At 35.8% G+C, this 69992-nt stretch overlaps 1 protein-coding gene across 3 annotated transcripts; it reads right to left on the bottom strand.

Moving 5' to 3' along the window:
- Positions 1-18657: 18657 nt before the first annotated feature.
- On the bottom strand, positions 18658-67862 carry LOC121427354 (phosphatidylinositol 4,5-bisphosphate 3-kinase catalytic subunit alpha isoform-like). Of its 3 annotated transcripts, none has more exons than XM_041623702.1 (18): positions 67754-67862; positions 64853-65910; positions 55890-56099; positions 30581-30831; positions 30040-30267; positions 29366-29557; positions 27957-28241; positions 27192-27295; positions 25840-25921; positions 25044-25205; positions 24555-24658; positions 24115-24283; positions 23437-23665; positions 22944-23022; positions 22444-22614; positions 21531-21648; positions 20187-20335; positions 18658-19157 (listed from the first exon to the last, which is right to left on the bottom strand). In XM_041623702.1, the coding sequence occupies exons 2-18, from the start codon at positions 65196-65198 to the stop codon at positions 18893-18895; spliced, it is 3144 nt and encodes a 1047-aa protein (XP_041479636.1). In that variant the 5' UTR covers positions 65199-65910; positions 67754-67862; the 3' UTR covers positions 18658-18892. The 3 variants fall into 3 exon arrangements, with proteins under 3 accessions (XP_041479636.1, XP_041479637.1, XP_041479638.1); XM_041623703.1 differs by having other exon boundaries at positions 64853-65257; positions 67754-67854; XM_041623704.1 differs by lacking the exon at positions 25044-25205.
- Positions 67863-69992: the final 2130 nt, after the last annotated feature.

The following is a 69992-nucleotide window of genomic DNA, read 5'->3' as shown; positions in this document are numbered from 1 at the left end:
AAGAATCTTCAGGATTGAAGGAGGAAGTCAGTGTAGCTTTAAAAAAAAACAACACATTATCAGCCTAAAATCGTAAAACAGAGTAAATTGTATTTATACATTTTGGGATATCAAGGTAATTTCAAGAATGTAGCCATTCATTTAACGGTATGTGGAACAGCGTGAATTTGATAAAGGGGCAAATGTAAAAATTATGTCAGTAACTTATCAATTTTTACTTTCACTCCTTTTTTTTAATTCACCATGTTCCACATACCGTTGTATTTTGTAACAAAATTCTTGAAATTACCTTGATATCCAAAAGGAAAAAAAATCAGTGTTCTATGATTTTAGGCTGATACATGTTTCGTTTAATAAAATGCTATATGTTCTTTTCCTTATTTTCGTCTTTCAGATGATATCGTGTCGTTCTTTATGGAATATTGATTAAAGATACTTTATAGCTTTTTTTTATAAATCCAACATCTATTGACATAGAAATTGTAAGCACGATTTTTGTTTTCTATAGTTTAATTGACTAAGGGCCTTCACGAGAATCTTGAACCATCATTGTATGATGGCAATTCGTCTTTAGAATCGTCGGACCTTTCACATGGAAAATTCAAAAACTCAAAATTGAATTCGTGATTGTGATTAGCGTTCGTGATTCTTGTTCGGTTTTTACACGTGCTAAAAATTCGTCATTAGCCTATTTTTCACTATAGAATCATCGTTCAAATTACGATTTTTTTTACCGTGTGAAACTGAAAGGGCGATAACATTTTTTTACAAAAAAATAACATGATCTCCTAAGTTCGATGTTATTATCACCGTTTGTTTTCTTTTTTTTTAATCAGACCTATACCGTGTGCATTCCCGCAACTCGTATAACTTCGCATAACTTCTTGATAGTGATTTGTTGAAATTCGAAAAGTCTGCATTCCGCCAGCAATTATTAATGAATTCAAGAGTTTATTTTCATCACATTTTCCTTGGACAGGTGGATAAATGCATTCAAAATGCTTAGAAAATATAAATAAATAATTGTTGAATGTTGCGGCTTGGTAAATCGATAGGGTGGTGACCCCCCTCCCGTTATACGGAATCGCCGCCTATAAAGGACCATGTATCTCATTATATAGATACACACGTGACATCAGAGAAAACCAAACGGTTAATAAAATTATAATTCTCTGAATTTATTTGTATAATTCCTTTAGTTTACCAGTAAGAATTCAATTATCATTGCAATTTGGACTTTTGAGGTTTCATACGTAGGGGAAGGCGGGGTAAGTTGTGACAGTTTTGCTTTTTGCATGTTAGAATTGATATGATTAATAATCTTGTCGAAATAAGTACCTTGCCTTGAAATTTAATTCTTCTGAAATATTTTCCACCTATATATAACTTTCTATCCCCACACTGAAAGTCATCGTGACCTTTGAAAAAAACGATGTCAAATGGCTCAACTTGCCCCATATATGGGGTAAGTTTCAGCCACCTTCTGGGTTAAGTTGAGCCACAAAAACTATGTACAAAATGTATGAGGGGAGAACCAGCATGTCAATTTTTTGTTTAAAGTCTTTTCACTTGCTAATTCTATATAAATACTAACATCCTTTAAAAGGAAAAGTGCAGTCATGTAAATTTGCTCCTTTCAGCCAGCATTTCAATCGATTTTTATGGTTTGTTTTTTTAAGATACATTACCATAGGAACAGTGGCGTACCGTGGGTCACGGCATTTGGGGGGGCACCAGCAAAAATTTCGGGTCACTTAGGGAGCGCGCGAAGCGCGCTCAGTTGTCAGGTATTCTGACCTAATAGAGATATCTTAAGGACATGCAGTGCCATTAAACGGATATGTATCTCACTTATTAAATAATGCGAGCGCGAAGCGCGAGCTGAAAATTTTTGATATTGAGGGCTAAAAATTGACATTATAAGCAAATTGTTTTGTAATCATGATACTTAACTGTCTCGCTAAACAAACAATGCGAGCGCGAAGCGCGAGCTAAAATTTGTGTATATACTGACCCTAAACAAGGAAATATTAAGGATTATATTTTAGAATCCATTAAGAGTATAAATATCTCACCATAGTCATCTAATGCTAGTGCCATCATTTGCTGATTTTGTTAGAATTACGTCTAAATAGTCATGAAGCACCTTTTGTAGTCATGTAATCATGATTATCATACGCATCTTACTAATCAAATACTGCAAGCGCAAAAGCGCGAGCTGAAAATTTAGGAAATATAGACCTAAAGAGGGGCATTCTAAGGGTTGTTTGTAGGAATTCTCTAAGACCCTACGTATTTGACTAACCAAATGATGCGAGCGCGAAGCGCGAGCTGAAATTTTTGTATATATTGACCCCAAACATGGATATTTTAAGGACTATAGTTAGGAATTCATTAAGTCAGAGTATATATCTCACCATAGTCATCTAATGCGAGTGCCAAGCGCTTGCTGAGTTTGTTAGAATTACATTTAAACACATGGAGCACTTTTTGAAGTCATTGTAATCATGATTATCATACGCATCTCACTAATGAAATACTGCGAGCGCGAAGCGCGAGCTGAAAATCTAGGAAATTCAGACATGAAGAGGAGCATTCTAAGGGTTATTTGTAGGAATTCACTAAGACCCCACGTATTTCACTAACCAAATGATGCGAGCGCGAAGCGCGAGCTAAATTTTTTTGATATTCAGATCAGAAAAATTGACATTTTAAGGACTCATTTTAGGAGTTCATGAAGAGCAGAAATCTCACCAATCCACTAATGCGAACGTAAGCACGGACAGAATATGTTTTATTTGAAGACCTTAAAATAGGGCGACAACTTTCAGTAGTCATGAAAAAGAATATATCACTACTTAAAACAATAATAACTCTAAGTGCGAGGAAATATATCATTTTGTTGTATATTGATTTGAAAACGGGAGGCTTTAGTACAGCAGGTTTATATCTCGTTAAACAATCTATGCGAGCACCAGGAACAATGAAGACACAATTAAGCAAATAATGTTTCTTAAAGTTATGAAAAAATGCTTCTTGTGTTATATAACATAATATAACACTATAATAAACAACAATTTCTTCTTTTCCCCACTACGTTTCTTTTCCTTTTTCCCTCTTTTTCTCCTTTTCCCCGTTTTTTTTTTTTTGGCCAGCCGATTGGGGGGGGGGGCACGTGCCCCCCCGTAGTTACGCCACTGCATAGGAATTACCATGGCTCAACTTGCCCCATGCTGTTTGGCTCAACTTACCCCAGTCCGAACTTAGTGTGATAATTTTGTATCCACACATTTATTATGCATCCATCATATAAAAGACTATGACAAGAATGAAGATCCATACCTGGACTAATAATGTTGTTATCATGTCTTTATTATATTCAAAGACGTGTGTGTTTATAAAGCACTTATCTATTTCACACTCTTTTTTACTTTTTTGGCTGAAATTCATGTTTTTCCCTCTAAAAACTACTTTTTGTTTCAAAGTTGAAAACAATGTGGTGGGGTTAGGGGTTATGCTATGGGTCATCAAGACATGACACCACCACAATGTCTGACTCATTCATTATTGGCCTGGGGCTGGTGGCTCAACTTGCCCCTATGCTCAACTTACCCCGCCTTCCCCTACAGTTATACCATAGTCATATTTGTTCTACGGCGGCCGTACGGCGAGTCGAAAACAGCCGTTTTAACATTTTTGTACCAACTAAATATAGGTGGTTTGAATAAAAATGAATAAAACGGCTGTTTTCGACTCGCCGTACGGCCGCCGTAGAGCGAATGTGACCAAGGTATAGTGTCTTTATTTTTGCAGGATGTTTACACACGAAAGCAGTTGTAACAGGCCTATACAGTCATGTATACCAAAAGTTCGCATATATGGAGTTGCAAAAGAAAATGTTTAATTGATTTGTCGATAAATTTTGAATCGCAAGTCATTTTTACTCTTTTAACGTTAATCCAATTTCTTAGCAATTATCGCTAATAAATAGTTCTGATCATAGTCTTTTGTAGTTCAATCATTGAAAAGTGTGTAAATATCGCATTTCTTGATTGAACGAAACAATGTAGTGTTGCGGTCAAGAGAGAACGCTATTCAAAACTTTAACGATTCGCAGAAAATTATACCAAATTATACCAGCATCAGTTTCATCTGGCGAATTCCATAGACAATACAATTTGACAGACTTTCACGAAAGAGATAGACTGTTGTTATTATGGTAAAGTTATTATCATTTTTTTTTATTAAAGCTTGGAATATGCATGGAACCTCTGGTGTTTGTGGCAGCGACAGATCCAGTATAAGTAGCGAGGGCGGTAAGAGGGGGGCAAAAAGAGACTAAAAGAAACCAACCATTTCTTTAATAAACAAAAAAAGGGCAAGGCTGAAGTAGCCACATTTTAGACTCCCTCCTCGAATTTTTTATGGTAAGCAAAATGAATAGATAAATAAATGAAAAAAAATATTCCTCAAATCACATCAACCAATTTAGACGCCATGTTGGCCTATTTATTTACACACCTTTTTTTTATTATATATATATATTTTTACCACTTAAATTTTTTTCCGGGGGAGGCGGCGCCTGGGGTATGTAATTTGAATTTGAATTTATTGACAAACTTCATTCACTTTATATGAACATTTTGTTTACAATGATAAAATAAACCCAAGTATATCATATACATTAAATGCATTTTCCATGGATTTCCGATTAATTGAAATAATAGATGCATTATATACATAATATACAAAGAGGAATAACTCATTGAAATTTAATATATATAAAACATTCATATGTTTATATACTTAGCGAACACAGATCAGACATTATCTTAAATGTATATTTTTGTTATACATTGGATTTCAAATAGCCTGAATAAAAGAAAGAACGAGGAACAAATGTGGTTGATTTTAGAACTCCCCTCTCATATTATAATGGGATTTATATATATATATATATATATATATATATATATATATATATAAATCTGTCTTCATCGCTATAACATCTTGAAATTGCTCATATATTTCAGCTATTTCGTAAAAAAATATCCCCCTTAAGTTGTGTGTACATTACATTCCATTATATATTAATCCCCAACCCTTCCTGAATTGCATGCAGTTATTGCACGTATAAGTGTATTTTATCTGGACATTCAGTTTTAATGGGTAAATTATGACAATTATTTATTCTAAATCGACAGATTTTTTTCGTATCTTCTGACTTTTAACAATTAATTGATATTTATCTGTTTGTATATTCTTCTTATATACAATATGTTCTCAACTTATTCTGTTCAACACCGTTTGCTCGATCGTTACGTACGTCCAATAATAACTGGCGATGGAAGATTATCTTCTATTTTTTTCTTCTACCACTACTCTATCACTATCGACTATATATCACCTAATTCTAAACAATACCTATTTACATCCAAATATATGTTTAAGAAGCTGTTACAGATTTCTTAGTCAACATTCGCAATTATTCTCAGTTATCTTTTTGTTTTCTTGAAAGTCGTGCATGGTGTAATAAAGAATCATCATGTATACACTTCTCATTCGTGCATAATATTTTCCAAAGTTTCCGCAAATTGATATTATCAATACATTCTAACTCGTGCAAGTATCATTAAGTTTGTGTTTTTTTTATTTGTATTTTTATTAATATCTTAGGAAGAAGGGGGCACAATATATTTCGCAAATCAAATAATATAATATTCACAATGAACATGGAGTTGAGTATACAAGAAAGACCATCATAGTTCATTCGGATTGAACAAAAGGATATTTTTGCATGTAAAATTGTGTATGGGTAATATCCCCTGTTAAACTTCATTGGCCAACAGGTGGACTTTGGTCGTTCTTATATTCATTATACTCAATTGAGGTTTACGAAGGAAAAACTCTTATCCAGTTCCGATATTGAAATGAACTTTTAAAAATATATTTCATTCTCTATTATCTTCGAATGAATTGTTATCTCTTGTGCTTCCACTATGATTTTGATGACATCGTATTATTTTTGGCGCGCGTGCATCCCAGCACGAACACCATACCAAAGAAAATCAAATCAAACTCAAAATATCAAAGAAATGAATAAGAGGAAATCTGGCCTGTGGGTCTAGAAAACTCTACACACGGGGACAAAAATTGACAATTTCCACTCAACACTGGATTTTCATCCTTTTTAGGGTATTCCCACCGCTTGTGATAATTTGGTGAGCTGCGGGATGTAGGTTGGACGCGTGATGGAGATCAAATTGATATCGTCAGAACTGGTCTAATAATTTGAGACTTTCTTTTATACTTCGTCAATTTCTTTACTTTTCTGCCCCCCCCCTCTATATTGACTTTTACTTCACTTGTTGAAATGTTATTATTACAGAATAAGTTTATCCCTCTTAATTAGAAAGTATTTCCTTTAGCTTGTACTAAGTATGATCTAAAATAACATATTTCTGATTATCTGATTTATCAAGCAGCGGTGAAAGGGATCGTCTGAGTGGCTTGTCGAGCTTGCTATCCGTAAAATTTACTCATTAGTTCGATAGTATTCTGGATGTTGGACGTGTTCACAAGTTTTGATACTGGAATTTAGGCGTCATGCATGGTATTTGAGTGTGGGTGAGGAAGGAACAAGGGTCATTTGATGGGCCAAGGGGTGGGGAGGGGAGAGTTCATGGCCCTGGAGAGCGGGGATGCTGAGGCTGAAGCACCCCAAAGATAGTGGGTGCTGCGTATGTTAAACACCATAGGCAGCACCCTCCTGGAAATCAAGTAAGAGCATGTATGCTAAAAAGTAGGGATTTGACTAAAATCATCTTCATTTTTGGACGATATCTTTTTTTTTCAACCAGCATACCTTCTTCAAAAAAAAGCGTTCCCAGAGTCCGGGGGGGGGGGGGCTATAACACTAGTTTGCCGCTCGCTGATTGAGGGGGGGGGGGCTATAAAACTAGTTGGCCGCTCGTTGAAGGGGGTGGGGCTATAACACTAGTCGGCCGCTCGTTGATTGAGAGGGGGGGGGGCTATAACACTAGTTGGCCGCTCGTTGATTGAGGGGGGGGGGTTATAACACTAGTTGGCCGATCGTGGATTAAGGGGGGTGGACTATAACATTAGTTGGCCGCTCGTTGATTGAGGGGGGGGGGACTATAACACTAGTTGGCCGCTCGTTGATTGAGAGGGGGGAGGCTAATAACGAGCTTGGTCGTATGTATTCGGCTAATATTATTCCTCGAACAAAACAAAAGGCCTATAAGCGTATCTATTTCCATTTCTAAGTTTACTCAAACATGTATCGCAGCCAAGGCCTATCCAGAGTATCATAAACGTTGAAATTTTCTCAAGTGATTACCCCGGATGGTTACAGTCAACAGTTCTGAAAACTCCTTTGTCCCAACTAATGTTTTTGAAGGGACAGAAGGTTCAAAAGAAAAGGGGGAAAAAAACTCTTTAAAAATCATGTGCGAGACATGCATGGTCTCAGGAGCGCTTTCATTATTCGATCATGATCATAGTTCCTCATATCGATATCAGGACGTCCCAAAACTTTGAATGTTGAATGTCGAAACATGATGAGGGATAACACCCTTATTCGTCTTATTTGCATAACAAAAGATGTTCACAGTCATGACTCATTGAAGACGAGTCACATGAACACCCATATCAGTTTTCCTCCTCAGTGAAAGAAGGTCTTTCCCAAATAATTCTTATGTTTGTTCTTTTTTCCCGCCATTTTCCACCTTGACGCGCAGGCAGCATTCGACGCGCCTGCCGTGAGGGTCAATTCGAACCTAATACCTATCCCAATACTTATTCTTCGTTAGCCGTTCAATCATTCAACTTCTTGCTTTCTTTGTTACTGGAGGAAATCTAAAGAAAATTAAAATATTCGCTGACGATTGATCGTTCTAAATTTTCCTGTATACCCACCCCCTTTTCTTTTAATAAAAATGTTTTGATGAAATTTGGTCAACTCCTTTCCAGTAAGCCGATTGACATATCGGAGGAGGAGGAGGAGGGGGGGGGGGTGATATAGGGGCCTTGTCACTGGACATGTAATGGGATCTCTGATTATGATTTCTTGTTGAAGTTTTATATGAATTGTTACATGAAAAATACTAAGTTAATTAATTCATTAATGGATGGGAAAGGATAACGAAATATGTCTCAACAAAACAGACAAGGAAACAAAGAACAAACTTTAAGGTACAGAAAAGAGAAGACATGATGAAAGAAAGTCAGAAGAGGGGACAGACAGTCATAGAGAAAATAATAATAATAATGATATAGAACGAAAGAAAATAAACAAAATCGCAACAGAAAGAAAAAAAATGTGTTTTTGACACGAAGTATAGGACCTACTAGAAGAAAGATAAGGCTCTCTCAATCTTCTCCAGATACAAACATATATGATACCAAGTATCAAAGCGCAGTTGAGTATATGCACATATAACTGCGCTATATAAATGGAATTATTATTATTATAATTATATATGAAAATATGAAATAATTATGAATTCAATAAGAAAAAAGAAAATGAGATGTGACATCATCAGCCTACCTAACGATTCAAGACGACGTGCATATACTGTAACTGTTTTTGTTTGTAACATTTTTTTACGATTCAAAAACTTCGTGATTTTATCAGATTTCGATGAAAATTTCAGCATTTTGCTCGATGAATTTTACTCTTTTTATTTAGATATATACTTTTGAGCCCGGAGTACATCTTTAAAACATCTTCTCAATGTAAATCGAGGAGAGGAACAAAGCCAAGATCTTTTGTTTTCATCTATGTCCATTTGGGTTGGTAATAATGTGAGAGCGTGTTTGTAGGGGATTTTGTGCCCCATTTTTTCTTATTAATAATCCACACACTGACTTGTTACCACATTCATGTCAGTTATGTGTTCGAGTCCGGTCAGTCTGAGTTCGAGACCGGTCTCGAGTCACATATCACTGATTAACCGACATCAAAACGAACAAAATAATATTTGAATATGAATGTGACTGACACAGAAAGGATGGCGCTCTTTACTAATGGAACGTTACAACTCATGGCAGTTCTTTTTGTTGTATTCGTAGATTTACGGTGTACTAAACCTACACCATGCTGGCGTCCTGGCAGAAATACATTAAGTATTACTTCCACCATTTACACCAGTTTTTATTTTAGGTGTTAATTCAACACAATATTTAGTGCGTTCTTCCTCTCAGAACACCCTCTGATGGTCCTGTTCTTAACATTTAACATGTTTAATGCACAATATAATTAACACGATCAGATATTTTACATTGTAGGAGTAATTATCTATCCAATGGATGTTTAGTGAAACCCATACTTGCATGATAATGTTTGATATGCAGATTATAATGTACTATATGACACAGTGAGACTTTTCTATACACCCAGACCCCCCCCCCCCACACACACACATCATGCTCACTATTGCGCTAAACTGAGTATGCGGTTGAAGGTGCGAATACTGGTGTTAAAATGAAGGAATGCTTGTTTTCCTTACCCATTTTGGAATGATTAATGATGGAATGAGTGCGTATATCATTATGACTCATCCAGTCATTAGATATCAGTGTAGAGATGGGTGAATGCTCTCAATGACTACAAAGGAATATGGTTTCAAATAATGCTATTCTACTAATGTGATTTTTGTATTTGTTTATTACCGAATGAGATGAATAAGAGATAAAAAAATTGAAACAAATTGCAATTCACTCTGATACGAGTGGTTCTTAGCGTCACTTTCAGAAAAGGTGCTCTCTTGACACAGTTTCAAGATCTGGGGACCAGGATTCGAAGCAACCCAGGCAAAGCGATGTGACCCCTTGGTAATTATAGCACTATATCCTGTATCATGTCCCTCGAAGAAGACCTAAAATCGTCGGTCCTCTGGTTTTACAAATATGCCTATATGCTAGCGATCAAGCAAACGAAAATACCCCAATTAAACGCATAAGAGTGAATATCATTTAGCATCAAAATTAAATGAACAAACCAAGTAGCACCAAGTAGGTGCATGCGCTAATCTTAATAGAGATCAGTGCTTGTCAATCGTTTTGACATCGAGGCCCGCTTGCACATGATGATGTTTTATAGGGTCATTTGATATTGATTGACAGAACACTCGAGCGAGCGAGCGTAGCGACAGAACAGATTTTATTAATATTCGAGGCATTGAAATTGAACTGTCAACATCTGGTACACGCGCCGGTAGGATTTTATTGTGAAATGAAAATCACTGTATTGGGTCGAAGTTTCTTAAGATGCTTGCTCCCTTCATGTTCATACGGCAAACGGAAACGCCTAACAACATCTTAAGCATTCAAAATGTCATATAAAATAAAACTCAACTAAAAAAAGTTAATAGGTAAAAAAAGGTGTATAAGGACTGCATCGGTGATTATCCAAATATTGTTGAATCTAAATCGATCCTTTTAAATGAATTTAAAAGAAATATAAAAAGGAATATGAATTCAAGTACGTTAACTAAAAATCATAACACACATTAAAACATTTATTCGTTTTACATTTTTGTGTTTTTTTCATTGTTATTATACCAATATAATGCAAATATTGTAATTCTTGATGATTTTTTAATAAAAACTTGTCTGCCACTCTTCGACGGCCCACATGGGAAAGCTTTTGGGTCCACCACTCGGCTGTGAGAAGCTCTGACAAACCAAATATCGAAACACACTATTTTAATAACTACTTCCTCTGCATCTTCTTCGGTGTATTTTAAAGAGTTCTACGTTTTTCTACATCTACATTTAATTTATTTCCTAGAATCAATAGCTATCGAATCTTGAGGCTCACCTCTCTCTTAATTAGGCACATAATTTATGAAATCGTTGGTCATGTGATGCGATCATTAGTTCCAAACAGCGGCGAGAATATCCTCCGACATTAACGAAGTCAGGAGTTACGTCCATCACAAAACTAAGCAATCGATTTATAGCGGGCAAATGAGGTGTCGAAATAACCTCCTAGTCGATATAAGATGGAATTGAGCGTGAAATTAATTCCATCGTCTCTGATCCTTGTTCTTGCTGACCATGCATACTCATTTCATCTTCATTGATATGAAACGAAGAGAGAGAGAAAAAGGCGCATTTGCTCTAGTATGCTTCCATAATATATATATATTGGATTTTAGAGAATAGAATTTAAGAGGTTATCATAATTTTCTGCTTAAGGTTTTACTAAAGTCATATTAATTATATTAAAGTTTGACCATTATTTTCACCACTATACATATTAAAGCTCAAGAGGCCGTTTCATAAAGCTATAAGTATGATACACTAGCATGACGGATGACCCTTCCTTGTACTGAATGATATATCCCTATACGCAGTTGTCTAGAACAATCATGGTCGAGTTGTGCATAAAGTTGTGCGTAAACTTACGCACAACTTGATGAAAGACTACACCACTAGAGAAGCTAGCAATGAAGATAATGATATCAATAGTAAAAAATACAATTCTTGAAATCATGATCTTAATAACCACCACCATCATTATCATTATCATCAACATCAGCATCACCATCATCATCATCATCATCACCATCATCACCAGCATCATCATCACTATCATCATCATCATCATCATCATCATCATCACCATCATCATCACCATCAACATGCATCACCATCATCATCAGCATCACCATCATAATCATCATCATCATCATCACCATCATCACCAGCATCATCATCACTATCATCATCATCATCATCATCATCATCATCATCATCATCATCATCACCATCAACATGCATCACCATCAACATGCATCACCATCATCATCAGCATCATCATCACCATCATCATCATCATCAGCAGCATCATCAGCATCATCATCATCACCATCATCATCATCATCATCATCATCATCATCATCAGCATCACCATCATCATCAGCATCATCATCACTATCATCATCATCACCATCATCATTATCATCATCATCACCATCACCATCATCATCACCATCATCACCAGCATCATCATCACTATCATCATCATCATCATCATCATCACCATCATCATCATCATTACCATCATCAACATGCATCAGCATCATCATCAGCATCATCATCACCATCATCATCACCATCATCATCATCATCATCATCATCATCATCATCATCATCATCATCACCATCATCACCATCATCATCATCATCACCATCATCACCATCATCATCACCATCATCACTATCATCATCATCACCATCACCATCATCACCATCATCATCATCATCATCATCATCATCATCATGACCATCATGACCATCATGACCATCATCATCAGCATCACCATCATCAGCATCATCATCAGCATCATCATCAGCATCATCATCATCATCATCACTATCATCATCATCATCATCATCATCATCATCATCATCATCATCATCACCATCATCAGCATCATCATCACCATCATCATCATCATCATCATCAGCATCACCATCATCAGCATCATCATCAGCATCATCATCATCACTATCATCACCATCATCATCATCATCATCATCATCACTATCATCATCATCATCATCATCATCATCATCATCATCATCATCAGCATCATCATCACTATCATCATCACCATCATCATCATCATCATCATCATCATCAGCATCACCATCATCAGCATCATCATCATCATCATCATCATCACCATCATCAACATGCATCATCATCATCATCATCAGCATCATCATCATCACCATCATCAGCATCATCATCACCATCATCAGCATCATCATCACCATCATCATCATCATCATCAGCATCATCATCACTATCATCATCACCATCATCATCACCATCATCATCACCATCATCATCATCATCATCATCCCCATCATCATCACCATCAGCATCATCAGCATCACCATCATCAGCATCATCATCACCATCATCAGCATCATCATCATCACCATCATCATCATCAGCATCATCAGCATCATCATCAGCATCACCATCATCAGCATCATCATCATCACCATCATCATCATCAGCATCATCAGCATCACCATCATCACCATCATCATCATCATCATCATCAGCATCATCATCATCACTATCATCATCATCATCATCACCATCATCATCATCATCATCAGCATCATCAGCATCACCATCATCATCATCATCATCACCATCATCACCATCATCATCACCATCATCACCATCATCATCAGCATCACCATCATCAGCATCATCATCACTATCATCATCATCAGCATCATCATCACTATCATCATCATCATTATCATCATCACCATCACCATCATCATCATCACCATCATCAACATGCATCATCATCATCATCATCATCATCACCATCATCAACATGCATCATCATCATCGAGGGGTAACCTCTATACCATCATCCCTACTTAGAAATCATCCTGTCTTCTTTTTTTCACCCAAACCCTCGTCTTTGCCCTGTCAAATGCAGAAAAGACGAGAGAAATTGAAAAATAAAATCAGTCTACATGGTTGTCCACCATACAATATTTTTATTGCAATCTTTTAACATGTATTCAATACACCTTCCACAATAGAGCAGTAATTCAACATTCAGTGGTCTATACATTTATGTACAAATACATAAAATAGGAATCTATACAAAAATATGTACAATCCTCAAAGACATTTTAAGCCAATACAATATCATTTGTAAGATAATGGATAATATGTAAAAACAAATTTGATCATAACAGTATACATATACAAAACAATATGAATAGTTTCAAAACTTATTACAATGCATAGCATGTTCGGTCCATTCTTTTTGACAATAATTAATGATAAACAATGAACATCAATAACTTCCTGAACAAAGTTTTACATTTAAAAAGTATGGTACATGTTTATTTCAGTTACTTCTTTATGAATACATTTCTAAAACACATTTTTTCAAGCCTATCTGTGTATTTTTTTCCCTAAATTATATCTGCAACAAAATAACTATTTCACCTTAATACAGACACTGATTTAATTACAGAAAACTGTTAATTACAGTGTGTATCAAAAAAAGTTTACACTTTCAAAAGCCCTGGGAATTGAAAATTATACAACATGTGGGTAATTTTTTTCACATATAATCTTGGGTTTTGGTCTCATCTATCCAATGAAAGAAAAAGTTTTGACAGAATGTTACACTTGAGTGAGCACTGTTCATTTTCGTAAAGCTCGCAGAAATCTTTGCGCAGAAATGCTTGTTTTCACACTGTGTCGAGGAGAAAGGGCAAAATAAAACTTACCCTGCAAAACATTATACTCATACATTTCCCTTTCACTTTTAGTAAATTGAAATAAAATGGATACATTCAAGACAATTTTGTCACCCAAATTGAAATTTCGACACTTAGTAAGCACAACCTCTACCCTTTTTTGTGCTAGCTGGATTTGAGGACATAACTGAATGTGAACAAAAGTTTATATCAGACATCTCCAGTATATTCTCACTAAGTTTTTATCATCTTAAGTGGATTTACATTTCATTTTACATCTAATACATGTTTCTCCACGCTTTTCCCAAGCTTGACAATGATTAACAAAATGAAAATTAAGCCTAAGCCATTTCATGTAAATCACAGCTCAGTGTAAAGCAAGTATCGTCACGATGGCCTTGGTGTGTGGGGGAGTGCGGTGGGGCGCAATGCACTCTTTGTGTTTTGGGCAAGGAAACAAGTTAAAAAGAGTAAAATATATCTTCAAACCAATTTTACTAGCTAAATTCCATGTGTTCTTCATGATTCAGGTCTACTTTTAATCGCATAACTATTTCAAAGTTCTACGCAAATCACTTTTCACTAACTTTTCTAAAGTAAGTGGTGCTCACTCGAGCGGAAATATTTTTTGACAGTTATACTGTCATTTGCTTAAATGGATCTGTACCAATGTTAAAATATGGAAAACTCTTCACGACATTACAAATGGATAATTTTACAGGACTTTTTCTAAATGTAAACTTTTTTTTATACACACTGTAAATAATAAATAATAATTCTGAAAAATAAAAGCTCGATAGCACATAGAATACTTTCCATGTTTCATGCATAAATTAATAAAAGTAACAGAGTGAATAAATATCATATTGAGAATCAGTAATTTCTTTACTGAAAAATAGCGAACACTAAACTTTGTCAATATAATTTTATATGTAATGATTTGCAAAGAGTGAAATCCTCACATTTGCCCTTTCTTTTTCTTTTATAACTCAATGGGACAGATGCATGATAAGAGCAATTGCTTTTGCTTGATTCCTTATGCATAAAATGAGCGAGCAAATGCTTTTACTAGTAAGTTCAAGCAATCGCTAACTGACTGCTAGCATTTTCTTGACGGTTTAGCTATCGCTAAAGAGCATATTGCATAAAGGGAACATTTTGCTAGTGCGTTTTAGCACTTGCTTGGGTATTTTCAAGCTCCGTCAGAGCAACTTGAACGTTTGCTTGATCAAGGCGTCGATGCTTCGGTGTTAAATCGACTTCATCATGGATTGATTAAACAATGGGTCAGATGCATAAAAAATAGCAATTGCTCATGTTAGCCTTTTGCTTGATTTCGTATGCAAACTATGGAAACAAACTTGTTTCTAATGATAAATTTATATATTTGGCATTTGATTTGCACTTACTAGGAAGAAAACATGTACATGTAGGCTACGGTACACCTTGGGGTTCTCTCTCAGGTGATTAAACGTGACTAAAAACATGAACGCCCTGATCAAGCAAACGCTCAAGCTGCTCTGATAGAGCTTGAAAAAAAAAAACCAAGCAAGTGCTTAAACACAAGCGAAATGTTCGCTTTTTATACACGCTTTTTAGCATTAACTTTATCGTCAAAAAATGCCAGTCATTTAGCGATTGCTTGAACTTACTAGCAAAGGCATTTGCCTGCTTATTCTTATGCATACTGAATCAAGCAAAAGCCTAGCAAAAGCAATTGTTACTTTTTATGCATCTGACCCATTGCTTTAAAATGTAGTGTTGTGTGCTGTATTCAACCCAGGTGAGGTAAATGGGTACAAGCAGGAAGTAATTCCTCAAAAAGCTGTGGGCACCAGAATTGGTAGCGTAGCTTAGCCGGGATAATATAGGAGCGCCTTGTGCACCTAACGAGGTAGATATGTGCGCTATACAAATACCCATGTTATTATCAAATAAGAATTGCTTGATTACATGAAAGAATTTTACATTAGCTGAGTTGGATTTAAAATGTGTACAACAGTTGCCTTTGAATGGTTTTGTATCGGGTTATGAACAAGTACCATCTGAGTAAAAGGCTTAATGGTTTGGGCTTCATAACACAAGTTAACTGTGGGGGTTCAAACTGATTAAAACCAGTCAAAATGGTAAAAGATGAGTTGAATACATACCATAGTTGAGTTTGATAGGTTTCTGAGGTAGGCCAACCAATAAATGAGTTGAGTTTGTGATATCTACATTATGACTTCATGCACAAAATAGGATAGACTGTTATTAGGTCATAACATTGGTATGTCTTTCTTTTAGGGAGATGAGAGTCATATCACAATGGGAAACAATGTCACATAATAACTACCTCATAATATGACTTATCAAATATTCTTTCTTTAAAATCACTTGTGATCCCATTCTCATTCTTCTTTATAAATAAATTAAAATGTTGGAAATGATTGGGGGGCAGTTCCATGACTGTCATACCTTCTTAAAACCAGGGAAGTGAGAGGACGTAAACTAATGCTTAAAAGAATTCCTAAATATTATCAAATGAATATGGCCATACAACCTCTTTTTGCCTGAAATGACATGAAGCAGTACACAGTTCATATTTTTCTATTACACTTAAATGCTCAGGGTAAACAAAAGGTGATTTTCTGCAAACAATATTTTCTAAAAGAGGCATCTAATAAATGGTAGAGATGATTAGGTCTAATATTTTATAGTCGAATACATTAAAGTTGTTAAAAAAATGGATTTCCTGATAACATGAGATGCAAAAATCAATAATTGTGAATAATTTACATAGATTTGCTTGACACACACAGAAAAAGAGATTCTGTAACAAATATACAAAATAAAATCTGTTAAGTCATTCAATAAGGGGTAGCTCATTGTTTATGAAAAATGAAGTGTACCACACTTGACACCATTGTAAAGAAATATTTAAATCATGTATAAATTAATCTTGATAATCAATGCAAAACAGTATACATAATACTTGAGATGGTTTTGATATAAAAACAAGTTTACAAAATAATACAAACTTTTCTAAGTACTGTATAACACACATGATAAAAATGTTTTCACACATCAATAAATAATTAAGAAAATATAAAATGAGTCAATTCACAGTACGGTAATGACAATCAAAAAAGGAAAAGATTGAATACATGAACTTTAAGAATGGATAATAACCATAAGATGAATACATGAGTAGTACTGTAATAATAAAGATCAAGTTTGTCCTAACAACAATTTTATTTGAACAAGTAGAGTTAAATCAAACGAGTATAGCACTGAAATTTTCAACAAAATCTAACACAACATAAGGTCAATGCCATACAATATTCTTGTATAATCTCTTACAGCATCTTGAAGTAAATATCTTGAAGTTTTGTTTATTTTTACAAATCATATACATGAACATCCTGGTCAGTATAGAATGAGGAAGCTGATGATGTCACATACTCGTCTTTCTTTCGTATTTATATACATTTGATAATATAGTGGATTCCCACCAAATCATAGAGGAATTAGTTTAAATATTTGAAATTTGAGACAATAAAATACAAAATAAATAGTATGTGACATCATCAGCTTCCTCATTCCATAACTTTTTATTTCACATCTTATTTTTGATAAAATCATCAGTGCTATGCTTGATTGGTTATACTCTACTTGTTCAAATTGGACTTGACCTTCACCACTTCAAAATGAATCCAAATGTAAACTGTACAAGCCAGTTTTGTGAACATATATTTTCGTAATTGTTGCCTTTTTCTATTATATTCATGATTTTCCTGATTTGGGATTTTTTTTCATTAAAACAAAATAGGAGGGGGGGGGGCAAGAAGTATTTTCTTGTGGACTCTTTCCAAGACAGACCAACTTATCTCTCCCTCTCTACACACAAAAAAATTCAGCATGCATAGAGAAGAGTTTCAATAAGGGAGAGTATGGCCAGGTATTTGTCTTCACAACAAAATTCACATTTACAGATTATGACAAAACAAGAAGAAGACAGTACTTTAATGTGTGAGTATGAATTAGACAATGTAACAGAAAGAAAAGATCTGCTGCATGTTGTATGTTTGGGTGTAGAACAGAACTTGAGTAGACCATCATTCAGAGCCTCACCTACAGAAGGCAGCATCTCAGACATGGTCCTGACTGCAGCACTTTCATAATCTATTTTTGAGATGTCCTGCTATGACCAGAGGTAATTAAACTGACCTAATCATTGAACCTAGAAATGTTCTATCTCAACACTATGTTTGACCTACACAGCAGAGCAAGTCCATTAATGTAATACACAATCATCCAGGGGCCCCATTTCATAAAGCTGTTCATAAGTTATGAATGACTTTACGCATGACTGGTGACCATTTCTTGTGGTATGTGATATCCCTATGTAACTGATTTAGTGCCTAAGAACATGTTCCAGTCGTGCGTAACTTTACGAACAGTTGCAGCTATTCATATAGACTTAAACCTACTTCAGCGACAACCTGCCTGCTTTACATATACCTTGTTTGAAAGAGTACAAATTAACCAGTCTATCGATATAGCCAGTCCATCCCCTCCTGTTCTATATCCTGACTGAAACCAGAATTTGATCTAAGAAAGCAACCTTCATTCATATACCATGTTTAAGTGCATGACACAGCCAGTCCATCTTTGTGGTCCATCCTCCACCATGCGCATCGTTCAGCTGCTTCAAGAAGTACTCCAAGGCCTCATTCTCTGTCTTACCAACAGCCAGTGTCTTGTGAAGATAACCAACATCATCAATAGATTGGAGTTCAGGGATCTCAGTACCAAGCATTAGGGTGAAGAGACTAATGAAGAGATTGGCATGATCACGAAGGATCAGGTAGGCTTGACAGCATAGCTCCTGGAATCTGATAGGAGGATATGGTATGAGACAATGAATCTAATTGGAGGGTTCAAATGATATGGTATGAGACAGTTGATTGGAGGATTCAAATAATATGGTATGAGACATTTGATTGGATGATTCAAATAATATGGTATGAGACATTGGATCTGATTGGAGGATTCATATGATATGAGACACAGAAGCTGATTGGAGGGTTCAAATGATATTTGGAGCTGATTGGACTGTGGAAATTTTATATCATATAATGTGAGGACAATATTGGATCAAAGGAAGAACATCTCCTTAATAAGGGGGGCTTTTCATGAAGATATTCACAGACATAAGCTCCTGAAAACATGGCATGTAATTGGCTAAGAAAAACTATTCTATGTCATTCACTGACTATAAAACTCTTCATGCAATGTCACCCAGAAGATTCAAATGACAAAAATATTAGATGTCAGAGCTCATAAGTTATTCTGAAAATGAAATTCTATTTATTGTGGCTTGACTCTAGCATTGAGAGCAAAATTAAATGATAGAATGTGAGAATTTAAATAGATTTCCGTTCTAGCGGTAAATTATGAAGGTTGTTTATGATGCACATAGGAACAGGTCTTTTCTGAAAAGCAATGCAATTGTAAAAATGATAAATTAATTGAATTCTTCATCAGAACTGCACACATATAAGCATGTTTGAGGCTGTATCCACTCTGCCAGCCTGAGAGTTTCAGATGAAATTGGTTATACTTAGAATGTGAGGGAATTTGAAGAACAATCCTTTGAATTGGATCAGAGCTTCATGATATCATGGAAAGAATTAGATAGCTCGCAATGATTATTCCTATTTTATCCATAACTTTTGTGTGTCTTTGAAAATGATTGGTGACAAAGAAACTACCTGAAATCATCATGTTGTGAACTTTTGAGCAATTGCACAGCTAGATGCACAGTATAATAGTTTTTAGTTTACCAAAATCTGAATAATTAGTTAATCTACTGACCAAAAGCTGAATAAGAAATAATAGAATTTAAAGAGCCTGATACTTACTTTTTAAACTCTTGACTCTTTGAGATGTCATTGCCCTTAGTAATAACCTTGAGGAAGTCTTCTGTTAGGACAAAAGGCACCCGCTCTCTTTTGATGCCATATTTTTTCTTGACATGACCTAAGAAATGACCAAAGTCTATATGGAAGATCTGCAAAGTAAAGGAACAAAATACAGAGAAAGTTGAATGGAAGCTCGAAGTGTAAAATTTTTTAAATTTCTTTTTCAAATATGAAAATATATAAAACTCCCAATGTTCTCTAATCTGATTGGTCCAAATCGGATCACATGATATTCAGCGCATTGCACTATTGCATCCAAAATGCACTATCCTGCACTCTGACGTCAAACCAAATGTATTGTACAACGCTTACTTAGCTTGTTGGATGCGAGCAAATGAGAGGCTGAATGTCAAACATTCGTACCATTGCACACAAGACGTACCATCTGAAATGTACCATTGCACGGATTTAGGAGGTGACATCACTCAGTAAAATGAAGGTGCAATACGCGTATAAGCCTGCTGGCTAAATGCGCAATGCTGCCCAAGGTCATGTGCGCTTGTGGGATTTTGCTTTTCGCTTTCCATTTTTTGCTCCCTTTTCATAGATTACTGCAGGGAAAAACTCTTGTTGTTTTATATTTTCGCTAAATTCTGAGGCGTTGTACAACACAAATATTCTTAATCGTGCAATGGTGAGAGATTTTGCATTCGGTGAAAGAAAGAGACGCTCTATTCAACTCGGCTAAACGCATTTTGTATGAGGTGAAAGAAAAATGCTCTATTCAACGAGGCGTTTAGCCAAGTTGAATAGAGCGTCTCTTTCTTTCACCTCATGCGAAATCTCGCACTCATGCCTATTCGCTATTTGTACACTATCCTGCAATCTGAATTCAGAGTGCAGGATAGTGCGAGGTCTGGAATTATCTATAATTTAGATCAAAATATATAATTTGTGGAAACTCAGTAACATGGGGTAGGGAGAGTTGCATAAAACAAACAATGCATTCTTGTGCATAGAGGACCTAAACAATGAATTCTGTACTCGACTCGCCAAATGGAAATACCGCATTCGGTCCTGCAGACCTCAGTGCGGTATATCAACTGGCTCTTCTCTCACATCGTTCATTATTTAGCCCTGCATGCACAACCTTATGTGCATTATTTGTATAATATACCAGTCTGATACACACACTTTATTTTCATTAAAATTAGGAAATATTATTTATTCTAGTTCTAGAAGTTGGTGGATATGTCAAAATAGAAAAAAAAACATAAGAAAAACCATCACCACCACCCTCATCACTTCCATCACCATCCCTAATATCTTAGTAAATATTCCTACCTGTCCTTGTTGTGATACCATGATATTACTACTATGTCTATCTCCTATACCCAAGATAAATGTAGCTACACAGTATCCTGCACATGACTTGGTGAATGTATCAATAGCAGCATCATATCTGATAAGAAAACATTCAATAAGAGAGAAATTATTGATGGCCCTTTTTGTATTCGTAATTGATAGATCATATCCAATATGAATACATGTACAGATATCACAGGTTAAAATAGATTACACTACCTTCGAATAAAAAAATGAACTGTTGGTTCAATATTTAATTAAGAGGACTGGGGAGTGTTTCATCAACATTTTTGTCCTGACAATTTTCCTTGATTCTGATTGGCTGAGAAGCATTGTTACTATAGTAACAGGACTTGTTGGATAAAAATTCTGACAAGTCTTATCATGAAACGCTCCCCTGATTTCTTTGTAAGTTTGACAGACGAATATGAATTTAAATCTAGTCATTGTATATCAGAAAGCTACTAACAAATATTATATTACTTTCAATATATAAAACCACTTCTGAAGCATGACATGGTCTAAAACTGACTGGAACGCTCCCCAGGGAGTGGAGGATGTGCATACATTCGGTGTGGGAATGACTGATTGATAATATATCTGTAAAGTGCTTAGACACGTCGTTTTGATGTATTAAGCACTTTATTAAAGCGGATTATTATTAATATTATTCAAACACACAGATATTTTATTGTGATTAGGCACCTGATCAGGAAAATAACTTTTCATGTAAAAGAAGAAACAAACAATATAACACATAATTATTTTCTATCATTCACATCATAACTGTTTGATGGCATGCACATTACTATAATTAAATAGTGACAGTCACTTCTGTGGATTTACGAAACGTTAATTAGGTTTTAAACTGTGAACATGTTAGATTTCTTACTGAGATCCTTTGCACTTTTCCTTGATCCATTGATGAATAACACCACTCTTTAGCTGTAATGTACTCATGATACCAGCCTTATGTTGGATGTCATAGATGTTAGATGAATTCCTTACAACCTCAATCAAACCGGTCATGTTACCGGTTGCTAGGCAACGATAAGGTGTCATCCTGTATAGATGAGATTAAAAAACATATAAGTATTAATATGAAAGAAAAAATATCTCTTTACCCTGTTATTTGCAAGATGGAACATGGTTTTTGAACTACATGATGCATACTTCATAAGCTCATATTGTTAATTCCATTGGGATTATATTCTTACACATCGCATGTCAAATCTAAAATGATGACAAAATGTTCAGATCCCAATCTAATAAAAAATATTTAAAAAAGATCAAATTATACACACATCTTCATTGATCTATACACATAACCACAAATCTTAACTAATCACTGTATCTGTGAGCAAACCTACTGAATATATTGATATGACTTACTTGAGGTCTAATCCATGTTGCTGCCATATTGAATCCATTATCTGTATCATCTGAAGGGTTAACATATCTTGTCTAAGATCTGGGGAATGTTACATAATACACGATTGTAAGTTTATTGTGCAAGGTTTGCCATTGAGAATATCAATGCTCAATCAAAAAAATGATTGTATTGTTTCAGGGCACAGTGGTGTTACATTAAGAGATATTGACGATTGATTGTTAGTTTTATACACAGTTTGCTATCTACAATACAGCTAAGCGTAATGGAACAACTGATTATATTTACATGCTATGTTACTTAGGAACACAAGGAAAACATGTGACTGATCACTTGGTTAAGAAAATCTGCATGAGTCAACTAAAGCTTATAAAATACAAGGTTAGAACAGGCCTCAAACCGTATATTATATACTTTCCCTAATCAATTGAAGTTTGGTACATTATTAATCCAGCAGCTCAGTATAACAATGTCAAATGTTTGAAGTAGACTCACCATCCCCTCTCTTGAAGATAATCTTAAGATCTTCACACATTGAAAGAGACATCTGATCAGGGTTCTCCCATTCTAGCCATAGAGGGCGCTTTGCTGATGACATGATCTTACACTTGTCCACTCTAAGCTTGCCCAGAGAGAAGGATGGATTTAAAGGCAAGGGGAATTCTTGGAGAGCTTCAAAGAAGTCTGGCTGAGCCATATGCTCTGTGAGATATTTCAACCGATCCTGTACAGAACACACAAATAATTATCTATACAATAAATATTGAGAATGCTTGTGTCATAACCTAGGGGTCAAGAATGTTTGCCTATGAACACTTCCATTTTGTTTTCCTTTATCTGCTTCTCTTCATTCTTTTGTTTTTCTTCTTCTTCTTCCCTCTTTTTTACCACTTCATATCCACTAATTTCAAACTACAATTTTGCAATATTCATCTGTTATATCATTAGAAACTATTAATTATCTATATAGCTCCAATTTGCAATATGTAATTACTTGCATATTTAAATGCTAATAAAAATGTAACAATGGCTATCTTGATATGTAAACTCATTGCAACTCTGCAAAGCCACCATGATATTTAGATCAATATACCATGATCACACCATGGATCCTTGCTTGTCAACAATAAGTGTGCTATTTGAATCAAACAGTGATAACCATGCATGTCTCACCCTGTTTGTGTCATCCTTTCTCTCATTCAGTGATTCAGTTAGTTTAGATAGTTTGTCTAAAGCCTCCACCTGTCGGACCAATAGCTTGAGGTATGGACCAAGAGACCTGCAGTAGGCTTCTAACATCAGACCAAACCGTCTACTAACGCTAGGCTTGTGCATCTCAGATCTACCAAAATAAATTAAACATACAGTACATGTCAGTTATGATAACAATCTCAAAATGAGAATGAACAGAGTCCAGAAAAATTACCACTCATGTGTTTACATAAAATGTGTGCCAAATAATTCTGTTCGAAAATGTGTAGTTAAGAAACAATAAAAATGGCATCCCAGCCAAGTGTAGATCTTTTCCAAGCAACAATAATAATAATGGTTCATGTAGATGAATTTCTTTCCAAATCTATTTCAGGAGAAAAAAAATGCAAAGAACAACTAACCTTAGATGCCAGAAGAAGAAATGTCCAATCCTTTGGTTGTAGAGAGATCGTTTGAGAAGAAACCTGGCAAGAGGGTTGTCTAGGTAAGATTCATACTTCAAAACCTGTATACAAATAAAACAAAGGCAAATAAAAACAGATTTAGACCATCTAAAGCAGACAAGGTGATGTTGCAAAAAACCCAGAATTTGAACATTATCCCGGAAAATCAATTGACACTTCAATTTTAGCCATTCAGAACTGCATTCCTACCAATCACTGACTATTAGGAGTTGCATTCCAACATATACATTTTGTGCAATGAGCCACTGGACTAAAATCAATTTGTTTTCTATAATACTAACCCAACTTCAGTGCTAAATCAAAGCTTGTTATTGGATATTTTTACTCAATATTCAGAACAGCCTCATACTGACCCTAGGTCAGTTTGAAGGCCTTGAATGGAAGAATAAAGTGGGTCCAACTCAAAGAACTTAGCAATCTCCACACCTGTACAAGTTGAAGTAAGTACTGTGAAACCTGTTCATCAGACATACGGTCTAGACAATTGACTGCTTCAGTCCTGACACCAAGATCAGCATAGCTACAATCTAGGAGACCTAGAGCAGTCTCTGCATCCATGTCAGGCCAGTCCTTCAGAAGAACATATAGCTGAAAGAAGAAGATGTACTATTACTTTGCTTATTCCCAGACAATTTGTACAGGAACCAACTGGTTCTAGTATGTTGTAGGTGAACACTTTGATGATTGAATTCTGTAATTTCTATTACCTTTGTACAGGGATAACCAAATCCAAAAGGCAGTGTGCTAATAAACAAATGCCCATATTCTGAAAGGTTATTACTGTTTGAAATATAACAAGATATATATTACCCTATATGTTAACCATTGTAAAAGTCGTTCTCAGAAAAAAATAAACATCACAATTCATTGTTTCAACCATCTTTTAGCCTGTAGCCTCACAATCTTGAATGATTTCTGTTACATTCTGCCTGAGTAAATACTGGATATATGGATGGACATTGGACATTGTATCATATATGTGCTCAATTGCCAGTAATGCTTTAGCTAGAAAATGTTCTTTAGCATCCAATAAAATCTGTAACAAAATCATCTGTAATTTGCATTTATATTTAGATCTGGGATTTGCTAGTCACTGAAATAAGATGCAGAGTGCAGCTCCCCCCCCCCTTCGAGTTAATTCTTTTGTGAGATTATAGATGGCCGAGTCATGAATTCTTTGTATTGTGACATTATCTTGTGAATGACCCTGAAGCTATCTTACCTGAGCTACATCTTCTCTGCTATACCATTTAACAGAACTAAGAAGCTTGGGTAGTGAGTAAGGGTGATCTCTGCATACTAGTCTGTAATCATAAATATAAAGCATTGTTAATACCTTCTTACAGATCAGCAACTGTTGAATTTGTTTACTTGGATATAAATGTCAGAACATTGCAATTTGTTTGTGAGAGGAGGCCTTGTTGAAATGCTTAATGTGTTTCTTACAACAAATGATATCTTGGTAATTATAAATTATGCATTTATAACATAAAATGAAAATGTAAAGTGTAGAAAAGGAAGACTTGCTATAAGTCCCTAAAACTTATAATTTATGGGAAGTTTCAACATGCGTTATAATAACAAATCATCATAACCCTGGCTTAAGCAGAGCAGCCGTTATGTGCTTTGTGTTTCAAGGTATCAATGCTTGTATAGTCCCCATTAACCTCACCTGGGTTGGAAGCAGCACAACACAAATTAATTTCTTGTGGAAGGAAATGAACACTTTGGTACAATTTGAACCCATGATCCTTTGATTAAAAAAATAGAGTGAGAACCACTAAACCATGCTGCTTCAATACCAAATGTAATTTAGTGATCAGAAGAAAGATGGCCTGTACGTCTGTTCTGAGGGAGCAAATAATGAGGATCCATACCTTTCTAGAGGGTACTGAAATATCACCTTGTTTTCATACTTAAGGTGCAAGATAACAGCTACATGTATAATGTAAGGGCTCTGACTGTTGCCTTGTAATAAGAAGGGTGTTTCTTCAAACTTGACAGCAGCCTAGCATCAACCCACACTCTGCCACTCTCTACCCAGGTGCTAAATTAGTACCCGGTAGGATGTGAAAGTCATTGTAGCTTGTTCAGCATTTTTAGCACCCTACATAGTCACTTACTGGAATACTCCCCAGGGAGTGGAGGAAGTGCATATATTGAGTGAGGGAATTGCTGATTGAATCCAATGACTGGGGTAATACTAAATCTGTAAGCACTTACATGTACCATGGATGTCTTAAGCGCATTATAAAAAACCAGATTGTTATCATTATCATCAAGTCCACTATGCTTGTGCGCTATAGGATTACCAGCTAGGCTGAAGCCAGGGTTAATAATGACAAATTCACTTTAATCACTCTCAAAAGTGGATACATGTGTTCTTTAAGTGGCATCATTATTATTATTATTGTCATTAACATTTATTCTACAAACTAAACAAATGACCCTCCAAAGGCTCCATCCTGTTTTTTTTCTGCTCACTGATATTCTAGTATTTTAAAAATGTTTTCATTTGACTATATCAATTCATCAATTTTCTTTCATAGAAATTTGAAATGGGGTAAAATATACCTGAGTTTCCAAACAAGTTCTTTCTCTTGTACTGACATCTCATGAAGTCTGTCTCTATTCAAGATCTCTTCTAGCTGCTCTAATTCCTCTTCTGTAGGAGGTATCTAGAAGGATGAAAACATTTTCATACACAAACTAGAACAGGTTATTGAAAATGATTCCTATCACGATGACAGAAATAAACATATGTATATATATAAAAAAATGAAAATGGCATTTTACCCTGATTTATTGCTCTAACATATTGTCTTCATGAAAAACAGTACCTGGCACATTTGAGAAACATAACTTGTATGTCTTCATTCCATGACCAATGTGCGCCACTGTTTCACAAGCAGAGAGTAAAGACTGAGGAAGAAGCTCACTTTGCAAGATTTTCCCTGCTTTATTAACACATGTCATTACAATGGCAATGCAAATACCTCACAAATATATTAAAAAATGTCTTTCATATCTTCTTTCCAATACTAATATATGTATCAAGTCTCATGGGCACTGGGAGAAAACTAAGGAAATAGTTTGCGCTGCAAGTTTTTTTCTCTGATTTAAAGGAGATGTTCCCTAAATTCTTGTAGGAAGTGAGAGAAATACAAAACTAACACTGAGCTGAGCCCTTTATCTCAAAGAGATAAAATCAATATCATCAATTAATGGTAACTTGCTGTACATCGGTTTCCATAGACTTATAATTGTGCTAAATTGTACAATTAATAGTAGCATTTATGTAACAATGGCCGAGTCATGGTTGACAAGATTCTGACCTACCTCATCCTCATTGATCTCTTCTCTTCTCTGAGCCTTGGTGACAAAGAAGGCAAACTGCTGGATCTGGGAGTAACAGGGGAAGATAAGACTATGAGGGTAGCGATGAAACTCCAGCTCCAAGCACGGTGCATCCTTGTTAGGATTAGGTCCAGTCTGTCCAAAAGGATTGAGAAGGTCATCATTGCCCTTTGGTGGAGGCCAGAGGTAGAGACGCATGTTACCCATCTGAAGCCGGTTGGTGAAGTCAAAGAGGTTGACGTTGCCCCATGCTATCGCAAACCCACCCTGTAAAAAGTTTATGATTCGTGTTTTCAAAAACGTTTAGGAATGTGGACCTGTTGGCGAAGGTGAATGGGGTATGTTAGTATGGGTAAGTACTAGTATGGGTAAGTTTTAATAAGGGCTTTTGAGGTGGATGGTTAAAGGAGGAAGGACGGCAAGAGAAGACATGGATGAAGCAAGTGGAGGAGAATAGGAGGTTTGGTTTGATGATGGAGGATGTAGTGAATCGTGCAAAGAGGAACGGTTAAAGGGTGACTGCTTTGAGTCTGAAGTAATACCGCCCACCTCTGTTAAATGGGGGAAATCTGGAATTAAAATGTTTGACTATTGATTGACTGTCCTAGTCAAAACGAACAATAAGTCACAAGATTCTCTGTAATAAACCAAAATAGCTTGGGCTGCATAAATCAAACCTCAGGAAATTTGTTTTGTTTGAAAGAATAACTCTGCCTGTACATGCACTTCCTGTCATAAAAAGTGGTACATTTCAGAGCTAACAGAGACTATTTCATCTATGTAACCCTCTTCACAAACACATATTTGCAAGTTAACTCATCTGATTGACATATGAATAATACAGGACAGACATACAAATGAAACCCACAGCACCTCATGGGTTGTAGTTAAAATCAACTCCATCGAAGTCAGAAATCACTCAGTTCAAGCTCCTTCTATGGATTTAGCTAATGCAAACATAACCACTCACCAGAAATAACCCTGACAAAGTTTTAACACTTGTCCTATTCAATTTGGGCTATAATCAGGAGAGATTGATCAACAATATGTCTGAAAATTTCTCAGATCTAACAACTCTTTCTTTATTTTGATAAGCCGAACAGCACACCTGACTGATCAATGGTAAGTCTTGGATAGAGCAGACTTTTACCATGGTCACATTTGTTCTACGGCGGCCTTACGGCGAGTTGAAAACAGCCGTTTTATCAATTTTGATTCAAACCACCTATATGTAGTTGGACAAAAAATGTTGAAACGGCTGTTTTCGACTCGCTGTACGGCCGCCGTAGAACAAATGTGACCATGGCATTAGTCAGATATAACAAGTTCTTTCATAAAATGTTTTCCTGACACACATTCATGTGGCATTTCATTCTCTATTGGTGTCTTACCTCCTTTTTGCCTTTCCGCTTCTCTGACGAGCAGATTGAAACACACCACCTTGCACTGCGAGGAATATCATTAACCTTGATGTCATAGGTCAACCATTCATTCCAGCGAGGATTTGACCAAGGGACCTGTTCTGTTGATACTATAGGACATAAGGATTCTTCACCATGATAAATACCTGTTCTCACGTATATCTAAATTTGCAAAACAGAGATAAAACGTACAAGAAAATGGCATTAAGTTCCAGAGAGTTATAAGATTCTCAATGCTGTAATAAACAACAGAGTGATAGGTACAGATGAGATGGTCTCATTCTCAGATCATCTATCACCATCATAGCTAAACCCACTTGGTCTTCTAGCAGATGGTCTAATTCTCAGAATGTCAAACACATCATAACTCAACAAACCTAGTCTACTATCAATTCGGTTTAATTACAATTTGATCCTACCATCACTTGGTCTGTCATTTAGTCTAATGCCCAGGTCTAATTTCTACTTCTTGATTTTTTTCCATTATATCGATATGTTGTTCATAATCAGTTCATTTAATCACATTGGTGTTAGACCAAGTAGATATCAGACAAAATGGGTACAGCCTAACAAAATTGAGCTAAATCACGTCAGATGAGATGAAACAGAGAGTGGGTATAGACCAAGTGTCAATTCATACTTACTTTGTCTAGTTCTTTTACATTGACATAGGTAGCAAAGTTGATCTTGACCTGTAAGTTTTCATCCACTTCCCAAACACATGTGGTAGTCTGATTGGAAGGCATGGTAGATGCTCGTCTCATGTATGATGGTACAAGAAGATGGACATCCGGAAGACTGTTTAGGACCGTGTCTTTGGACATCAGCATCAGTTCAGGAATCTTGCTCTTCAGCAGACACTCCCGGATATACTGCAGAAATGAGAATATGATTGAAACACTGATGTTTAAAGGATCTAATTTTATACGGCACTCCTTTTGCTTCTACGAATCCTCAAAACTGAAGTACAGTCTTGTATCCCTAATCTGCGTTTCTTCCAACAATTGTAATGAAAATCGCCTATATCTAACTGTCCCTAAACCTTTACTTATAATCTCACCAATATTTATGACTGACCACATATTTCAATACTGGATACATATTATCAAGCTGATTATCCTTGTATCTGCATTGTTTGCATTATTCTTTTAACCTTTACTAAGAACCGCGCCTCTCACAACTTACCTTATACTGTGACACTGGATAATTATCATCAAGTAGATACTCCTCACACCCGCAAACCTTGAGAACATAGGTAGTCTTGTATTCCTCTATGCACTTCTTCCGTTGATGATTGGTTATGTCCATGTCCTCTGTTCTCTTAGAGATCACTCTGGCAATGATCAGTTCTGGAGTAGAGTCTTTGGCAGCCATGATAGAGTACTTTTCCCGATGTCCTGTCAGTGACACTACCCAAACCCATATCGTTAGACCACCTGAGTAAAGAGAATTGAAAAGAAAGAAATTGACATCCAGAATAAGAAGAGTCTTTGGCAGCCATGATAGAGTACTTCTTCCGATGTCCCGTCAATGGCACAACACACTCACCACACTCACATCATTAGCTAACTTGAAGAGAGTAACTAGAAATTTGTGTCCAAAGGACACAGATACCCCTGCTTAACATGATCAGAAATTTATTCTTTGACTTGTTTAACCAAATTTTTTTTTTTTTTGGGGGGGGAGTAGATGATAATAATGATATTGGATGGCTCATTTCATGAAATAAAAATAAAAATATTCTACTTGTTAGGGCCAGTATTCTACTCATCTTCGATTCATGAAATATTTGCCCAAATTCTTGGAATATTTCTGGTATTCCATTCTGAGCCATCAAAATATAAAATAATTATTTATTGATGTTGGGGTGGGATTTCATGGAACTTCCTTGAAGGTACACAGTTAGAGAAATGTAAAAATATGACTTTGCAAAAAAAGGAGAAAATCCCTTGCGGTGGTGTACCTCCACCACCAAGCCAAGCCAAGAAAGCCAATTTTCTTTATGTTTCCATCAATTCCTGTCCTCTCTACACCTAGGCCTGTATCATGCTCTCACCATCTTATACTTTTAGCATCCTGACTTTTTTTTTTTCAAGACATGACACTACAATAGCCTTGGGCTTGAGTTACGACTTGATCCAAATACAAATCACCAGACAAAACAAGAAAACAAAGCTCTTGAAACAGAGCCACAAATCTTGAGATGTTCTCACAAATGTTTGTCATCTCTGAACTCATGGCATCACTGACTGTTGATTGATTGGAACAGCCAAGTACTAATGGTTAATCTGACCCTTTGACCAGTAGGTCAGGTGGAGGTCACCTAGGGGTCGGAGGTCAGACAAATGTAGGCCTAACTCTGAACATGGGAGTGCATCAGAAGGGTTGGTTTGAGATGGAGTATCGCTTCTGGTAGATATGACATTGTGTGAGGGAAGTTGAAAATTATTATACTTGCATGAGTGAAGTGTGATATAACACTTCCCTGCTTGCATGCTACAAATACATGGGGAAATACATCATGCATCTGATATTATACAAATGAATGCAAAGCTTTTTATGCTATGACCATCTTCATCTTAAGGTAAATTTTGATTCAATTGTCTCATTTGCTTCTCCTTTTTAATTGAACAATCTTTAAATGATGGTAGTCTTGTCCTTTATATTACCAAGAAGCAAACAAATCAAAGAAAGTTACGAGAATTTTATGAAATTCATCCATCTCTATTTCAATTTGATTTCTTAGTCTATGTTGTACAATATATTCATATGAAATATTTCCTCAACTGGTGATACAACATTTGATCTGGTCTCAGAAGGCATAGGGTTAGAGTTAGGATTAATAGTGATAATATAGAGCATAAAAGTGGTGATTATATAGTTGCTTATTCAGTGGCGTACTACATATTACCCCAGCTTTAACTCCTACTTGTTAGGGCACTATTATGCTTTTCACACTGCACTTTTTGTCCTAAATTAGTGGGGCTAAGGGGGGGTCTTAGCCCCACCAATTTCCTGGGGTTAAGCTTAGCCCACTTCATTTTCACACCACGTTTTAGCAAAGTGGGCTAGCACGGTAAATAGTACTGTACTATCTGGCCCTGCAAAAAAGCAGGGTAAGCCGGCTTATTGTGGTGCTAGCACCACAACTGTGGTACTAAGAGATGCAGTGTGAAAACGAAACAGGGCTAAGGAAAGTGGGACTAAGCATTAGCCAATCACAGAAGTCGAATTGCACGTTAATCACGCTCTGTATGGTAAAATTATCAATTTTCGTGAGCTGAGGGATAGTCCGGGGTTAAGGCATTAACCACGGTTGAGCAGATAGTATGGGGTTAAGAAAGACAGTGTGAATTGAAAAAAAGATAGTATGGGGTTAAGGATAGTCCAGGGTAAGGGATAGTATGGGGTTAAGGAAATGCAGTGTGAAAAGCATATAAGTGCATTCAAGGAATTACTCCTGCCTGGGGGCCATTTCTTTTGGTAAATGATGTTTGGTGATTATTAAACAGTAAGAAAGGTTCACCAGTCATTCTTAAAGTCGCTCTTCACTTACAAACAGCTTTATGAACACCCACCTGGTACCCAATCACCTGGGTTGAGTGCATCATATTGAGAGTATAGTTGTTGCTGAAGGAAAATAAGCCATGGCTGGGATATGAACCCACATCACTCCGATTGAAAGCCAAGAGTCATAACCACTAGACCAAATGCCCCACAGGATTGTAATATCAAGTTATGGCATGATCAAAGTCACGCATGGGTCCCGTAACACAAAGCCTTTAGCGATTAATCGCTAAATGAAATGACCAATCAAGATCCTCGTTGCATGCGCATTTTGCTAAGTAGACTGACCATGAACCAATCAGAATTGTTCTTTTAAATTATCGATCAATCGCTAACCTTTGTGTTACGGGACCCTGGGCTCCGTAACACAAAGATTAGCGATCAATCGCTAAATGATCTGACCAATCAATATCAATGTTACACGCGCATTTGGTTTAAAATACTGACCAGGAACCAATCAGTGAGGTTCTTTCATATTTGCAATCCATCGCAAACCTTTGTGTTACGGAGCCCAGGACTCTGGATACTTCAGTACTGGAACAAGATTACTACTGCCTAAAGGCCTGGTCCCACTGGCCGACAGACACAAAACGTATTCATAACGGATACAGCAGACAAGCAATGCATTCGTAAGTGCAGTAGGACCAAGCCTTAATAATCCAAAAATAAACTATAAACATGAGCAAATGAAGGTAAAATGGCTTTTGTTACATTTTTTGCTTTTACTTTATGTTACACCTTCAGGCCTACACACATGTAAGCAAGTATATTTCAATTAGGGAAGAGGGTAACACACCTTCACCTCTGTCCATAGATTCTAGAACAGGAAACAGAATGGCAAGTAGGCTACTTTGAATCAACTTCGAGATATACTCAAGTGCCAATGTTCAGAGAAACAAAACTATGCACTTTTATAGAGGGCCAATGGTACCTACATGTAGGTGTCTACTTTCATAAACACCCTGTTTAAATCTTGTTCAGTCAAAAATGTGGATGAAACACTTGATTTAGCAGGTATGAAATGTGCATGAAGTACATGTAGTCCCACATATACATGTACATATTACCGGGGGGGGGGGGGGGGGGGCACTTCCATTGACGAATGGATACCATGCACGACCATGGGGTCTCGAAAAGCACCCTAAACACGTATTTTCTATATTCTGAAAATGCACCCCTTAACAAGTATTGGCGTGTGAAACCCTACCCTGAACAAGTATTAGAAACAAAACGATACTCTTGGCAAGAATTCCCTGAATTGAACCCCTAAACAAGTAATTGTTATGTCACGGACGTAAGTTGGTCGTCGGTTTTACCTTTACCTACATCATTGAGTTTAGTAGCACTAATACATAGTACGGCCCCACCTCCCACGTAAATCGTACTCTAAACACGTAGTGCTGACTGTTGGGGAAAAAAGTACATCCTTTATAAAACACTTTAGTCTTAATTATTATACCTTCGCAAATCTGACCCTAAACACGTAGCTTCCCTAGCGAAATAGATACCCTTTTTCAATCATTTTAGTGTTTTTGAACCCTTATTACGTTACGTACGCAAAGTGCCCTATCTTGAAAAAGACATCCTTTTTTAAGTGTGTTTTTTTGGTCATGCATGGTATCCACTCGTCAATGTAAGTGGCCCCCCAGTCACGCAGATATAACATTCAATTTATAAGCCTATACTTTGGAGCCATTTGATAAAAATAAAATTATGGTAACATTGCCATTATGACATCATGGAAAGAGAGCTCATCAGTCAATTACAATCAAGGTTTCCATGGTATTAGCAAAGTTACAAAATTATATTCTTCAAGGTACAGGGCCCCAGTAATATTTTTCTGATGAGGCTGGTGTGAAAGTAGATTCTCTATACAAATATCAATGCTATTTTGCTAATCATCTTGTTACATGGTAGTTCCTTGGTTACATAAAGTAGCACTGCAAAACAACTTTGGGTAGCATCACTGGATGGGCTACTAGTCTTCCATTTCAGTCATATTTTAAAACAATGAATTCAATTCATATTTCTCCATATCAAGTCTTGTTCAGCAAATAATTTGGATAAAATCCTTGATTTAGTGAGTATGATACGAGCTTGAGCATGTAGTACATTCCAGTCATATCAATGAATTCTAATAACATACAGAACATGTCCATCTCAATCTAGGCCTATATCTTGATTAGCGTAGACACATGAAACAATTTTTTTATAGTAAAATCACAAAATGTTTTATTTTGATAGGTCAAAATTATATCACCTATTTCAGAGTAATCTTTACTTCCAGATTTTCAACTTTGACATGGCACATACAAGTAGATAGGAGGCCTAATTAAAGTAGAGTGCTCCCAGGTTTTTTTTAGCACTAAAAATCTTGGAAGACAAGGTATATTGTATGAAGGCCCCTATTTATTCCAAGTTTGACTGACCCCTTGAGAGAGGGATGCTCAACGTAGAGAGAAACTCAAAAGTAACATTATCCTCCCACCAACTTAAGTGGATAGGTAGGGAGGATTAAGAAATGCATCCATTGTCTATTATTTATTACTCAATGTGACTTTTGTGAGCCTCCCTATATTCTGGGCTTTGAGGAAAGTAACTTCCCTCTCACACGCTAACAAGGGCTAAACTGGACTAGACTCCTAATACCAATTAACATCAAGAATTACACCTGACTTTGGTTGTGTTGCATCGCCATATTGCAAATTCCTAATCCCTAGTTCAGATAAACGGCAACAAATAATTCACACAAAAAGGAAATCAAGGTCTGATTTTCAGACTAGCCTAGCAGCATGAGGCATTGCTATTTGTTATGAAGTAACAGGCATGCAGACTATTTTGATAGGAACTTGTTTTGCCAAAGCACTATAATGACCTAAAGATGACCTTGTTTATTACTTGGGGTCATTTTAGGTCACGATCAGTCTGGTACTTTCTATCAGAATTAGAGTAGAAGAGAAAAGATGGATGGGGGGGAAGGCACTCAGTATATACATGTAATGCATAGTGGGTATGTGCCACGGAGGGGACCCCTTTTTTACACTCAAATTTCCATTCCAAGGCATAGCATTTTTGTCTTGAGAAAAAGAACAAAGAAAGCCGCTCCAAGGCATAGCATTTTCTTCTTTTCGGGAAAAAAAGAAGAAAGAAATCCGCTCCAAAGCTTCGCATATTTTTTGCTACGCCGTTCCGGTTTCAGTGATCTGCTACAATAAGCTGCAATTTGGTGAAAAAACGGCTATGCCCGTTCCATAGGGATGCATACGCACTCAAACGCCGGCAATCCGTTCCAAGGACCCCCGTTTCACAAACCTTTGTAGTTCCAAAGCCTGTTCCGAGGACCCTCCTATTTACAATAAGCCCGCTCCAAGGCCCCCGTTTTTGGTCTTGCTCGCGGCACACCCCCACCACTTTTTTGGTCGAGTGCCCCCCGCCCCCGGGGATGGATTTAACTTTAAATTACAGCTATAAAATACTCAAAAGCATTTTTTCCAAATTAAATATCAAGTTCAGACAACAAAGAATGTTTAAGAAAGGCATTGTCAGATGTTCTATCCGACAAATATTTCATCTGACAGTTATATTATACTGTAGAAACTCTTCTTCTTAGACAATCAAAATCAAGTTATCAGATCTGACTTGTTGAAGGTTCATCATATTTCTTTTAAAAAAGGGGGTATGATATGATGTATCTTTTCAGATATATGAAAAAGTGATTTTCAAAATGTGCATGATTCTTCAACAATTTTCCAAATAGTTTATAAATTTTGTATCGAATAGGTATGAGCTGTATTAGCATCCACTGCTCAATGCAGGAAATACATAAGGATGACAAATAATTTTGACACCTGAAATCACCCCTAAAATTCCCCTCAAATGCATGCTTTGGGGCAACCATTCTTTTTAGAGTCGCCTCAAGATCTGTCAAAAACAATATTGAAGATCATTTAGAAAATCAATATTCTAACTAAGGCAGAATATTTGCTTTTACTGCATATTAAAATTGCTTCTTACACCTAAAAAGTAGCCCTTAAAGTGAAAGAAATAGCCCTAAAAATAAAACCATATTTCCTACCCTACCACCGCACAAATAATATCACTTTCAATATTTTGAGAAAAAAGCAACATTTGGAATTTATATCCCAACAGCATATGGAGGAACTGCTCATCAGTTAAGTCACAAAATTAAAATTTAAAATGAAGTTCTTGTTCAGATTTTCATCAAACATTCCTCAATATTTTTTTTTAAGTTTCCTGCTTTTGTCAAAACTAAAAGATTATCAGGGTAATTTCCTTTTTATATTGATTGTTTGTTAATTTTCATAACTGACTGCAATGATTATGGTGTATGATCAATCATAAAAATAAATTATCTCTACAATCAATCGCTTAGCTTTATGTTACTGGGCTCATCGCTTTTCTTCATATCTGTGAAGTTATCTCAAACAAAAATGCAATTTTGTTACAAGACCATACAATAAATCCTGCTAAAACAGCTAATTACATGCAGCGTTGCGGTCTGACTGTTATAATGGGATGATGTACTATATTGAGGTCACCTAGAGCTTGAAGCTTAGCTCAGTTTGAAAGGAATAGAATCCCTACTGGGTTATAAATCGTTATATAGTACAACCATGGACCCTACTATTACTGTGTTTGCACAGTAACGCGGCTTGGGGGGTTCGACATGCGAGCCATGCTCAACACAGCAATTTTATGCTGTGTTCGATGCGTGAGCCGCATCGAACACGGATTTTTGATCTGCCAAAATCGTAGGTTTCAACCCGTGAGCCGAGTCGTATTCGCCTATTTTTTTTTTGTAAACAGAAAGCCCTTTTTGTTTCAGTATAAACGCGATCACAGTTGCCCTCTTTGCAGCATTCGACCTTGCTTGAGGATCCAACACTCGAGCAGAGTCGTGTGTAAACATGGTATAAGAAGGGTTTTTGGTACAACAAACTAATTATGTTAGGTTGGAGAACAAAAGAGACTTATAGGTTTGATTAGGAGTTGGGGATCTGTGGCACAAATGGAAACAATTTGATAATAATTGTAGAATTTAAGTTCATGATGGCCAGATTCAATATGTTACAATCCATAAATTGTATCTCTTAATCCATGGTACCGAACACATTCAGAGGTGGCACAACAGGGGGGGATGATTTTTTTAGAGGTGAAAAAAAGAGAACAAGAAAAAATAGAAAGGGAAAGAAGAGTAAAATCACAAGTTGTGTAAATTTAATACCCCTAAAATTCAACAGAGAAAATAGGATGTCACTGTCTTGCCCTCCGCCCCCCAAAGTATTCTGGCACCACTTCTCATCACATTAGATTCTTTTTTAACATCTAAAATAACAGGTCAAAGACATGGAGTTCTGACTTGTATGTAAGTGTAATAAATAGCCAATTTTAAAGATGATCACATGTAGGCCTATTTAAGGAAAATGAAAAACAGATGCCATAACGTGTAGTTTGGAAAAACGAATTTAACTAGACACTCGGTGGAACAAACAAGAATTGTATGAGACAAGAAAGAAAAATAACCGGAGGTAAAAGGCATCACTCCTGCATCTCACTGGCCGAGAAGATAACAGAAGAGTGTTTCACGAAACATCTTATCAATGATTTTTCAATGACGAATTTGCTCTGAGCCAATCATGTGCAAGGATTTCGGTAGCTTATAATAGTAGTCAGTGGAAGTCTTTTGACTACTGAAATGCTCTCCAGTATTAAGATTTCTGAGATGGATTTCATCTACCCTGGGCAATGGAGAAGGTATTAGACCCTGTTCACATAAAAACATGGACCAGGTTTAGCACAGTGTGGCTCAATGGTAACACTCTCATCTCATAAATGGGGATGTCATGGGATTGATTCCTGGAAGAGTTATTTCAAAGAATACAAGGAGCCTTCTTCCTTCTTACTAGAACCTCAATGCATTAGAATTAAGAATATAATAATCATGCATGTTATTCATGGTGGGCTGGAAAACGAGCTATTACTACTAAAGTAGCTACACTGGAAAAGTATTTAAGGGTCATTATTATCATTAGACCCCATTTACATGAAAAGGCCCATGTTAAAACAGTAGGAGCAGGTTTTTTAATTATAAAGGTATTTTATATATGCTGCAAGCTAGTAGCTAGCTAGCAATTAGAAAATGCAAGCTAGCAAACAGTAAAAACATTAAAAGATTGCTGAATTATCTTTCTGCATATCTATCTTTCTGTGAGCGAGTCACTGGATAGCTAGTACCTAGCTTTTGAGACTCTGTTTACATGAAAATGGGAAGCAGATACAGACTGAAATGTAGTCACATTAACCAATCCAACTGATTATTCCTGATGACAAATGTTCTGCTTTTTGGAGCATGTTACTATTTAAAAAGAAACAATTTTATACGAAAAAACAAATGGGATAATTAAAATAATATAAGAAAGACAAGACGGGGGACATGATATCACTCACTGCATATCCATGATGATAAATGTCCTCTTTCACTAAAATTATATAAAAAGATATAAAATTCTGTTATTTCTTTATCTTCCTTCAATAAAGATTTTAAGTGTTTTGCTCACTACTAAATTTAAGTTTTCTCTGAAAATTAAAACAATCATGACCTACTTGGGATTGAGTAGGTTTATTTCATTAAGCAACCAATGCCTCATTCTGACCATATTTTTTGTGATCAACTCCAATAATCAGAATTATTTACTGTATGAACAGGGTTGGAAGGGAGATAGAAAGAAGAGCCTTGTTTACGTTTTGAGATCGTTGCCTCCAGCTAAAAACACATCAGCAGCTTGTCAACACTCCAGCCTCGTACTTAAATTATGGAATAAATTTCTCCAATACAAGATTCAGAATATTATGTACTTCAGCATCCATACGATCACATACATTGATTAAGAGATGGAACAGAAAAGTGAGAAAGGATTAAATTGTACTGGTAGAAAATATTTTGATGGGAAAAATGACTATTATTATTATTATTTGTTTGGCGTCATTATATATATAATCCTGTTGTATCAAAACATCCCATTTTCAAGTCAATATACACCAAATATATTTCCTCGCACTTCGAGTATCTATTATTATTATTGTTTGGCGTCACCTGTGCCTGGGAGGGGAAAAGCAAACTGAATCACTATGACCCGCAGGTCTCTCCTCCCGATATAACCGATTGTTATATTGCATTGTTTATTAAAAATATATATTTTTCTATCAATATTAGGGGAAGAGATATTGCTTTTCTATGTTTTTCATATTGTTATTGCTTTCTGTATAAAAAGTTGCCTGTATATGCACGTGGGAGTATTAATGTTTCTATTATCTACTACCACATGATCATTATATAATTGTGTAAACACAGTGACTGGGATCACAGCAGCATGTAAATGAAGTTTTTCTGTAAAGAAGCAAACAGTGCAACTACAGCGTGGTCACGTTTTTTTTCAAATTGCAGTATGTCAGTGATATATCTCCTTTGCTTAAAATATTATATTCGCATACTGCTATTTACCCCCTCACCCACTTCTGCAAGGGGATTAATCATAAACATGTACATAAGGATTCATTCCATATCTGAGTAAGCTGTATTTTTCTATGAAAAAGAATAGTGTAACCAACGTTCTCGCCATGTTCATTCTGACGCTTGGCAGCTTGAAGCGACGCAAGCCGCACAGCGGCCTCAGAGCTCAGTAGCTATCGAAAATATCAATATGGACGAGCTAAGATTGCTGCTAAATGCACGACATTTATATTTAATGCTTCTCCGGCCACACAGCTGTATCGGTTGCGCGGATTGCGATTGAAGCAGAAAGGCAAGTACTGATATATTTTGGGGGTCAAATTTGAACAAAACAATAAAAGTTGGCAGGTTTTATCTGGTCTTCAGGCTCATGACAATGTTCTTGAAAGTTTTTTTGTTATGGGTAATGTTTTGATCAGTTCCTGTTTCAGTTTTAAAAATAAGGCCTAAAGCCTCATATTTTTTTTTTAAATATTAATAGAATACATAGTCATATTTCTCTTTTACAGTTAGGTGCACGGGATTTTACAAACTGACTCACAAACCCTGTTTTTTGTAAAAATTAGCTTTTGAAAAAACACACAAGTGCTTCATTTCAAATATTGAAACAAGGCAAAAGCGATTTTTACCGTGTTTACACATTGACTCGGCTCGGGTGTTGAATCCGCGAGCCGGGTTGAACACTGCGAAGAAGGGATCAGAGATCGCGTTTATACGTACATATAAAAAGGCGAGTTCAACACGGCTCGCGGATCTCGAACGGAAGAAGAATTATGACGTCGCAAATTAAACGCGGGAAATTCACCGCCGGAATCGAATCTTGTCCGTGCGAACAACAACAATGCCAAAAGTGAAAGCGCGCGCAGTGACCTGGTCAAGAGAGTTCGACACGGCTTTCTGTTTACACACGAAAAAATTGCCGAGTCTGACTCGGCTCGCGGGTTGAAACCTACGATTTTGGAGGATCAAAAAAGCCGTGTTCGACACGGCTCGCGGATCACACTGATCGCGTTTACACAGCATAAAATTGCCGTGTTGAGCACGGCTCGCGTGTCGAACCCCCGAGCCGTGTCACTGTGTAAACACGGTATAAGTGTCTCGCTCACTTATGAAAATAACCAGAAATATTGTAATTTGCGAGGGCACGCAACAGAATTGTATCGAAACTTCATTGTGAAATGACTGGGATGGAATAACACTTGTCATATTAAGAGCCTTGCATGTAAACTTTAATGTTGACCTGAAAATGACTTTTGACCTTACCATGTGACCTCCGACTGCAGCATAACACGCAGGTCCCTCAAGTCCATCTACCATCCAAGTTTTGTTGAAAAGTGACTTACGGTTGCAGAGTTAGGTGTCATAAGAGAGTCTTGCATGTAAACTTTAACGTTGACCTAAAAATGACCTTTGACCTTACCATGTGACCTCTGACTGCAGCATAACATGCAGGTCCCCCAATCCATCTACCATCCAAGTTTGGTTGAAAAGCGACTTATGGTTGTCAAGTTATGTGTCATTAGCTTTGTGACAGATGGACAACATTTGGATCCCTGAGTCTTGCCTTCACCTCTGGTGGGCGAGACAAAAATAAATAATTGCGGACAAAATTTTGTATATTATAAAATAGAATGTATTTTTTAGATTAGTACAAATAATTGATCTGGTTTCTTTCAAAGGGCGAACTTATGAGCATCTGAAAAACATACAAAATTTGAACGCAATTATCTTGAAATCATGTTTTGAAGACCAGCCAAGGTTTGAGCAAGTTTGTTAAATCACTGGCGACATACGAATACATGTATAGAACCTATAAACAGAAAAAAATTGGCAAAGATCATAGAATTGTTTATTGTAAGACTTCATAAATGTCTAAGTATTCAAATATAAGGAGAGTATTTCAAATAGTGATTTTCATTGAAAATCTGTTATAAGCTACCGAAATCCTTGCATCTGATTGGCTTAGAGCAAATTAGTCACTCTCCAGGATATGTATTAACTAGCACATCAATGATGTGGAGCTCATCTGGCATATATCTCGTAACACAATTTAACACAATTTAAATTTCAGCCCAGTTGACACTGTAGTGAATTATATTGGTGACATAAATTAAGGAAATAGAATTAAAATTGATGATGAAATGACATATAAGCAGTTTTTGTGATCTATGAATAAATTTCATATGAATTAAGTATTAATTATTATCTAGGTTTCTTAACTTAACTCTGTGTAGAACCTTGGTGAACCTAATGTAGCTCTCAGATAGAACAAAAATAACCAAAATCAATCAACAAATAAGTAATTTTTGTGAGTTTTGAAAATATATGAATAAATAACAGATTCAATGAGTTTCAAAATTCTATGTTTAAATTTTATATCACCACCTCGAGCTATTATACAAAGCAAACAAAATTGAAATTGATCAACAAATGAAGAAAAAACATTTTTTGTGATTTATGAATAAATTTGCATAAATTAGAATAATTTTCCAGACAAAATTTTGTGTACAAGTTTGGTGAACCTCTTGCAGCTCTACCAGATGGAAGAAAAAAAATCAAAATCTGTCAACAAATAAAGAAGAGGAATTTTCTGTGATTAATGAATACATTTCGCATAAATTAGCATAAATAATTTTCTACTGAAAATTTTCAAAATTCTGTGTAGAAGTTTGGTGGGCCTCATGAAGTTCTACCGGATGGAAGAAAATATATCAAAATCTGTCAACAAATAAAGAAGAGGCATTTTCTGTGATTTCTGAATAAATTTCACATAAATTAGCATCAGTAATTTTCTACTGAAAATTTCAAAAATCTGTGTAGAAGTTTGGTGAACCTCATTAAGTTCTACAAGATAGAAGAAAAAAAGTAAAAATCGGTCAACAATTAATGAAGAAAAAGCATTTTATGTGAATTTTTAAAAATATAAATAAATTTATTTCGCAAAAATTAGCATAAAAATTGTTTTGGTCAAAATTTCAAAATTCTGTGTAGCAGATTGGTGAACCTCATGAAGCTCTACCAGATGGAAGAAAAAAAAATCAAAATCGGTCAACAAATTAAGCATTTTATGTGAATTTTTAAAAATATGCATATATTAATTTTGCATAAATTAGCATAAAACTTGTTCTAGTCAAAATTTCAAAATTCTGTGTAGAAGATTGGTGAACCTCATGAAGCTCTACCAGATGGAAGAAAAAAAATCAAAATCGGTCAACAAATAAAGAAGAAGCATTTTATTTGAATTTTTAAAAATATGCATAAATTAGCATAAAAATTGTTCCGGTCAAAATTTCAAAATTTTGTGTAGAAGTTTGGTGAACCTCATGAAGCTCTACCAGATGGAAGCAAAAAAATCAAAATCGGTCCACAAATAAAGAAGTAGCATTTTTTGTGAATTTTGAAAAATGCGCATAAATTAGCATATTTAATGAATTTCAAAATTCTGTGTAGAAGTTTTGAATGCCCCACCTAGTGCTATCATATAAAGCAAACAGAATTGAAATCGGACTTGAAATGGCGAAGTAGTAGCAATTTGAAATTGTGGACGGACGACAGACGACGGACGCCACGCCATGGCATAAGCTCATCTTGCCCTTCGGGCCGGATGAGCTAAAAATTTCCAACTCACTTATCAAAATGTGAAGTTGAAGTAGGATAAAGGGGCTGTTTCATAAAGATTTGCTAAATAATTTCCAAAGCACAATTTCTACATCAAGTCTACTTTCAGCCAATCAAAATGAATGATTTTAGTAGCTTTAAAGTGTTATTGTAAACTGTCATTATGATAAGTTTTATGAAATATGTCCCTGATGATTGTGAAAGGCATCCCTGTACAATGTATAAACACTGTTTAAAATTTTAAGCACTTTGTTTGAGCCCGTCACTTTTTTGTTTAAACTTTTTAAACAAGTTGTTTAAAAAAAATTAACAATTACAAAAATTTAAACTTGTTTTTAGAGTGACAGGCTAAAATAATGTGCTATTTTGTTTATTGTGTATATCCTCTCTCATTCACTCACTATCTCCCCCCTCTCTCTCATCTCTATCTTCAGACTAATAATGGTAATAAAATAAGTTTTACCAACAGCACTGACAAGCATAATTTGAAATTACGATCGCAGATCAATAAAGAAATATTCACATTTAATTTTGAATATGAATGAATGTGATTTGGCTTCAATAATATAAATTCAAACGAAGTGGATTTGTGTACTCCAATTTTTTTTAAAGTCAAGAAATGCCACCATCAAGAATTTACAAGTTCCAAACAATGTCAGAGAAGAATTACACTTTTGTCATTTTATAAGCAGCAAAATAGCTTCTGTTCTCTTCAACAGCATTGCTGATGGTTAATTAAAATTATTCTCAAGTGTAAATAATTCACACTTCTATTCTATAGGGTATAATTAAGAATGTGAATGAAAATGAAAAAGGTAAGGGACATCAATGAATGCTGTGGTTTCATGGAATCTAGTGCAGTCATGGGAGTTTTCTGAAAAATTACCTGAGGCTGTAAATACAAATGACACTCGTGATAGATACTAATGCTTCTTGGTGAATCAATGGATGATGTACTGATGGTGTACAAAGATGCAAACATCATTAGACTATTTGGAGAAATCTTCAGGAATCAAAACTTTTAAATTTCATAAAGATTCAGACCTTCACAGTTTAAAAGGAAAATAAAGCAGTGTAATTAACTTGTATCTACAAGTAAACCTAAATTCCAAGGCAATACCACAAAAGACACATTGCTATAAAACACAACAAATGAGACAAATTTATAACTATAAGGGCACAAGAAATCTCCAAAGACAATGCAAAGGGTACAAAGGTCAGCCATAGCATTTAATAGCCTTAGATGAATTTAATCAGACCTATATTAATTTCTCATCTCTCTAGTTGTGAATATTATTCAATAAAGTAAAACCTTCAAACAAACCAGATATCTTTAACATTATTGAGAACATTCAACGTTCACAACACACTGGACATCAGCTCAAGTACACCCAGCCTTTTTGTAGAGTAAACTGCTACATGTACAGTATGTTCCCAAGAACCATCCGTATTTGGAATACTCTCCCAAACACTGCTGTAAGTTCGACCTCTATAGCTGGCTTCCGGAGAGCAACGTTGCCTATCATTCAGCAAATGTTGCCTCCCCCTTCCCTTAAGATGCTGTAAGAGGGACACACACGCACCACCCGCATACTGCACCTAGCACATTGTACATGTAGTGCACCAAGAATACCACCACGGACGGACGACGGACGGACGACATTTGGATCCCTAAGTCTCACCTTCACCTCTGGTGGGCGAGACAAAAAGTTGGTTTGAATATATATAGAAAAAATCAAATAAGCATGAAAATGAAAATTTCATCGAAATCGGATGTAAAATAAGAAAGTTGTAACATTTCATGAAATAATTATACTCACATCCTGGTCTGTCTGCAAATGAGGATACTGATGACATCATCCACTTGCTATTTCTTTTGTTGTTCATGACATGAAAAATTAAATATTCTATTTTTCCTCACTGTCATGTGGAACAAAGTTTGATTTCTCCCTGAACATCTGTAATGTTTTAACATTTTATGGTTGAAACAAAAGGGTCTTTATTGTCAATCTGCAAAACTTGAAATATTGTACAATTCAAGCAATAAAAAAAATAGTGAGTGAGGGACATCATCAACTCTGTTATTTGCATGTCAACGAGTTTTGCATATAACTGTTTTGTGAAAATAAGAGAAACTTTAATATGTCCTAACTTTCTTATTTTACATCAGATCTTGAGTAAATTTTCAGTGTTATTCCTCTTTGATTTTCCCCTTTTAATTCAAATCAACTTTTATCCAGGGTGGACTTGACCTTTAAGCAGCATATACCAGCTAGCAAAATGCCCTCTGACTGTAGAAGCAAACATACATGTAGAAGCAAACATACATGTATAGAGGTCCTCTCGCATCCTGCCAGTATCTACCAATATCTACTGAAATGTGCTGACAAGGAAACTCATGCAAGATTCATGATAAACTCACCATTAGAAAATTTTCATTGATGTATTCTACCGTACATGTATGCAATGACAAGGTGACAAAACAATGTTTTATTCAAGTAGATGAACCTTGTCAATAGGGTGTAACATACTGCAGCCTGCCATTTCTAATGCTGTGAAGTAGTGAGATCAGAAACATTCATTATAGAGATGGAATTAGCATGAATAGCTTGCTTCCTTACTCTCTACTCTATAAATTTAAGTGAGTATACAGCTCCTTTTGCCACCCTAATTATAAGTTTTACAAAGATAATAAATTCACTCTTTTATATGGAATTTTTACCATTTCACTCTGACATTTGAGAAAAGATTTTCTTGGTCCAAATCTTTAGAATCAAAACTGGGTTCCAAAGAAAACTGATGAATTTTCACAAGGCCACTGCACAAATTCGACTTGGTCAAAATGAACGATATTTTACACAGGCTAGCTTCAATAATCTTTATAAGCATAATAATGTCAATAATTAAGATATTGATTCAGTCAGAGAGGCTATAGCACCTCACATTAGCCCCCACTTTTCAGGACATCCCCTGGAGGATCTGTGTGTAGCTGTGTGATTGTTCCAGTCATTTAAAATTTTGATGTTAACTTCCTGTAGGCTGTAGCTTCTTTGCGATCAAGCCAATCACTTTAACATGCCTGTGAAGGATGTGTGATAAACTGAGACAGAAGTCTCAGGTAAACATCCACCTGCACATGCTAATATTTGTTTGATTAAAAGCAAGCAAAAATACATGAAGGTACCTACTCTCTGTTTATCTCTTCCATTGCATTATGGAAAACCCCCTAATACATCACAAACAAACTGCTTAAATTTCCCTCTTACCACCCCACGTTCTATCTGTTTTCCCATTACCTCACTCTCGATCTATCTCTTCTCCATACCGGAGACCCCTGGATGTTTCCAATATGGCCGGTGGGAAATAACACACTGCTTCAAGATGGTAAACAACCCTTAATAATTCAATGATTGCTCAAAGTACAATTACCATCGCACTACGATCACACAACCCTAGAATTGGACACTTCTCTAGCATCGTAGAAAGGGAAGGATTCTAACCACATCACAAAAAAAAAAACAGAAAATGATACTGAACATTGAGGGAATTATTCACATGCTTCATGACATGCATACTCTACTTCCTCTTCTAAACATCTCTTCATTGATTTTCTCTATTATTTTTGCCCATCTCAAGTCATGCATTATTTTTCTCCTGGATTTCCTGGCCCTTTGCAATCAATAAAATGTAAATTTTAGTCTTCTAAAATGAAAACATCAGTATCTAAAACTCATAACTTACATGCGTTCTCTCTTTCTCTTTTAGGGAGTACTGTCTACATTTACTACATTGTAAAAGAGAAATTCAAAGAAATATGTCAAGGTATGACTTATTGCATACAAAATATAACTCAATAAATTTATCAAAAAGGACTAAGCTTTAATTAAGACTAGGAATTGATAAAGCTTTACGTACTCCTACCTTGACCATGCTTTCAGGAATCAATAAATCCTTGTCTATTAAACTGATTTCCAGTATCCATAGTTTGAGAAAGTATAATGAGAATGGTGTCTAAAGTCATGAAAAACATGTGATCTGATTGATCAATATGAACATGTAGGAAACTCCAAACATGATAAGATGAAGCTGGTGATGCATACAGGTTTTATTTTGGTTTTATTTTGAACTGATGCACAGAAGAATAAGAAATAAAAAAGCCCCCCCCCCCCAAAAAAAAGGCCAACTCGGGGCTCTTTGGCAACTCAAATATTAAAGGGGGGGGGGGGGTAATTTGAAAGGTGAATCCCACTGAGTCCCTGTACAGTTTATTTTAACTGCTGTTTCATACATGTATATGTAATACTGCCCTCCTTTTTTCAGTACTTTACAATCTAACAATAACCTCCAAACCGACAATGAAACATAATAGACCATTGGTCATTCTACAGTCTGTTTAACCAGTGTGAGGCATTGCAGTACAATCTCAAATGATGAGTGAAAAATCATTGAAATATTTGTTCAATCTCATTCAAATAGATGTTCTTCAATTGCTTTCTCAGATGTACGAAGTAACCATGGATACCATGGAACAATTTCATCAAGAACCTTCTACTTTCTGCTTCAGCTTTAATTGAAATTCAGTCTGGGTACCTCATGTTTGAAATCGTGAATTCTCATCTAGAAATGTATTTGTTCTCTTGGACTGTGTGTTTATAATTTTGATTTGAAGCAACAATGCAAAAAACACCAATCATTAAATGTGATGTACATGTAAGTGTGCATCTTTTAATTGAGTCTAAATATTTGACTGATGTTTTTCATTGATTCCTTTTTTCATGTGTACTATACTAAATATGATAATTTGTAACTTGAATGCTCCCTTGAAAGACTCTGCTTTTTATATCTTTTAAAGAAAGACATTCATACCTAAAATCATAAATGAAATGAAGATATCTGTAGGCCTTATCAAGGTTCAGGTAGGTAGGTTCATAAAGTTATACATGACTGGAGAATGTTACCAGGTGCTACTTGTATAGCACAAATAAGTTATCAGTCAGATAGTAAAGTCATTTGTAGCTTTTACTATACGAACAGCTTTATAAAACACCCACTAGGTCTTGTGAAGTCTATCTGAAGAAAAGGCATAATGACCCAGATTATTGGTACATTTTAGGTATAAAATTATACAGGAAAATGTTTAAGGTAATCTTTCTTTGGTATAATCCAAAACATGCAAACAATTCAGGCCTGACACTGCACTAGAAGCAATAACATAGATGTACAGGTTAATTGGCAAAATGCAACTCTCATGGGAGTTATTATCCAGCCATTCTATTTCCATGAGCGTTGATATTTCAGAGATGAACGGGAAGATGCAAATCAATTTATGATAATTATTATCATTATTAATGTAGTTCTATGTACACAGTGTACATGTAATGAAGTTCTGAACTTAGTCTGAAAGGGGAACCCTCAAATGCAAAGTCTATTTAAAAAACTATAAGTATTCACATTTCAAAATGGCATGTAATAGGAATATAGGGTCATTCCATGCCAATTCACCCAATGAATGTGCAATTTTGCACCCGACCGTCTCAGAATTCGTTGTAATTTGGTATACATAAAATTCAACATGGCCCAAGCACAAAACAAAAAAAATTAGTCCAATCGGTCCGTCGGTTCTCGCGCTACGGCCCGCCCTTTTCTCCGTGTTTTGACAAAAATGGGCGTGACCTTCAACTTTCAATGGCCACTGCATCGTTACGTGTTGACCAATTTAATGAAACTGGTACCATTTGATAGGAAATTCAGAGAGGAATCCAAAACATGCATCGAATAATGTATTGAAGCAATTTATAAGGTCATGACCTTTGACTTTAACTTTGACCTTGAGTTTGACCCCCCGGACAAATAATTTTTTAACTTGATTTTCGTGTATGTTAATTATTGGTATGTTATTGACAAAATATGTTAAAATAAATGATATTTTATTTCTTCACCTTTAAAAACTCTTCCTAAGATACCATGAAATTTCACTCTAGTCCCACACACTGATATTCATGTTAGTAAAGTGTTTACCAGTTACATGATTTCTTCCAATCTTAAGTTACAGTATGCAAGCACATGAAAAGAAATTAAGCTTAATCAGTTTACAAATACAAGACTAAACCTTTATGCTAATGAATAGGTATCTGTTAAGGCATTTTATGATTCAGCAATATATATCATATACATATATATAGATGTATATATTTTGATGATAAAAGTGAAGACTTTACTACTACGAATATATATGATATATATTGCTGAACATCAAAATGAATATATATTGATGAACATCTGTTCATGTTTACTGTGCATTTCCAATCTAGGGGGGGAGGGGGGAGGGGGAGGTGATGGGATGAATGAAACTATGGGGAGAGGGGAAGAGAGATCACATACAATTAATTAAATGAAAATCAATAAAGAATATCTTAAAGGAGCAATATTTAGATTATGAATATGGTCTTAGCTTCAATGGAAAGATTATGATATAGGGATAATCATTATGTCATTTGAAAAAATTGACAAAAATATGTAGGGTGGAAATCGTTAATTACAAAGAGCAAAAATGCCACTCCGAATATGCCTCGAATCCATCTCTAATAAAAACTCGAATTTGGGTGACGTGTATGCTTGTACGAGAGACATGATTGGCTATCCCACATCAAGCTCTACTTGCATGCAAAACCCATTGCGAGGGTATGTTTTCTCCACACGATCAGTCACTGGATACTTTGATCATGAAATGGAAGAAAACTCAAAAGTTTATCCAGGGCTCGACATTAGCAGCGGCCCGGTGGCCCGGGGCAACCAAAAATGAGAGTTGGGCCACCAAAATTTTGTAAAAGCCAACACTTGGTGGCCCGGTTGGGCTACCAAAGTTTTGATAAATTGTATTGTTTTCTATTGTTTTAGGGCCACCAAAAATATGAAATTGATGATTTTGGTAGATTGTTTGGGCCACCAAGAAAAAAAAATAGTGTGGAGCCTTGGTTTATCTACAATTGGATTTCAAAATAGATGATTTTGAAGAAGTGATTGATGATGAAGAATCTAGCTCTCGTGAACAACAAAGCGACATGGATAAAGGTGAAGAATACGCAGGTAATGGCGAGTCAGATCAACCTGCTGAGTCCCTACCAACTCACACACAGCTGCACGCACATCAACAAATCTTCAATGAAAATCAGGTCCACAACCACGTTCTGGCAGAGTCTCTTCACTCAACAAATTGACTTTGAAATATATTTAAAAAAAACAATTAAAAATAATGCTTGCACTGTACTTACAAACAAGTGAAATAATGTCCGAACCAAGTAATTTCTTAATCCAGCAGAGCAGACGATATGCACCAACGTGACAAGAAAGTGAACTTCATGTAGAATACTCATTCGTTCTGTCTGAATTTCAATCTCGTTATTTTGACTAAATTACCAAATTCAAGGGATTATTTTTTCATATAAAATAAGGTTACAATTGAAATTATTTTTGTAATTATGATTGAATACTTTGTTGACTCAAAAATTTGAGATAAATTGAATTAGATGTAAAACTAAGAGATCAGCAACAACGTGCATAGCTAGCTACATGTAGATGTAAACAAGAGCTGCAAGTGCATCTATCTGGAGTATTTTGCAGAGCATTGCAGTGGAATGTGCAAGGTAACGTTAGTAGATCTGAATGCTATTTATATGCAAATGTTTACATTATAATATATTGTATCCTAACAAAAGTAGACCTATTATGCTACTGCTCAGCAATGTTATTATTTCCATTCACAGATTACATAATGTAAATCAATGTCGGTGAAATAACGCACAGCCTATTGCAATGCACACATTGTCAATTTCCACATAGTGCCAATACCTGGGTATTGATAAACCACTGATCTCATAAAAAATCAACGTTTTCGCGGCCGGTGTTTCCGTGTTCGAAGCACTCAGAGAAAGAATTCTATATATCAATAAACTGACTTTCATCGGTCTCCTTGATAATGAAGTATACCACCTTGTTCTTCTTATTTTCTGCTTTAATCTTCATATATAATTTGCCATTTTTGGGATTTTCAATATATTTCTACTTTAAAGAAAAAAAAACAAATATATATATGGTATTATGGTTGATATTTTATACCGAAGATGAAAATAAAAGAAACATCCTACGTACATTGTAAATTGAATGTATAACTTAAAAGGAAGTTTATGCCACAGTTCATCATTTTGCATCTTTACAAAAACAACCCTCACCTTGCACCCCTCCCCAAAGACATTGTATGTGTCCCCCTCAAACTACGGCTACAACTTGGGGGGGGGGGCTATAAACTTCATAAACTTTTTAGCAGCCAATTAAAATTCACATTTTTCCAAAATGTGAGATAAAAGAAGAGATTCTGGACTGTGTCAACTTCAATTTACATGTAATGGAGGAAGTACTTTATAGTGCTGGGCCTACACATCATAGCTCAGACTGGATAAGGGTTTGGTTCTTAGCAGTAACTCACAGTACCATTTGACATTTTGGAATGGTTTCATAGTTCTAGGTTTTCATTAATTAAAAAATACAGAGTTAGAAATTCCAACTATATGTTTTAATGATGAAAAAGCAATGTATATGTTAAAATCTAGAAAATTTCTAGATCCTTTGCATCATTATAGTATCTTTAAAGAGATGAATTCTGATATTTTAAAATGCCACAGTAGTAATGATACTGATTGGGTGTATACGTATAAAACAATGCTGAGACAGTCAATTTCATATTGTACAATCATGGAGCTACATTAGAAGCTCCATGATTTTACAATGTAAATCTTTTTAGATGTACACTAGATATTTCCGCCTCAAGAAGCCTCGCCAAGTCTACACAGCATAGTATTCAGATCAGTTATGCAGTTCTGCAAGGAGCATGGGGTAATTCACTTAGCAAGCCAAATCTTATCGTCTCCTAATTCAATTATTGGGATCATAAGCCAATAAATGGGTAATTGGAAATACAGACAGGCCTTTTCTATCTCTTTTTCCATCTCTCTTTTCATGTCATCCCCGACAGATTGCTTTCTGGGATGGCTACCTCGTTTGAAATGTTAGCAAATTCTTTAGCGGATGTCAACGAAGCTGTCATGCTAAACATTCCATAGTTCAACTCGTGACATACGGGTATAGCATTGCAACGTATGACTTTTTAAGAGACAATGTCATGCCGAAAATGGCTCATTTTTATACTTTGTGTACAAAGTCTAATACCCCTTTCATAAACCCCATTAAAATGAATTAGGCGGCTAATAGCAGCATAATTTGGTCGCAAAATTGGAGGAGGAGGACAAGAGTTATCCACATTTTGATTTTGAGTTTATGAACGCATTTCCAAATAATGCGGATAATTGCCATGGTGCGGTCACAAGGTCACCCTTTTCCAACACAACCGCATCGGAGGGGGCGTGTCCAGTTGTCATGGCGATTATCCGCCTTTTTCATTACGGGCGCTCGTAAAAATAATGCGGCTTATTTTCGGAGTTTATGAACGCAATTTTTATTGAATTATCCGCATTACTCTTAGGCGGCTAATTGGAGGATAGGTTTATGAAAAGGGTATAAGGGAGATGAAATTTACAAAAGGATGATTATTCTTCTTTCTACCTGGTCTGCTTAATTAATTCAGGGTTTGATTTAGTTGTTAAATCGTCTGTAATAATTTCATTTAAAAAACCAATGAAAAACAAAAGATGAAAAAAACAAACAGAAATACATAAGAAATTCTATAAACAAAACAAGTGGAATGCTTCTGGCGGTCTCACCTGCATCACGCGATTCAATTTAACAGCAGTGCTGACTTTGAAAACTACTATAACTCGCACACGATATTTAGTGATATTTGGTTACTCTTATGTCCACGTTTTATGAACTAGACCAGTACACTTACAGAGATATGATGGTAATTCAACAAATACCCCCAACAACGCCAAAGTTCATTGACCTTACATGACCTTTGACCTTGATCACGTGACCAGAAACCAGGATGTTCAGTGATACTTGATTACTCTTATGTCCAAGTTTCATGAATCAGATCCATAAACTTTCAAAGTTATGATGGCAATTCAAAATAACCCCAATTCGGCCAAAGTTCATTGACCCTAAATGACCTTTGACCTTGGTAATGTGACATGAAACTCATGCAGAATGTTCAGTGATACTTGATTAACCTTATGTCCAAGTTTCATGAACTAGGTCCATACATTTTTTAAGTTATGATGACATTTCAAAAACTTAACCCTAGGTTAAGATATTGATGTTGATTCCCCAACATGGTCCAAGTTCATTGACCCTAAATGACATTTGACCTTAGTCATGTGACATGAAACTCAGGCAGGATATTCAGTAATACTTGATTAACCTTATGGCCAAGTTTCATGAACTAGGTCCATATACTTTCTAAGATATACTGTCATTTAAAAAACTTAACCTTCAGTTAAGATTTGGTGTTGACACCGCCGCCCCCACCGTCGGAAAAGCGGCGCCTATAGTCTCACTCTGCTATGCAGGTGAGAAAAAAATAACGTAAGAAAAAACTTTGCTTTCACAAATTTTCTTTGTGGAAGCCTTTAAATTAGATTTCAAAGATGACATCTGGAAAAAAAAAGAAAATTTGAACTGAAATTGCTTGTTAAATTTGCAAATGTTTTTCACGAATAAATTTGCATATTTTATTCATAATAAATGAAAACAATTATTTTCAGAATTCCTTTTTATACTGGCTTGTAGTTTATGTACATGTAGTAAAGTGGAGCATTGTGGCCCAGTGGATTAGTCTCTGGACTTTGAAACAGAGGGTTGTGGGTTCGAATCCCAGCCATGGCGTAATTTCCTTCGGCAAGAAATTTATCCACATTGTGCAGCCTTCAATCCAGGTGAGGTGAATGGGTTCCCGGTAGGATTTATTCCTTGAACGCTTTAGCGCCCAGTAATATGGCGGCTCAGCTATGGCCGAGGTAATAATATGATACCAAGTATCAAAGCACAGTTGAGTATATGCACATAGTAACTGCGCTACATGTATATAAATGGACATACTATTATTATAAAGAATGCGTGTGCCAAATTTCCGTGCGATCTCCCGAACCGCTGCAGAGATCAGATTCAATACATCTCAAAAAGCCCAGTCATTTTAGGGTTAAAGGGGAAGGTCATCCTGACAAAAAGTTTATTGTAAAATAGCAGAAAAAAAACATTGCCGAAGGTTTGAGGAAAATCTATTAAAGAACAAAAAAGTTATTAGAATTTTAATTAATTTATTTGTGACGTCATATACGAGCAGCTTTCTAACATAGCATATGGTAAAAAATCAACGAAACATCATTTTCTCAGAAAATTGAAAATGATTTGTATACCTTCAGTATATCAATAGACAAATCATTCACACCCGTTACTAAAAAGAAAACAAAACTAATTCATAAGGAACCATTAAAAAAATGAAATTTATGCATTTTTACAATACGTAACATACTATGGGGCAGCTGCTCGTTTGTGTCGAAAAAAATCCCAAACTTGAATTTCTAATAACTTTCTTAATCTTTAACTGATTTTCCTCAAACCCTCACCAATGTTTTTTTTATTTTTCTGATATTTTTACAACAAACTTTTCTTCAGGGCGAACTTCCCCTTTAAGAGTTTGACATCACATTGTGAGGATCTTTATAAAATTCTCAACAATGCTCAAAACTTTCTCATTATTTGTCCTTTTTTTCTCTACCTTTAATTGACCTTTAACCTTTGATATAAGCTAAACCTGTTCCAATGTCTCACCTGTTTCTAGTTTCTGTAGGATATGATTAGGTAGAATCTCGGATGCTTCAAGGTTTGGTGGATAGGCATAGAGTGCTTGACCCATCTTTCCATGTTCTTCACGTTCCTCTACTACATTCATACATGTTGTTAGAATGTTACGTCTAAAGTGAACCACCTGAGGATCTTTGATGGAGTCAAACTCGTTGATTGGGACACCAATGGCCGCTCCTAGGATGAGAGACAAGATTGGAGTAAACACTGATTTTCATGAAAAAGTCTGTAAAACAAGGCTTACTTGTCACTATATCATCGAGGATCTACATCTGGTACAGTTACATAGGCCTAAACTGAACTTTGTGAAATCTTGAAATCTACGCTGAAAAATGTTCACACTGAAGATCACCAACACATATAAGCGCATGTGGGACAGTGTATTATTATTGCTTTGAATGTCGACCCGACGCTTGACCCGAATCCCATGCTTATTTCCTAATCCTCAGCAATTACACAATTTCTTCCAGAATCATTTGGCACCTATTTTTTATTTATACAAACAGACACTTTGGTGGTCATTTTATTGGATTCTATACAAACTCATTTTAAAATCGTTACCACAAAACTGGCATTTATCTTTAAAGCAAAAAATAAGAACTCTAATTTCACAGGACAAAATATCAGGGAATAGTTACCTGGTATTTGTAATGTAATCTGATAAAGGTAAAAGCAGAGCTCCTTTGTTTGTTTATGTTCATTTACTGTTGAATTGCCTTTATTTTATTTTTAAACCAATGTGCCTACAGTAGGACTCTATGGTTACAGGACTAATTTCGCAGTTGATCACAACTGCTAATCAAATTTGGCAAGTAAGTTCCTTCCTGAAGATCATAAATTAGTTCTTAATATCCATAACATAAAAAAAAACATTGTGGCAGTTCAAAAGAGAGACAGAAGTACTTGTAAGACTGTATCTCCCAAAATTTTCATTTTGATGCATATGAATTTTAGACAACCCATTGTCAAAAGAGTCTCTTTTTTGTTTTAAAAGGAAAAAATACACACACTTTAATTCCACAAATTGGAAATCCAATGGACCAGTTTTTAATTTTAACAACTGCCTTTTGCTCATAACATCAAAACTTATTACATAATGGATTCCTTGTATTTTAACTGTATTTAAGGCTAAGTTGTATTAATTTTATCTTTCTTTTATAATTTTTTGTTCCCTTGTTTATCAGGTTATTTATATGTGAAATGAGAAAATAAAATATCATGTGTTATCATTGCAGTGGCAGCTGCAATCATAATGCAGGAAGTTTTTATATGAAAACAAAATTGCTTGCTTAATATTTCAACCCCTTTCACACGGTACCAAAATCGTAATGAATGATTCCAGAAAAAACTAATTATAATGATGAATTTTTAGCATGTGTGAAACCAAACTTAACTAATAAATGCTAATCACTATCATGAATTCAAATTCTACTCCAGAGGTAAATTCTAGTTCAGTTTTATGGTACGAATTTTACATCTGAAAGGGGTGACCTCCAAAACATCTCTTGAGGGGCGGAGCTTATGTGACCTTATCACTTCCGTAGATAATACAATCGTCATGCACTCGTCGTAGTTTCTTTTTTGTAATGCATTGCTTTGATTGGGTTTGATTGACAAGTCATCAAGGACACAATACTGCCTTCGCTCGGGAATCTGAATTCAAATGACAATTTTCGAGGGAACATGTGAATGGTACAATGTTTCTAAGGACGAATTGTAATTTTCATTACAATAATGAGTCAAGATTCTCGTATGAAAAGGCCCTCACACTGGTGGAATCAATATTATACATGGATTTTAATAACCTTTTCTAAGGTCATTGCAATTCTAGCCTTAATGATTATTTTCTGATAGAGTCCTCCTTTGCTATTGCCATTTTAATAAGTGTACATGTATGTACCAATGATTGAGATATTGATTCACAAAGGTACATGTACATGTAGAACTTCGCACAGCAATATTGAATATGAACATTTTGTCGAACAGGTGTAGACATGCACATACATGTAAAATGTCAATGCATTCCACCTTCTGTAGTACTGATGGGGTGTAATAGTCATTAATCATGATCTTGAATACTTGGAAGTATCAAAATTTATCCTAAATTTATGATATCTTTCAACATACATGTACATTTACGTTATAAGCAATATTGATACAAAACACACACTGTAAAGTCATTATAATTTTAAGTTTCTCCAAATTAAATGTTACATTTTTTAATACATGGGTCACAATATTTTTTGGTTTGACCTGGTACAAATTGCAACAAAGATTTTTTAACTGTTTCTGGCAGTAATTGATCTCAGGAATAACAAACTAAAAATCTACCAAAATCCGCATTCAGGAAAGTACCGTAATTATTTTTAAGATGGCATCCAAGATGGCCGCCATTCACTGAAAATGGATATAACTCACTCATTATCCACCCTAGAATCCTAATTCGGTTCATATTCCATGGTCCATGGTAGTTGATACAAGTTAGAGACTTAGAGTGAATATATGTAAGCACTCCAGGTTACCTGGAAAATCCAAGTCAAGATGGCAGCCGAAATGGCTGCCATAGGCTAAAAATCCAAAATTCATCATTATTACTTACCTAAGTGGCTTTATTTGGTTTATATTCAATGGTTTTAAGGGTGAAGTCATACATCGGGACAAGTTACAGTACAAGGACAGCTAGTGGTCTGGTGTGCTAAAAAATCCAAGATGGCTTCCAAAAATGGAGTATAAAATAGCTGTTGGTACTTTCATATCTACCTGGGATATATGATTTTGCTGTCTAAACCATGGTTTCAATGGTCAAATAATATATTGGGACAAGTTACAAGGACAGTCAGTGGTCCAGTGTGTTCAAAAATCCAAGATGGCTTCCAAAAATGGAGTCTTAATTTGCTGTTGCTACTTACTGAGGACAAATCCACCCCAACAAAAGTTGATTTGAAGAAAAAGAGAAAAATCCAACAAGAATAACACTGAAAGTTTTAATGTTGTAACCTGATCCTGTAGTGGTACGGGTTAACCTGCCAGTATACCCCCGATCGCGGGTTGCGGGCCGGGCCGAGTTCATTCTCGAGCCCGCAGACCGTCATACATGTACGAAAAAAGGGAAAAGCAATGACGCATAATAAAAAACATTAACAATGAAAATTGAGTTAGGATCATGTGCTTCTTACGTGGCGGATTCTTTTAGAGACGTAGATATTTGACAATGTGGAGAAAATTAAAATATTTCATATTTCACATAATGAAATACAAAAGAAATAGTGAGTGGATGACATCATCAGTCTCCTCATTTGCATACCGACCAAGATGTGCATATAACTATTTTATGAAATTAAGCGAAGCTTTAAAATGTCATCACTCATAACTATAAATTATCAGTGTTATGTTTGTTGGATTTTTGTCTTTTTATTCAAATCAACTTTTTCTTGAGGTGGACTTAAGCATTTCAAGCCACTACATGAATGCCACAGTAACTATGCCATATCAAGACCTCATCTACATTTTGTACTGTAGGCCTACCTCATTAAAACCCTACATCTACATCCCTGTACACTATTTTATGACACAACAAAAACCATAATGTTTCCCCCCCAAAACATAAAGTTACGAGTACACGTATGATTCCAGCCTTTCCTCTCTTTAAATAGATTATCATATTCTGAAAACCAATTGTATGCTTTATACATGTGGGTCTGTGTATCAAGACTAGTAGCAGGCAATTTTCTGTGTTTAGTGTACCTTTAAAAGGAGTATTCATCAGTGCTTTTATTCTCTTGAGACAAGAGATGTTTTGAACAGAAGACTTGTTTTTGAGGCAAGTGGGCAATTCCTGTCTGTGGTGTTTCAAAAATGGTAAACACTTATCTCAACTTGGAATAGGTACTGTGACTAGGGAGTGACAGAGAAAGATACATGAGATGGAGAGAGAGAGAAGGTGGGATACTGAGAAAAAAGACAAAGACAGATCATACAAAGAGAAGAGTTAGGAAGGAATTTGAAAAAAAGGCAGAAATAAAGAGAGAGTCAGAGACAAAATCAATTAATTAGTTGCATAAATACAGTGTAAACAAATAAATGCAGGGCGCGACAAACCCGCTTGCCCGGGGCAAGTGAAAATGACGTGCGGGCAAGCACCTCTCAAAGTCAATTGCCCGATCAGGCAAGTGGTTGTTGCGTCTTTTTTTTCTGTATCGTACCTCGTTTTTCCATGAATCATCCAAAATCCACACTCAAAATCATGAATCAGCCTTAAAAAATAGCGAGTAGCGCAGTTTCAAATTCCGAAATTGCGTTATTTTTTCTGTACCACGTATTTCCATACATGGTACCAGGTATGAAAAAAATCAACGCAATGGCGCCGGGAAACAGTTGAATGTAGTATAGGGGTCCATTATGACTACCACCATGTGCAATTTCTAATGCACATTTTCCCCCTTCCCATATCACAATTCTGTGATAAAATAATTAGAATTACACAGGAAATAAATCACAGAGTCTAGTAACCTCGCATTGGTGAGTTGTCATGTCATTCGGCTTTGCTTTTCAAAACGGCCTATTAACATCCAAAATAACTTGCCGTATTTGTTAATTATAACTTAAAATTCATTTGTTTCCCTTTTTGAGGGGATGAGGTATATATCAGACTATAAATCATCAAACAAAGCTCCATCTATTTTACAAGGCCGGCGGGAGGCTCACACACGTGCGCATACTAGCTAGCCAGTCTGAGCTCCGTCTCTCTGCCAGAGCTCTGGGGGACAATTCGCTCAGTAAAGGCCTCAATGATGGTGATTTTCTCTTTCAGACAGAGTTTACATTTCGGGTATATTATTCAAAACTTCCAATAAAGTTTGATGATTTCTTCATTGTCATGTATATTTAAGTTATTAATGAATACATTCTCACCAAATTTAGACTCCCCCATAGAGAAATGCAATTTTCGTAGAAGTCTGCGTTTTCAAAGAACTTCAGGAAAAGTTAGGGTATGTGGGCCTTTATTACATGGCCGAGTACAGGTTATTGTACTGGAATAGGCGAAGTAGAAATTAGATATTGAATTCATTTATATCAAAGTTCAACTCACAGTCACAGTCACACAAACACACACACACACACACACCCAAGATTCTAAGCATAGTGAAAAAAATTACTTAAAAATCATACAATATTAAACAATGTTACTAATAATTCATTAATAAGTGAACAGGTATTCCTCAAAATAGAAAAAAAAGTAGCATGTGAAAACATGTAGATAAAATTATTGACCGAGTGGAACATCATAAAATGATGAAGAAAAGACTTGATGGTTTCCAAATAATTTTTTTTTTTAATCAAGGAAATATGGAAAATAAATGACCATTTCATGGATTTAAAGATGCAAAATGTGAAATTTTAGCCACTCCACTTTTGATAAAATAATTTTTTCCGAGTCAATAAAGAGCTGAACATTTTTCACTGGCTTTCTTTATAGTTTCCAACTACGGTAAATGAAAGCAATTCTAAGGAAATATGTTACGCAGGTAGCCATTTCATGGATTTAAAGATGCAAAATATGAAATTTTAGCAACTTTTGTTGAAGGGTTTTTTAAAACCTTAAATAGCCATAAAATATTGATTTTTTTCTCCAAAATAAATGTAAAGACTCAGGCCTACGTTGCTGAAAATATCCTTTTCAATGTGTGTTCTTTTATACTGGACATGATTCTCAATTGTTATTTAGTATACCTTAATAAAAATAAGAGTAGTGCCGTCATAATGAAAAAATTATTTAAAAAATTGGGCAAGCAGTTTTTTCTATCGGGCAAGCAAATTTTTTCATCACTTGCCCAACAGGGCAAGTGACGAAAAAAAATTTTGTAGAGGCCTGAAATGCATTGTAAATGATTGTAAATAACAAATGAATGTACATAGACAAATGAATGGATGGATGAATAAATGAATAAATAGATGAATAAAGAAAGAAAGACAAGAGAGAATGCATGTGAAGAGAGGACAAATGGAAAAGGGAAGGAGAGATGGAGAGAAATTGAGAAAGAGACAAAGGAAAGAGTCAAGTGAGTGGACTGATACCTCATTCTGTGTTTTATAGCTCCATGGTACATTTATACTAGTGTTTCAAACAACATCAATGTTTGCTGCAGTAGACTATTGTACTTTGATTAACAAATTTTGTTGAACTGCAAATTTATAATGTATGAACTACAGTATGAACTTGAAATTAAATTTGAAAATGAATATTATTCCATGTCATTGACTCCTCTGTATCAAATCATAACAGCAAGAGAATTACTACATGTAAACATGTGGGTTGAGGACCACTTAATACCCAAACATGAAAACAAGTTTTTTTTTAGCATTTTCTCTTCATGGCTTCTATGCACATATGGAAATTTGTCTCTTGTGATGACAAATGTTAATGAAGGAAAAACAGGTACATTGGAATTAATCAGTGTGCTACCTACATGTAGTACCTACCTATCAGGAATTTATTTATCAATTTTTTACTTATTGTTCAAATATTTCTGTTTTCTTATAAAAAAAAAGAATATACATGTATGTGCGATGTGTCAAAAATAGATGAAAATGAAATTCTACAGTGAATGCCATTGAATATCAAGTCCTGTCAAGATGCATGTTGATTTCATGCTATAAAGCTTTGTCTCACAATGCAGATTATCACTCAGCAAACTGTAGAATTAATGATAACACATGAATGTAACCAGTATAGGGATAATACCATAATCCTTCATCTCAGGCCTGAGTCAAAATGTTTATTCAAGTGACATTTAAAACGACTGTTAACACAAAAACATTTATAAATTTTGGTAAACATTTAAACTGTTTGAGAAAAAGCAACCAAAAATACCTTAAAACGTACATGTACCCAAGAATTACCTTTAATCACACTGCTTTGAAATGAATAGAGAATGTATTTTTCACTCATAAATACTTCCAATTTTAATGGAAAATGAAGTGAAACAATATATCTCCCTTAAAAAAGACAGAATATTCACATTTTCAAGTCTAGATCTATTACAATAGGCCTACACAAATTTGAGCATGTGGAGACATATAAAGTCGCATGGAATCTTCTTTAATTCATTCTACTTACATTCTGTCATGAATATGCAGCTGAATTTGATTACCTGTTAATATTTCCCTAATTTGTAGCAGCTGATGAACCCAAATAACACACAAAAAATCATCCAAAATGTCAATTGAAATCAACCTTTGTCATGCGAGCAACCATCTTGGAATCTGACTCTTTGATATTGAAACTATTCAATATCAAACTTTACTTTTAAACAAGTGGAATGCCTCTGGCTGTCTCACCTGCATCACGTGGTTCAATATAGCAGCAGTGCTGACTTTGAAAACTACTCTAACTCGCACAAGATGTTCAGTGATACATGGTAACTCTTATGTTCACTTTTTATGAACTAGACCAATAAACTTACAGAGATCTTTGGTTATTCAACAAAAAAACCCAACATGGCCAAAGTTCATTGGCCTTACATGACCTTTGACCTTGATCATGTGACTTGAAACTCGCACAGGATGTTCAGTGATACTTGATTACTCTTATGTCCAAGATTCATAAATCAGATCCATAAACTTTCAAAGTTATGATGGTAATTCAACAGATACACCCAATTCGGCCAAAGTTCATTGACCTTTGACCTTGGTCATGTGACCTGAAATGCGCACAGGATGTTCAGTGATACTTGATTACTCTAATGTCCAAGTTTAACGAACTAGACCAATAAACTTTCAAAGTTATGATGGTAATTCAACAGATACTCCCAAATCGGCCAAAGTTCATTGACCCTACATTGTAAATGACCTTTGACCTTAATCATGAGACCTGAAACTTGCACAAAATGTTCAGTGATGCTTGATTACTATTATGTCCATGTTTCATGAATCAGATCCATTAACTTTCAAAGTTATGATGGGAATTCAACAGATACCCCCAATTCGGTCAAAGTTCATTGACCCTAAATGACCTTTGACCTTGGTCATGTGACATAAAACTCACGCAGGATGTTAAGTGATAATTGATTAACCTTATGTCCAAGTTTCATGAACTAGGTCCATATATTTTCTAAGTTATGATGACATTTTAAAAACTTAACCTCAGGTTAAGATTTCGATGTTGATTCCTCCAACATGGTCTAAGTTCATTGACCCTAAATGACCTTTGACCTTGGTCATGTGACATGAAGATGTTCAGTAATACTTGATTAACCTTATGGCCAAGTTTCATGAACTAGGTCCATATACTTTCTAAGTTATGATGTCATTTCAAAAACTTAACCTCAGGTTAAGATTTGATGTTGACGCCGCCACCGTCGGAAAAGCGGCGCCTATAGTCTCACTCTGCTATGCAGGTGAGACAAAAATGAAACGATTGTTCTTTTTTCTTTTGGCTTATAAAATCTAAAAAAATATTTTCTTTTTAAGAATTACCTTTTCTTGTAATGTTGGATGGAAAAAATAAAAATGAAATCTTATTATTTTCTAAAATTAAGTTTATTGTGAAAGAGGCCACACATGTTTGGCTATTTCAGCTGAGTAAATTCTATTTACAAACATAAGATTCCCATCCGATATAGCCCGCAAAATATATTGTGCCTCTCTCATAAAACAATTTTACATTCAATTTCTACTTAAATTATTGTTCATTAATATGAAAATTAACATGTAAAATGTACATTCTTGGAGTGCCATGAGCATGACCAGTGGGCTACAATATAAGTAGCCATTATTTTCCAGGAAATCATTATGTAATGCTAACAAATTACAATTTTTAATAAGACTGGAATATATTCCTTTTGTCTTGGCTGATCAATAATCATAATTTCAGAGGTAGCCTGTTTGTGAAAGACCATGAAATATTTATAAGACAAAAAGACAGCACTAACCTATTTCATAATTGAGCATCTTCTCTTCTCTGTTTCCTGCCGGTTCTACAACCTTCAGCCACGGTTGGAACAGCCTTAGATCACAGAGTCTCCGCCCCTCATCATAGAACTCCTCCTTCTCCGCATCCTGGGTGATGCTGACAAAGATGTAGGAGGATGCTTCCCCTAGGAGGTGAGCTAGAGGATACTTGAAGGCTTCTCTCCACAGCATGGCCTTAACCTTCTCCAAGGTAGCTTCACGCACACATTCCATGGTCACCAGGATCCCATTTGGTAGGAGACATTCCACACGGATCTTGGAAGGCATCAGGTGTGAACCCCATAGTTCTCCAGAGGATGGTGGCATTGTCGGTGTTTCACGTTAAACTTGAGTTTAATTGGTCTCTGAATGCAGCGAAGTGCTACCTGTGAAGTGGATTGATTCTTATATACATGTAGATTCCACCATTCTAAGTCAAAACTTAATTTCATAGATAAGATATGATTTCTTTGCATCCATGCAGTTATCCTTGCCAAGGGTTGATAAAGCTTCCAATCAGCCTAATAAATGATATGATGAAGATGTTTCCTGACTTTAATACATGTAAAACTTATTCATCACTTCAGATTCTTAGAATCCAACCTTATTTCAACTTGCATTTGCTGAAGATCATCTGGATAATTACGTTCACAGACCAATAAACCAATTATGAATCAGGAGCAAACAAAATTTTCCAATCAGATATTCCTTTCATAACAGCTGTTTACGTCACAGTCTTAATCACGCTTTTGGATCTCCTTGTTATCTGCATAGTGTACCTGTATGCCCCTTCAGAAAAATGCTCAATTGTAATGATCAAACATCTTGATGAAGATGCATTTCCTTGAAAAGGATTACTGTTTCACATACGGTAATAAAGGGCAAACAGAGGACTTCTTAATTAAGACAGAGGCGAGTTGAAACCGGCACTTTTTTCATTCCAAAGTCTTACTAATTTCAGGAAATTAGGCAAATGTAGCATTATTCGTTGAGAGAATTTATGAGTAGGCCATACCCTTCACTGTTGCCATGTATATTGCTGGAAAACAAAAGTAGGAAACAAAAGGAGGAAAACACAAATGAGTGAATAATAAATTCACAAAATAAAATAAATAATAATAGCAGCCAAGGTTATTATAAACGACAGGTTTATAAACGTTACGCGACGCACGCATCTGTAATGATGGGAAGAACAATAGGAACAAGATGGCAGTGTAAACATCAGGCAAGTCTCTTCTGCCTTGTCATGATATTAATTATTATCCTCTTTTTTTTATGAATTTTTGTTTAAAAATAAAATTGATGGCGCAGAAATGTCGGAAATGAAGTTGCATCCCATGTAAATGATTTAGGGCTAGATCTTTTAGAAGGAAAGTAGAAATCTCGGGAGCGAAAGTTTCAGGTTTTGGCGGCCTACACACGTGTATGGATAGGAATAGATCTACCTGGCTTCCCTGAGAGTAAAGCCTACATCAGTAAATGATTTTTACTCTCAATAAGTCGCCTGGCCCTGGGCCCTGGCTATTATATTAGTTACGGTAACTAGCCTAGGTCTAGTTAGACCAAAAGCTTCGGTCTCTGTTTTGTTGGTTGTTCAGCTGAACTTCGTTGGCTTCACTCACCAAATAAAGAGCCCAAAGTTCTAGCGCGATCTGTACAGGGGACTCAATGGCCATATGTTTATGTACTTAAGATCGGATAAAACGGGGAAGTGAATTTGCGCGACAGCCCAGGTAAGTCAGTTTTTGTTCCTTTTAACTTCATTTTTCTCCGTTTTTTCGCAATTGATGCCAAGAGGGAATATAAATTTGCACTCTGGTCACTATAATTTTCGAAATTTTTATTCATTAAAGACAAAAATTGAAAAGCCCCGACGGGGGGATTTTGCATTGCAAGTCCCCTAATGGTGGCTGCACGATAGCGAGCCGTCTGTGTACGAGGAGAAATAAAAAAAAATGTTAAAAAACTCCTCGAAACAGACGGCTGCCAGCTGTCTACGGTCTAGTATAGTGAGTGATGGTATTACCGACCGGCCTTGTATTACCGAACGCGCGCATCATATGCGTCAGAAAATAATCAAATACGCTCAAACCTTTGCAACTTCCTTCTAAAGGAAACTTAAATTGAAAAATGATGAAAAATTATCAAAAACACAATTTCGAAGTCTTTATATCCTCAAAACAATAAAATATGGTCAAAATAGCTCATCAGTGACTTTGTTGTTTTCCCAACTTTTCCCATAGAAAACACACGTTCGGTAATACGATACCTTTTCAAGTGACCGAAATATTTCACTTGCGAAGAGGGGTCCGATTGGAAGCTGATGTCGTAAAAATGAAAAACAATTTCGGCAAAAATTCTGCATGTTTATATTTTGTAGGTATTTGTGTATTTATGGTGAAAGTTTGGTCAATTTTCTTGGAATAATGTGTTTGATATGATCAAATTCATGAAAAGTGTTCGGTAATACGATCCACTACCATATAACTTAGAATTCTTGGAAAAAAGTTTACATCTATCATGTCTATAATTTTCGTACTAATTCATATATTAATGGTGGAAGCTTGATAAATTATAAGAAAATATTGTATATGATATGAATGACTATGAAAAGTGTTACGATCCACTGTCTGTGAGTTGGAATTGGGCTGGCAGCGCGCGGCACAGCACTACCCACCCCGATCGTCCAGGCACATCCTCAGATGAAATATCGTACCGGCCCGGTACCGTACCGGTACTCGATTCTCGTACAGTCACATTCAACAACACTCCAGTTTCTAATCTATGTAAATGTCGATTATCAAAGAAACGAACGAAATTCAATGCATAGGGTGAATGAAGGATATAAAAACTACGGAATTCCTCAAATAGGAAATACTTACAATTCTATAAATAATGATAAGCATCAAATCCGCACCAATGTACAGGTCACTCAAAGAATCCGAGGAAGCATGCATGCAGCCGATGATGGGGAAAAAGTTGTTTACGACTAGACTTTTTTACCCAGCATGCATTATGCACCATCTGCACTGCTATTAGTCTTAGCTGGCGCTTTTTCAGACTACTTTGTGGAAAACAAGTTCTTGCTCGGTAAACGTGAGCTTCCCTAAATAGTTGCCCGCAAACTGAGAGATGCCAATAAAATGATTAATACTCTATGCCCGCAAGTTACACACAGTGGTGACTAATAGCTCTATGATGTATGTATGAAGGTAACCCGACACATGCTCCGGTTGACAAATGCTCCCCAAAATGCGACATCATTGCTCCTCGACATTCGCTCCGCCGACATTCGCTCCGCCGACAGTTGCTCCGCCGACTGTTGCTCCGCCGACAGTTGCTCCGCCGGCAGTTGCTCCGCCGGCAGTCGCTCCGCCGGCAGTCGCTCCGCCGGCAGTCGCTCCGCCGACAGTCGCTCCGCCGACAGTTGCTCCGCCGACTGTTGCTCCGCCGACAGTTGCTCCGCCGACTGTTGCTCCGCCGACAGTTGCTCCGCCGACAGTTGCTCCGCCGACAGTTGCTCCGCCGACAGTTGCTCCGCCGAAATTTGCTCCGCCGAAATTTGCTCCGCCGACTGTTGCTCCGCCGACAGTTGCTCCGCCGACTGTTGCTCCGCCGACAGTTGCTCCGCCGACAGTTGCTCCGCCGAAATTTGCTTCGCCGACTGTTGCTCCGCCGACAATTGCTCCGCCGACAGTTACCCCGCCAACAGTTGCTCCACCGACAATTGCTCCACCGACAAATGCTCCGGCGACAATTGCTCCGCCAATATTTGCTCCGCATGTAGGGACAGTTGCTCCACCGAAATTTGCTCCGCATGTAGGGACAAATGCTCCGCTGATAATAGCTCCGCCGAATAATTATTGTTTTTTTTTGTAAAACAAACAATGCTTCTTCTCCAAAGCTGTATGGTCATTATCATTATTCTATATACATGTATTTTTAACATTCCTAATTGAATTGCTCAGCGGAAAGAAATAGTTTGGCTCAAATTAAATTTCCCATCAGCGCTTTTATCTCGATTATTTATCCCTTGCTTGGAAACCACCTTCTCCCCCGTCCCTCTCTCCTCGATCATTTTTTTTTCTCTCTCTCTGCATTCCTAGTAACTCCTGTTCCTATTTCTTTTACAACCTCTCCCTTTACTTAATCTTCTCCTATCTCTTTCTTCTCGCTCTAAAGCTATTTTGGTCTGTTTTCACTGTTTATTCTTCTAACTTTTTCCTACCCCCTCTAATGGAATTGAAAACTAATAAAGTTTTACAATCTTGTTAGAAACTGTCACTTTAACTCCATTTTCTTTTATTATTTTTTCCCTTCAATTACGTGCAGTGTGAAAACAACTCTCCTCTTAAAGGACATGTCCACCACAAGAAAAAGTTGATTTGAATAAAAAGAGAAAAATCGAACAAGCGTAACACTGAAAATTTCATCGAAATCGGATGTAAAATAAAAAAGTTATGATATTTTTAAGTTTCGCCTAATTTCATAAAATAGTTATATGCACATCCTGGTCGGTATGCAAATGAGAGATCTGATGACATCACTTACTCACTATTTCTTTTGTATTTCATTATAAGAAATATACAATATTCAAATTTTCTCCTCATTTTCCTGTGAAAAAAGTTTTATTTCTTCCCGAACATGTGGAATAATCATTATTTAACATTTTTTTGAATTAGTAAATAGTCACTTCTTAGCTTTATTCTTATAAATCAACAAAGATATATAATATCATAATCCTTATTTGAATAATGCAATCGCGAGTGCGAACAATTTTTTTTTAATTTTATGTGTTTTGTCCTAAAATTTGAACATTCTGGACAATGTTATCATGAAAAAGTGCATGGATGCAACTGGATAAAAACTAAGAATGCGAAGTGCGAGCAGAAATTGTTAATACACGCTTTGAACTGATAAAAAAGGTATCTATTAAGATTTGCCTGCAGTTAGCCATGAAGGAGTTACATATTTTAACAATCAAAGAATGCGAGCGCGAAGCTCTTTTAAAAAAAATGGAAATTCTTAGCACTTTTTGTGATTTCAACAGGATAGGTATACAACTAAACAATTGATGGAAACTTTCGAGATTGAGACCTAAAACGAGATACTCTATTCACG

The sequence above is a fragment of the Lytechinus variegatus genome, chromosome 14 (assembly GCF_018143015.1).
Source record: "Lytechinus variegatus isolate NC3 chromosome 14, Lvar_3.0, whole genome shotgun sequence".
Taxonomy (NCBI): domain Eukaryota; kingdom Metazoa; phylum Echinodermata; class Echinoidea; order Temnopleuroida; family Toxopneustidae; genus Lytechinus; species Lytechinus variegatus.
The sequence above is the reverse complement of the archived record's forward strand: the minus strand, read 5'-3'. Positions and strand labels throughout refer to the sequence as shown.

Coding starts and splice junctions, on each gene's coding strand:
- LOC121427354 (XM_041623702.1), bottom strand. CDS start 65,198: ATGCCACCATCCTCTGGAGAACTATGGGGTTCACACCTGATGCCTTCC. Junction 25,922..27,191: donor GAACTTGTTTGGAAACTCAG/GTATATTTTACC, acceptor TTATGATTACAG/ACTAGTATGCAGAGATCACC. Junction 22,615..22,943: donor CAACATGGATTAGACCTCAA/GTAAGTCATATC, acceptor TCATCTATACAG/GATGACACCTTATCGTTGCC.